A 72,089-nucleotide genomic window follows, 5' to 3' on the forward strand; every position below is an offset into this window, starting at 1 on the left:
TACCATCCTGAATAACAAGAAAATGCTCAGCATAGAAGGCCATCTTAGGTCGCAAACCACCCAGGGGATGACACCAAGTAGTGGTAATATACTGCCTATAGATATCTTGTCTAACATGCTCATTCAACTCCTGACGAGAGGGAAGAAGATGAGTCGGGGCATCCAACGAAAACTGATAGGGAGGAAGACGATCAATCTCAATCCCGATCAAACCCAACAAAGAGGTGGCCTGAGCGTACCAGCATCTTGATCTAGCAAGTGTCAGATCTCATAATCTCCACCGAAGAACAACATGCCAAAAAAGAGTATCTATGTCGGTCAGCACCTGTGTCCATAATACCACGAAGCCAATGAAGAAACCAAATCAAGTCAAAAATAATAGCAAGTTTGAGAGGATGAGCACCAAACTCCGCTAAAACAATGTTGTGAGGGGTGAATCTGTGACACCTAATGATACGACGCAACAACAGTGTCTGGACCCACTCAATAGAAGCCCAATCAGAAGCAATAAGAGGTGGTCCCCAAACCACAGAACCATAGAGGACTGTCGGACGAACCAAGGAGTCAAAAAGGGACAACTTGGACGAAATATCCTGAAAATGATGCTTGAAGCATTGTCTCTCCAGCAAAGTCAGGGAACCCATACCCTTACTGACTCGAGACTGAATAGCAGGTCTCAAACTGAAACGTGGTCCTGAGAACTTCACACCAAGATACATGCAAGAGGGAGTAATCTCAACCTCCTTCCCCTGGAAGAAGAAATGGAGATGAGAGGTCTTTAAACAGTTAAAGACCATAACCGGTGTCTTAGATAAATTGACCACAAGCTGTCTCTGAGTACAGAAAGAAGCAAGAGTATCAAGGAATCTATGTAAGCTATCGGGAGAAGAGGCCAAGAGAACGACATCATCAGCAAAGAGGAGAATAGAGATCAGAACCTGATGTAAATAACACCCATCTCCTGGTTGAGAGGATTTCATAAGGAAATCCTCCAACTCATCAATATACAAGCCAAACAGTGTAGGGGAGAGAGGACAACCCTGCTTCACGCCAATGGTGCTCTGAATCGGATCAGAAAAGCCCTTCGAAGTTCTAAGCCTACCAGTAACCTTCTCATAAAGTCTCAAAATAGCAATCTGTAACATATCTGAAATCCCAATCTCTTGAAGCCACTGAAATAAAGCCAACCTAGGAACAGAATCAAAAGCCTTACAGAAGTCCACAAAACAACAATAAACCTTCTGAGAGCAGTGTCTAGCCTCCTCAATGATAGCCCGCAGTGTAAAAACATGATCCATAGTCTAGTAGTTTGCCTAAAACCCAGCCTGACCTCTCGCCCTACATCTTCGTTTATCAAGCTCACTGGATAACATGGTGTTCAGAGCAATGGCATAAAGTTTGGCAAAAGTATGACCAATCATAATAGTTCTGTAATTCCCTGGATCAGAAACAGGCCCAGACTTGTGAATAGGGTAAATAACATGTCTAGACCAGGAATCAGGAAACCCAGTGCAAACCACTCTATTAAAGAGTGTAGAAAGGTAAGATCCAAGAACTGAAGCGCCAAGTTTGAAAAGTTATGCCTGAAAACCCTTTTCATCAGCTGCTCTGCTGCATCTCAAAGATTTGATGGCCTCCATAATGCTAGAATAGGTGAACAAATGGCAGTGGAGAGGTGGAGTGGAGTAGAGAGGAGGCTACCCAGGAATGTCATAAAGCGTCGTGATATGGGAGGTCAGAGAATGATAGTCGAGAGTGGAGGATGGGGGGAATTTCTTCCTTGAGAAAATATAAGATAAATTTATTAATGTCCAACAAGAGACCAATGAGGGTCTAAGGGACTGGAAACAATACAAAGGGCAAAAGCCAGCAAGGGGGAGCACCAAATGGTGTCCGCGGAAAGAGTGTGAAAGCAAAACAACAAAAAACCAAAGAAAGAAAGAGCTAAGTACTTCTCACAGACGAGAAGTAGTCAATAATGAAAAGGTGTGCTCTAGGATGATGAGGTGCTCTATAAGGTCACCTCTGAGGCCTGCAAGAAGTAGCAGTAGTAGGGAGGCGATGTTGAGTGAAATCTCTGCGGGGTCTCACAGATCTAGTGTGCTTCAAGATAGTGTAGAGAGACCGCTTCAACCCCAGGGCAGGAACCATAGGAGTGAAAAAGGAGGTGATGAGTTGCGTAGGGGTTGGTGTCAAGCAAAGTTAGAGCTGTAAGAGTGTGGTCACGAAGTTGCATGGTCTCCTAAAGATAAAGTGCAAGACACCACTGATCGATATATCTAAAAAATGAGGGAAGAGACTGCCACTCTCTGAACAGACAGTAAAATCTCCCTCGGAACTCATAGTAGATGGGGCAGTGGAAAATAAAGTGGGACTCAGTCTCAATCTCCCCGAGGTGACAAAGGCAACAGATATTGTCCTCCCTGTCAATTTGGTGATTAGTTTGAATATGTAGCTGGTGGGATCCCACTCTAAAAGATCCCAAAGAGATGCGAAGAGCGTGAGTCCAACAGCGAGTGAGGTACCAAGGGCATAAGATGATCCCCTCCTAGATATCAAGGAAGTGCTCAGCATAGAAGGCCATCCGCAGACGAAGCCCACCCGAGGGATTCCTTCAAGTTGTGATTATATATTGTATGTACATGTCAAGTCTGACATGCTCATTCAACTCCCACTAAGGTGGAGTTGAGCTGGAACGTCCAAAGAAAATTGAAAGGGGGAAGGTGATTCATAGTAATACCAATCAAGCCCAAGAGGGCAAAAGCCTGGGCAAACCAACAAGACCTCTAACCAGGGTCTGAACCCGCGACTATTCCGCGACTACCTCGGAGGAACAATAAGCCAAGTAGGAATATCTTTGACAACTGTCAGAGGAATCAGCAAACTCTGAAATCGGTGGAGAAGCCAAACTAAATCAAAGATGGTCCCCAATCTGAAAGGGTGAGCTCCAAACTCTGCCGAAACGATGTTGTGTGGCACAGACCGGTGACATCTGATAATGCGCCAAAGAAAAAGAGTTTGGATTGTCTCAATGGAGGCTTAGTCAAACTCCAAGAGGGAGGGGGCCCAAACAATAAAGCCATAGAGGACAGTCAGTCTAACCAAGGAGTCCAAGAGGGACATCTTGGTCGTGGTGTCCTAGAAGTGGTGTCAAAAGCATTGTCGCTCGAGTATAGCAAGGGAGTTGAGTCCCTTGTTGACTCGAGGTTGCATGGCATGTCTCAGATTGAAACGAGGTACGGAGAACTTAACCCCCAAGTATGTATATGAAGATACAATCTCAATCTCAGTACCATGGAAGTGAAAATGGAGATGTGAGGTCTTCAAACAATTGAAGACCATAACTCGGGTCCTGTCCAGGTTCACAAGTAGCTCACGTGAGTTACAAAAAGAGGCCAAGCCATCAAGAAGTCGTTATCCACTGGGGGAAGAAGCTAGGAGAATCACATCATCGACGAATAAGAGAATGGAGATCAACACCTAATGTAAGTAACAACCATCATCGAGAAGCAGGCAATCTCTGAGGAATACCTCAAGCTCATTGATGTAGATACCAAAAAAAATAGGGCAAAGAGGGCAACCTTGTTTCATCTCGATAGTGCTATGGATAGGGTCAAAGAAACCCTATGGAGTCTTGAATCTACCCACAACGCACTCTTGTAACCTCATAATAGTTGTCAAGAGAATCTCACAGATCCCAATGGCCCTAAGACACTGAACAGAGCCGCCCAAGGAACAGAATCGAAGGCTTTGTGAAAGTCTACAAAACAACAACAGACTTTTGTTGAGCAGTGATGAGCCTCCTCAATGATGAGTCGTACAGTCAAAATGTGGTATGTGGTCTAAAAATCTGTATGAAACCCGACTTGACCTCTAGCCCGACAATGTCATTGATTGAGCTACCTGGATAGGATATTGTTCAGCACAGTGGCGTAAAGTTTAGCAAACATGTGCCCAACCATGATGATCCTGTAGTTGTCGAGGTCAAAAGTTGGCCCAAACTTATGGACCAAATAGATAATATGTCGTAACCAAAAGAAGGGGATGTCGATGCAAACCACTCGATTAAAGTGCACTGTAAGAAAGGGGCCCAGGGCAGAGCTACCCAGCGTTAAGAACTCTACTTGGAACCCTTCCTCATCCAATGTTCTGCTATTGTTCATAACTCTAATTGCCTCAATGATGTTGAAGAAGGATAAGAGGTGACAATGGGTGTGAGGTAATTGAGATGGAGAGAGGGTTGGCCAAGGATATCATAGAGGGTGGAGGTGTGGGAGGCGAGGGAGCAATGGTCCAGAGTGGAGGGTGGAGGGGGGTGGCGAGGAAACATGGTGTGCCAGAAGAGCTTCAGAGAGCTTCAAAAAGAGCGAGGCACAAAGGGATCTACACTAAAATAAAATGAATTGTTTCTTGTGGATAAGAAAGCGACGATAGGCAAGCCTCAATTGAATGGAAGAGGAAGAAGTGGGTGAAGCAAAGCGGACCGTGCAATATAAGGATTTGTAGTCCTCATTGAATTACTGGTTCGTGGGGCAAGATCTGTGATTGGGGCTATGGGTGAGGGAGGAGATGTAGTGGGGAATGGAGAGAAGGGCAAACTCCCATAAAGAGGACACAAGTGAGCGAAACATGGAGGTGACGTCCCCAAAGTCAATGAAGGGATCCTGGGGGAGAAGTCGTCTGTGGTGGGGGAAAAGAACTCCCAGTCCCCATCAATGAAGCAAAAAGAAGTGTGGGTAAGAGGGGGGGAGGAAGGGGGGAGGCCACCAGAAGAGGGAGGGCAAGAAGAAGCGGTGGACCAAGGAAGAGGTGGTGTCAAGGGGGAACTCGAAGGGTGATGCTAAGGAGGGCATGATCGACCAAGGGAAGGTGAGAGATGGTAAAGCAAATGATGAAGGGGATGTAAGAGGCAGTGTACAGAACATAGTCCACAATGCTAGTGCCACCACAGTGGGGCCAACAAGTGAAGAGCTCGGAGCTGGGATACCAAGCGAGCCCATTCAGGATCACTAAGTTCGAGGACTTGTAGCGGATCGCGACCATATTGAGTGATGAATCCCTAGCTATCCTTGAAGAAGCAATGTAAACCCATAGAGCTTGGATCAAAAGCAATCATACACATGGGATTGGATCTACGGTCATGGAGGGGAGGTTGTAGGTTTATGGTCCATGCATTAAAATCTCCCAAAATGATGATGTCCCCCATGGCAAAGAATCTAAAAATGTGCGCATGAAGGTCCTCATAGGGGTCCCCACCCTCTGTGTTGTGAACTGCATAGTAAGCAAATGCTAGCGAGAAATAGCAAACAACGATGTAGATATCTCTATAGAGTGAAGTCACTTGTCGATACGAATCCACATGAACCTAGTATAGTTGTCAAAGTGAACCAAATAAATAGTGCTAAAAAGGCAGTCTATAATAAGACAGGCTACCCCACTAGAACCCCTGACCCCACTGGAGCCACTAATAGTCAATAACACCAAGAAGAGGACACATGGGGCTCTCATGTGTCTCTGTAACAAAAACAAGGTCAGCTGAACCAATAGCGTTGCTAATTCGGGCAACGACCACAAGGTACCATTGTCATTCAAGTAGTTGAGGCAAAAAGAATCTGTGCCCAACTATCGTTAAGCACATCATTTGGCCTTAGAAGCCAACCTCAAAACCCAGCCTGCAAGAAAGGTGTCACAGATTACTGCCTTAAGATTTCTGATTACCGCATATTTACCCTCTTATTGGGTTGCCACAACAAACGGCACGAGCTTGCTTGAGTTCTACTACCTGTGATCAGGTAAGGTCCTATCCAAATATATCTTGGTAGGGAGGACGAAGAGCTGCCTCCCCGCACGAAGGGCCCGAAGGCGGTCAGCAAATGAAAGGAATTGAATAAAAAGAGTATTTATTTAAGAGAACAAATTTCCACAATCCATTATATTGTACTGGTATGTTTCTGGATTCGATTGTGTTAAGATTTTTACCATCAACGTTTTGAATCACACTACGTGATCCATCATCAGGATGAAGAGCAAAAGAAGCACAAAAAAGAGTATTGTTATGCCCTATCCATGTGCAATCAAGTGTGATGTCAATTCAAGTGTGATGTCAATGATACCCAGCTGATCTTTGAGAAATAAATAACCTGCCTGAAGAGGTTCAGAGGAGGGTGAAGGGAGTCCACGTACCCTCAAGTTTAGTTCACAGGCCCGCCTAACCCTTTCGTCTGCTATCTTGGTTTGAACCAGCTTTTCTACACCAAGGAGAGAGGTTGAACTGGAGTTGGCACAGGTAGATGACCATGATTCCAATTGCTGCTCAGTTTCAGTCTGCAGGGAACATTGTTTTTGGTCAAGTACCAATTGTTTCTCCGTCAGGGTAAGGATATCAGACACATGAAGCTTATTGTTGTTTGCCTGGGTTTTAACATCAGCAATGTCTGAAGCAACTGTGCTAAATATGTCCACCAGATAGTGCAAGTTCCATTGAAACTGGCAATCAAGTTGTTTCTTCATATCATTCTGTGTTTCTGAGAGAGAATGGCATTTAGATTCTATGATAGATTCAAGCTGAAACACCCGATCGAGTAATTTCTGAGAGATGTTGGATAAAGAGACAATTGCTTTTGCCAGTGCTGAATTTTCCTTCTCAACTGCTGCCCAACAGTCAACAATCTGCTGTAAAGTAAATCCCTACTTTATCATCAAATCAGGCAATCAGGCTCATGAGTGTAGTTATCGCCATAGCTTTCTATAAGTTGATGTCTCAACAAATATTTACATTCAAAGATAACTTCTTTATATTTCATACTCTTATCACTTCTCTTATTGGATTCTAGGCATAACTCTGTTAGATTTCTCTCTAGTCTTCTGTTTCTTCCGCAGAAATCTATGCAACACAAATGTTGTCTCCTTTGTTTCATCAAGGTTTAATTTCTCGTCTCTACCAATATAACTTCAGTTAAACCCCAAGCCACCTCCCTCTACAAAACCCGATCAAAAATCCTTCACCAAACCCAAAAAGAAAAGGATGTTGAACAACATTGTTCTAAGGGTAGTGATTCTTAAAGAGGAAACTTATGAGATACACAATCTCATTCAAGAAAAGAAGCCAAAAAGTATTCCAAGAAAGCTTAAAATGACTAAGCCACAAATCGATACAAGCACTGCAGAATGAAAGGATAAGCATAATACTATCTAAAATTGAAAAACCCTAGTCACTCCTTATAGCGTGTCAATTTTTGTTCAGTCATGTTCTTGTATTGCTTATTCGAGTTCTTGTTTTAACAACCCTTTTCCCAAATGTTTGTGTGATCCAAAACGTTGACGCAAAAACTACAACACAATCTCTTCCAGAAACTGTTGCTAAACCCTTTTCCCAACTTATCTAATCAGAAACACTGGGGTAAAGGATGACCTGTATGTTACTTCAAATCATTCTTCTGTTACGAGTTTCATACTAAATTTAAGCTCGTAACGGTCTCACTATTCAGAATCTACTTTCTAACCACTAATATCTTTAGTTTAATAACCTACTTTTATAACCAAACAGTATTCACAATTAAGAATATAATGAGTCCCACTGAATCATTTCTGACATAGAATAGAAAAGCACAAGTGCCATCCTTCCAAGCATAAACAGCGTTGAGTGCAGAACTTGTAATACATTAGCCCTAAATGCACTCTTATCTTGTAAAATTATCCTAACCATTTTTCAACGATTAAGTTCACCTCTTTTAGATGACAGGAAAAAAAAATGTTAATTAACAAGTAAAATTCCCCATTTGTGCTCAAAAAATAATGAGATGGATGGTGTTATTAAATGACAGAAATATGGTCCCAAACAAGCAGAAAATGTTTGGCAAATTACGACAGCTAAGTCAGGTCACCAAGATTTTGTACACTGAAAATAATATCAATAATCTTAGAGAACCACCATCGTCTGTGCTACAAAAATCTAGCCCCACCAGAATTAACATGACCGTGGAATTGTGCACTACCCATCAAATCAAAGATTTGTTTTTTTATGCATATAAAATGAGCTAATCAGAGCACACAATTTCTTCAAAACAACTATCCTCTTGAATAGCAGAATGGTATAATTGCACATCAAACAGATATCATTGTAAATCAATTTTTTATGCAAACAGTACCTCATTACACAAGAATCAAATAATTTTTCTGTTGGAGCGTAAAAATGCCAACTTTTGTAAAACTTAATTAAAATAACTAATAAAGAGCCCATAAGTTAAAAACTTTTTTATTAGACTCTTCCTACACAATCCGTTCCAGTTCTCTTGCATATCCCAGTGTTTGATTTATAAGCTGCAACGAAGGGATTTCTTTACATGGAGCGGACTCTTTCACCTTCTGGAAAAATACACAGCCATTTCTTATCTCCCACTCAGGATGTTCCTGTACAGAGGAAGAATCGACATTAGTATGCTTCTCATATAAAGTATTTCCAAGAACATAATTCTAAGCATTCATCCTTGTCTTGTAAAGGGGAAAAAACATAAAACACCAATGGTCAAAAGCTCCAGTGAGAGGCACCAACTGCAATTGATAGAACTATGAATATTTTGAAGAAACTATATGGCAGTTTAAAAAGTCAATTAATATCTCCAGGTATGATGTCATTGAGATGGATGAACAAATTCCAGTAATATCACTAAAAAAAATGCAACCCACCCATATCTACAGACAATTAATATCTACAGAGATGATACTAAACCTATATATGGTAGTTTAAAAAGTCAATATCTACAGGGATGATGTCATCAGACATTACAATAAACAAATTCAAGCAATATCACAAAAAATGATGCAAACCCCCCTATGGCAAACATGTAATAACCAAAGACTTTATGATATAAGAACTTCTGTCTCTTGCAGATGTTTACACATGGGAAAGCAAAGATTTGCGGCTGCTTTCTACCTTCCGGAAAGAAGGATAATCTCAAAATTTGAGAATATTTTATCAAAAAAGCAGGAAAGAAAGAAAAGGAAAAATGTCCTCAATTATTTATTTTGTAGATAACATCAGCCAATCAGCAATAGACGATTTAACCCTTTCTCTAAGATAGTAAACTCTTCTATTCAATACAATTTTAAAGTCTTGAAAATATCTGAGAGTCTAGGCATACTTCTCTGACATATTCCTCTAATTCCTGATCAGAAGAAAACATCAAGATCTGCTTAGCATGTTGTAGTGATAAATAGTCGTATGCCTTCTCACTACAACCTGCAATTTCATCTCTGCATCAAAAGAAACACAAAATCCATTAAACCATACCAAACAAAGAAGTCAACCAATAAAAGGTATTGGGCATTGAAAAATATGATAATGGAATTACATCTATATTAGGAAACAGCACATAATAACATTAGAATTTATAAAATGAGGCAATACAAAAAATTGATGCATATAATGGAATTACATCTATATTAGGAAACAGCACATAATAACATTAGAATTTATAAAATGAGGCAATACAAAAAATTGATGCATACGCTTGTCTAATAACCAAGCATTTTTCTTTGTGTTAACTCTGAAAAGTCTCTCTCTGAGGATCAGACAACTAGTATGGAAGATATGGAAAATTCCATGTTTCCAGAGGGTGTCATTTATACTTCATAAACTATGAAAGCATAAAAGAGATGTATAAATTTTTGTCTGTAGCATGCTTATTTTCTTTCTATATCATCTTTTAGTTTAACTAACTGAGACTTGAGAAACATGTTACGGCTTCTACCTATATTCAAGAACACTGCATGTTTGCCATACATCATGTACAAAACATTTGCATTGACAGAAGAAATCAATACAGAAACTTGATCCATATGCTTGTCTAATAACCAAGCATGTTTATTTGTGTTTTTGAACTATGAAAAGTCAATCTTTTCTCAAATACATGCATCCACAAAAGGAAGAAACGGAAAATTATATGTTCCTAGGCCACGGAAAGTTACACTCGGCATACCATGAAAGTTAAATGGAGATGTATAAATTTTAAATAATTTATCTGTAGCAAGTTTATTCTCTTTAGAACCTCTTCTATTTATTTTAAGTTTTGGTAATGGAAGTATAAATTCATCCATAAAACGACTAGAGCATTTAATATTCATAAAGGCGCATACTGCATAAAATATGATATCAGGAAACGAGAATTTCAATTTACCAATCAAATTGTAAAAGAATGAACCCATGGAAATGTTGTCATGCCAGCAACATCACAAGAAGAAAATGATTTGTGGCTGGAAATATTACCATATAGACGTCAAAAACCTTATGCCCAGCTATATAGGCAGATATATCGCAACTCATATAAATTAGGACTAATTATAGGCGTATAATACATTGTTGAAATTTTCTCAAGCATAAAGAAAACGCATCATATCCATCTGCATTTAAATATTGACAAAAGTAACTCAATTTTATAATTGTTAATAATTTTATAGAAACAATTGTTTGAACATCTCAAAAAGTAACAATTGCAGCTTATTCTGACACCTTTGAACCAAGTCTATTCAGTCTTCTGGTTTCAGCATGTCTAGGTTCTTTGCATATCTATGCATACCATCTGTCACTAAATGCTACTCAAACTTTGTCTCCTGCTCAAATTTTAGAAAAGAATAACGGGGAAGAGCGAAAACAGTTGAGAAATGCTTCAAACATTCCCTAAAGTGAAACCAATACAGGAATTACTTCCGTGCAAATATGAACACAGGTAAAGATTTGTTTAATTTTTGAAAGGGGTGCCATAAGAATCTATGGCATGTGTGGCCCGCATCAATCTATGCATACCAGCTGTCATTAAATGCTACTCAAACTTTATCTCATGCTCAAATATTAAAAAAGAATAATGGGAAAGAACAAAAACAGTCGAGAAATGCTTCAAACATTCCCTATAGTGAAACCAAAACAGGAATTACTTCCATGCAAAGATCAACACAAGTAAAGATTTGTACAATTTTTCAAAGGGGTGCCATAAGAATCTATATTAAGTGTGACCTGCATCAATTTTATCTTGTTTCCTTGAGAACTACCAGAATCATGAACAGTGAAAGCTTATAAGTTTTCTTTTGATGTAAACTTCAACCTCTTTTTTGACATGGGTATGAAACGGAAAATTCGTATTAAAAAGATCAAAGAGAATTTACACTAAATAAAATCACTGAAAAATATAACAGAGATACATATACACACATACCTCACAGTCTTAGCAAGAAGATCCATGAAATATACATAGGTTTCATGTGGGACAGCCTGTCTTGCACTTAGAACACGGTTGTATGCACCTTCCATAAAAGATTGTTCTAATTCAACAGCATGCCTAATGCATGCATTATCAAGAGCCTCAGGTGACAGCAACTCAAGCTCTGTGTGAAACTCAGCAATCCTGTTCTGAACAAGTAGGCGAAGTAGATTAAGCCCCAGAATTGGGTACTCCTCAGTAGATGGCTGAAGAATGCCTCTGTGTCAAAACAACGAATGAGAATAAGCAGCTGTGAGTAATCGAAAACACGGACCAAAAGTGACTGGATTAACAAGATGGATGTTAAAGAAAGTATACACACAGTTCTCCATAGAAACAAAAACAGAAAATGTTCTATAAGATTGTAACAATTCTTAAGTTCTGGGTCATATGATAGATTCAAGCTAGATTAAAAACATGTAATGTACAAACAGATTATCTACTTCGGAGAAAAATTCAATGCACCATATATACACCAAAAAAGCAGCTCATCCTAACCCAGAACAGCAAATATTGATCTCAGAGACAAAACACCAGATAACAACAATCTAAAATATAATTAAAACTACAACTATAATTCAGATAATTTATTTCCTTGTGTTCATTTTTTATAACCCTTTATGGAGATCTCCAAAATCATTGTAAGTCCACCTAGTGATTTCACATAGCATGCATCAAGAGGGCCTCTATGTAAAGTCTACATTGATATTTGTGATCATTAAAACGAGCTGGCTCATTCATAGGTTTGCTTGTTGATGTCGAGTGACATAGCTTCTTCATTTAATCTCAAAAATGAAATTTATTCAATGGTATTGATGACAGAAAACAAATATTCTGAGTAAATTCTTCCTCAACTTGGCCAAGACAAGCACAAGGATTTAATATAAGCTTTAACTAAATTAAGGCAAACTAACTATATGAGTACCAAACACAGCTTGAAGAATCAGTGAATTGAACAAGCAGGCTCAACAATAGTTTCTTCCATAGTTGCTTTATTTTTTACCCAAATAATTCAATAAGCACACCCATTAAAGTCAATAATTCAACCCACCACTATGATGGAAGTTGTTGAGTTGGCTAAATTAGCTGAAGATAAATGTGCTGCCCAACATCGTACCTATAAAGCATAGCATGTTCACACAACATAGCCATTCCCACCATTAAGTCAAAGCTCCCACATAACACTCATAAAACACCTAACCCATGAGAAGATGATCCCTTGTTAAATAAGGCAACTATGTTACAATTGTGATCAGCAATATGCTCCAGGTCATAAGTGCACAAAACAAAACCTATATCCACTTGATCTGAAGGCATATAATTTTTTTAACCAATTGGGTGCATGAAATGACAATATGGGCAAGGAACGGCCTATCAAGAATAGTGTAGATCATCAATCAAAATCTCTCCGTGAGTGGCAGAGAACTTGTCTTCTCGCGAGAAGTTTTGGAAAACAAGAAAACTTGAGGCTTTCTGACAAGAAGTCAGCAAATTCTCGGTGAGAACAAAGATATCTTCGCAAGGAGTCTGCAATTTCTTGCGAACTTTTCGCGGACAACCGTGTTGTTACGAAGTTATTTTCTATCATCTTTAATATAAAGTAAAAGTTCTTAACATTCTTGTGCATTGCTTTTACAGAGTAAGAGATGCTCTTGCAATGAACCTCTTTGTTGTCATTTTATGTTTGCTTGTAATCTCATTTGCTGTACTAGATTTACATAATTTTTGTTTTAGAAAGTACTTATATGAATAATGAGAATGATACAATTAAGATTATTCCATGAAAGAAAATGCAGAATGAATCCATTCAATAATCAGACATGAATGTGTCTATCATTTGCTTGATGGATATTAGTTTTTACAGGAGCTACTGGGAAGGGGAAGAAGAAGATATAGACTAGTTTCATATTGTACTTGACATTTATATTTACTTATCGTTTTACAAAGACAATTTGCTATTTTTAGTTTGCTTCAGAGCTCAGAGTCTCTGACTATGGCTGCCAGCCATCAGCATTGCACATGAGGATGCGATTCTATATATATATATATATATATATCAGCTTGTTTGGTATGTTTACTCATTAGATACATCTTCTTGTTGAATTTTGAAAAAAAAAAAAAACATTTCTAATTAAATTTAAGTCATTTTTAAAATTCTCAATATTCTCCTGAGTAGTTACGGATTTATCTCCGATATTTGCCGGGATCTATTTTTTTTGCCTTACCGAGAAGTGACACAGAACGAGATTTTGAACTATGGTGTAGGTGATGAATCATTTATTGAAATATCTATGCATGCATCAACAAGGACCACCTCACCCTAAAATATGGTGTTGAATTATTTCAAATGGTATGGCTTAACAATCTTAATCAACTCTGGTATCACTAATAATTTACTGAAATTTGATGGCCCTTGAATAGTAATGCAAGCAGATTGGATTGTATATCCATGCAATCACTTTTAAGTAATGAAAAATAGTGAAATGTAAGGGCAAATTCCACTTCCACATTCATTCTCTCCTCGGGAAGTTGCAAAACAGTCTTGGCATTCATGGCCTTGTATATTGATAATCTGATACAAATGTATGAGATTTCATTCAAATGTGGATATCCAGTGTAAATGGACACTAATACACCATAAAAGCTATGTCTACAAGATTTTACCAAATTATTAATTGACATTATACGGCATAAGTTAATAAACTAGGAACCCTAACCAGTATTGGCTCAACTTTGTACCATGTAAATGATACGAACTATACACTCAGCTAAATTTAAGGACTTGCAATCACTCCTTGAAAAATATTATCGTATCTTTGTAATTGCTCCTGATTTTCAGACTTGGCCCCTAGAAGCCCTAGGTTCAAAAATGATTTGAAAGGTTAAGGTTTAATTGACTCTCCTAGTAACCCATCCAGTATTTTATTTTCCAGTTGTGGGTTGTCCCAGATGAATCCAAGATGAACTCAAGTGACCAGCATCAATTTTAATAAAACTATAATAGACTAGCAGGTCAGTTTTCTTGATATTTGTCTTTTTAATCTTCTTGGCCTTTTGACTTTAACATGGGATCCCTAACCCTAAAAGTGATTTGTAAAGCTTTTCAAGCACTAATACAAACTCATTTACCTTGCAGTTAATGCAAAATAGACAAAATAGATTGATCATTTAAGGTTCAAAAGCAATTGTACTGATGTTCCTATGTCTGTGCAAGGGCTGAAGCACATAATTTTAAAAATTTAATGCTCCCATTTCCCAACATGTTCCATACGAGCACCCAGATACCAAACATACCTTTAGGGCAAGTGCCAACAGCACTGCTGCTTGTTCTTCTAATCTGCGTACGCCATCTAATGTCAATGATGAGATGATCTTTCTGAAAAATCCATTTGATGCTAATTGTTGGCATTATCATTTTAATAGTGAACAATGGTGTTCTATAACTTGTTATGAGATTTGAGGGTTTTTTTGCATTGGTAATGGATTACAAAAAGAGATCAAAAATATATAGTATGCTTACAATAGCAGATTGCCAATCAAGCATAAAAGTTGTTAACAAGACATAACAATATGCATAGAGGCTATAAATACTGCCCACAAAAGTCTAGCAAAACTAGCTAGATATTGTAACTCACTGTAGATATCTACGTTATTCCAACCAATAGGAGGATCCGTTACAGAAAAGTAAGAAACTATATCATTCAATCTAACAGTTCCTATCACTGCATCATCATAATAGGTAATATGCTTGTTTTTTAAGCCCGGGTACTCCATCAAGGTCTCTTTGGAGTACTTCAGTTAAATCTCTTCTGGAATTCTAAATAGTTCCTCGTGAATTCTTCCTTATCACCCCTGGCAAATGGCCAAATGCCTACCATATTTAATCTCTTCTTAGTTGAATGTAGCCTGACTCGTGTCCATAAGCTCTTGGAATTTTTCTTTTAAAATATTCATGGTGATGGCAAGCTGCATAAAAACAATGTGAAATATGAAGAGACTCGGTAAGCAATCTCTTCCTGCCTTGGAACCATTCCTCATTTCTAGACATTCAGTTAAACCAAATAGTTTCAACAGAAAACGAAAACCAAAAAAAATTGAGAGACTTTGCCCATGCCAACAATAAAACCAAAAAGGATATGGAAATTAAAACAGATTCTCATTCACACATGACACCCCCCCACCCCTCCCCAACACCCAACCCAGACAAAAAAAAGTGTTCAGAACTCTCTAGCATAGAAGCAATTAAAAAATGTCAATCCTTTCAGAAACCCTGCATATAAGGCAAATGTTAACATTAGGATTGAAAGAAGACACAGATGGAATTATTTTTTCAAAAGCAGCAACAATTAGAAGCAATATTTTTTAGGCTCATGGACCGTAGATCAGACATGATTAAGATCTTTAGTCCAAAAGTTACACCTAAGCTTTAAATTACAGCACACATTGAGATATCAAAATTAAATTACAGCACACATTGAGATATCAAAATTAAAATACAGCACACATTGAGACATCCAAACACCCCCTGGGAGCTCACAAGAGAGTTGTAAATCAGCATGTTGTCAACGTTGTCCAGCTCATATCATTTGGGCTCACAATTCAAGTCAGAATCTGAAATACCATGCACAGGAAATTGCGACAATCTACAGGCTCCTCTAAGCACAGAGTAGCCTTTCCAATGAGTGAAAGGGCTGAAATCTTGTGCCTGACAAAGACCAAGATTTTAACTCATCATTTTCAAGGATGTTGTTAAAGACAAAGACAGGTAGCATTTTCATAATTACTCCACCAGACTTCTCCAAGAAAAATCAGGATAAGAACTTCACCTTTTGTGCAGTAGAGTTCCATTACCGAGTAAATATATTACAGTGGTATCGCAGCAGCGAACCTGCTACCTAGTTGAATTTGTGTCTTTGAATGCATCAGTATAAGAGGGAGCCATGTAGGATTTAGAGGCCTGTAAAACTGGAAGGGAAGTTTCCGAAATTGTACGAGTACAATCAAACAGAGGTGGCTGCAAACATGGTAGATGAAGCAGACAGAAAAGCCGGAGAAACCTTGAGAGCCATCAGAAAAGGGCAAACACATGTCGCCGATGTGTTACAGCAGCTTACTGAAGCGATACATCAGCTAAATAAAGGGCTGAGAAGACCTCAAAGTCATCACAGTGAAGGTGGTAGTGTACAGTTAGGTCACCACGAGGTGTTAAGAGCAGCGACATGCACAACAGATAGACCACTAATGCCTATGTTTGCTGAGAATAACGATGAAGCAGGAAATGCAGAAGCAATGGCAGCTATTCCAAAGGATGTTATGGCCATGCATGATGTTATGGCTATGCAAGCCGAGTGGAATTTGTTTCCGGATAATGTTGAGGTAGATTTGAGTTTTGTTCAGCATATGGGACAGCAAAGGGAAATGGCAAGCGCTAGAGGGCTAGGCATGATAGAAGGCCTAGAGCCCCAAAGAGGGATTTAAAACATGCCATGAACAAGTTGACATTAACTGTATCTGATAGCAGCGGGAAAACTACGGCTAGAGCTTAGATGCACAGGCTTGACACATTCTCGACACTAAAACCCATGTCTGAAGCCGAGGCAATTAAGTTTTCTACCATGCACCTAGATGGGACAGCATTGATTGGTGGCACCATGGACTTGTCACCCGGGATCATGGCAAGATCAATTCGTATGACGAGTTCAATAACAAGTTGATCACTCAAATTGACAGGAAAGACATAGAAGTATACTATAGGAAGCTCACCCAGCTGAAGCAAAGTGGTGCATTAGATACATTTATTGATGAGTTTGAGCAGATTTCTATCATGATTCCAGACATGTCAGAGAATAGAAAGGTAATGATGTTCGTGTAAGGGTTGAGTGAAAAATCCAAAGGGTTTGTGAAGGTGCTGAAACCAAATACTCTTCAAGATGCAATTAAGTTGGCACTTGATTTGGATGGTTCATCAATTGCAGTTCAGCACCCTAAAAAGACTTCCGTGGGGTCAAAAACTTATCTGAAATCTTCATAACATAACAAAACCACTCCACCTAAGTTGGACTATGAGTCCATGAATGAACAAGGAAAAAATTATGCTTCACATGTAAAGAATCTTAGAACCCAAATCATAGGTGTTTTGGAAAGGGTACAGTTCATTATATTGAGGTGGTTTGTGATGATGAAAATAGAGATAACAGATCTGATGATACTGATGAGGAAGGCAATCACGAGCGCCCCTAGGTAGAGACAGTTGAGGAACAGGTTTCAAATCAATCTCATACAGTTACCACCCTCTCAGGAGTACGTACAGGCAATCTTATCTGCTTAAAGGGAGTGGTGAAAGGGCAGCAAACATCTTGTTTAGTGAATATACGAGCTACACATAATTTTATCAGTGCCTCCATAGCAGTAAAAAGGAAGTTGCATGTGGTACTGGTTCCAGATTTTGATGTTAAAAGTTGTTGGTGTGGATCTAATTTATTGCTTGGGGATGGTTCCACAGCTAAGTATTCAGTGCGGGAGTTATACAATTTACTCTTACCATTGAGATCCGTTCGTAGTCACCGTGGCTGGAGCCTCTTGGTATGCTTGTTTATCATATTTAGATGATATTGTTTACTTATGCTTTATTCTAGTATGTTAGATTTTTATATCTTTTATGATGGAGGAATGTATCATGTATGTTATTAGTTTCATTTATTTTACTGTACTTTGTATCATGGATTCGTGGAGGTTGATGCACTTCTATTTTTACATATGTATATTTTTTTAAGCCTTTCATACCCTGTGACATGTACAGTGGATGATTGAGCATTCCGAATTAATTTGCCAAGAGGCATTCGGAACAAATGTATATTATATGGACATTGGACTTTCTGATTATTCTTTCATGTGGATGTGGTAGTTGTTAGACTTAGTTTTAGATTAAATTTAAATGTGACTCAACGTCTTGGGATCCTTAAGGAATGTAACCTGTTATGTATGTTTGTTGATGATTACATGTTATTGCTTCCGCTACTATGTGTTTGATGTGTATGTTATACTTTCTTACTTTAAAAAAAAATGTTTAGCAAACTTAGTAAAACTTTAGGTTAATTCTTTTGGATCCCTTGGCAGGGCGTTACACAGATTTTTATGTGGTTATGTTAGGAGGAATGGATGCTATTTTGGGGCTACAATGGCTTCAAACCCTTAGCAGATACACTATTGATCATAACTTGAAACAAATTGAGTTTATGAGAGGAGATCGGCAGGTCATTCTTAGAGCCATGACTCATAGAGGTCCTAGGATCATTTCAGCTCATAGGATGGAGACCATATTGAGACATGATTATATTGAGTGGGCAGCATATTGCTTCAATTCCACCAAATCCATTTCAGATTTTGGATAGCAATGTCATGTTGATATACAGTCAGTGCTAGATAAGCACAAGGGAGTTTTTGGGGACATTCCTCTATGCATACCTCCTGACTGTGGGTTTGAGCATGTGGTCGAATTGGAGGAGTTTTTGATGACACCATGTCGCCACCCTAGATATTACAAGGAGATTGAGAAGATGATAAAGGAGTTAATAGCCATGGGACACATTAGGCCTAGTTCAAGCCCATTTGCTTCATTAGTGGTTTTGGTTAAAAAGAAAGATGGAGCTCTATGATGTGCATCAATTACAGGGCTCTAAATAAAAGGACTCTCAAAAACAAGAATCCTATTCCTTGCATTGGTGAGTTGCACGGGGTTGTTTACTTTTCACAGATTGATCTTTGTTCAGTATACCATCAAATTCGAGTGCATGAGGAGGATGTGCACAAGACAACATTTAGATGCCAAGACACTATGACTTTTTAGTGATGCCCTCTGAACTCACCAACGTACTTGTCACATTGTCACATTCCAGTCATGTATGAATCAATTTTTTAATAAGCAACTGTGTAAGTATGTGATGGTACTCTTTGATAATATTTTGATATTTAGCAGGACGTGGAAGAACATTTGCAGCATTTGGCTAAAGTTTTGAGTACCATGGAGCAGAATTCCTTATTTGCCATAGGGTCCAAACGCGAGTTGTGCTTGACAAAGATTTTATACCTTGGGCATGTTATTGGGGCCAATGGGGCCAAAGTCCATCAAGAAAAAGATACAAGCTATATTGCATTGGCTGCCATCAAGAAATGTTTCTGATTTGAAAGGATTCCTTGGATTGTCTTCCTATTACAGGAAGTTAGTGAAGAAGTTTTCTCGACTTGTGACACCACTCACAGATTTTACAAAAAGTGGTGTCATCATGTAGCTAGACGATGCAGAGGCGCTATTTGATAAGGTTGAGAGGGTTATGAGTACTTTCCCAGTGTTAGCATTACCATATTCCTCTAGACCATTTGTTTTGGGGTGTGATGCCTCGGGAGAGGGCATAGATGCAGTACTTATGCAGGACAATCATCCTACTGCTTAAGAAAGCAAAAATCTGAGGGAACACAAGAGATTATAATCCACCTACAATTAAGAATTGGTACCTATGCATGTTGTAGCATTTGGTAGGTGGACGGTTCCTAGTAAGAACAGATCATAACAGTTTGTGCATTTTCTCAGCACAAAAGAAACAAAATGAAAGACAACAAAAGTGGATCGACAACATTGCATGAACATTTGCAGCATTTTGATGAAGTTTTTGAGTATCATGGAGCAACATTCGTTATTTGCTAGAGTCCAAATGCAATTTTGGCTTAACAAAGATTTTATAACTTAGGCATGTTATTGGGGCTAATCGAGTCAAAGCCCATCAAGAAAATATACAAGCTATATTGGATTGGCCACCACCAAGAAATGTTTCTAACTTAAGAGGATTCCTTGGATTGTGTTCTGATTGCGGGAGATTTGTGAAGCGGTTTTCTCAACTTGCCACACCACTCACGGTTCTCACAAAAAGGTGTGCCTTCAGGTGGTCAGAGGATATAGAGGCAATATTTGATAAGGTTGAGAGAGTTATGAGTACTTGCCCAATGTTAGCATTACCATATTTCTCTAGACCGTTTGTTTTGGAGTGTGATGGCTCAAGAGAGGGAATAGGCCCAATACTTATGCAGGACAAGCATCCTATTGCTTATGAGCAAAAAATTGAAGGGTCATGAGAGATTATATTCAACCTACAATAAAGAGACAGCAATTATACATGCTTTAGCTAAATGTGGGCAGTATTTCATAGGTGGATAGTTCGAAGTGAGAACAAATCATAACAATTTCCGTGTTTTCTTGGCACATAATGAAGAAATGAGAGACAATAAAAGTGGTCCGGTAAGGTTTGGGCTCATGACTTTGACATTGAATACGTCAAGGGGAAGAATAATGCACTGGTTGATGCACTTTCTAGGAGACCAGCTAGTGTTGCCTATCATGCTATGTCCAAGATCTCAACTGATTGGAAGTCTCAACTTTTAAATGAGTACTCGAAGAACACATATGCATGTGAGGTTATGGGTGGTCAAGTTTAGGATGGCAGGTACAAGGTTATCAATGATGGAATCTATTTACAAACAGAGTTTACTTAGTTCTCGAATCCAAACTTGAAGACAAGATTATGCAAGCAGTGCATGATAATCCAATGGCAAGTCGCCCATGATACTTACTTACAGGTAGATAAGAGAGAGGTTCTCTGGGAGAGGCCTTAAGGATGAAATTTTGAAACATGTTAAGAGTGCTTGACTTGTCAACAAGAGAAGTCAACACATAAATATCCAACTAGTCTATTGCAGCCCTTCCCGATACCTAAGCATAAATGGGAGAGAATATTAGTGGACTTCATCGCGAGGCTTCCAGGGATGCAGGGCAAGGATAGCATATTAGTTGTGGTTGACAAGTCAACAAAATACGCTCACTTTTTTCATTGTTGCAGCTGATTGTACCTCCTTTCAAGTAACTAAGTTGTTCTTTAGAGAGATTTTTAGATTGCATGGTCTCCCAAGACCATTGTTAGCAACGAGGACGGCAAGATTCTCAGCTCATTTTGGTAGAAGTTATTCAGATTAGCATTGACATAGCTGACCCCTAAAACTAGTTACCATCCTCAAATAGATGGGCAGACAAAGATCATAAATAAATGTACAGAAGATTATCTACCCAACTACATTTCAAGGCAGCATCAAGCGTGGGTCAAATGGTTATATTTGGGCAAGTATTGTTATGACCATCATCATGACTCCTTTTAGAGCACTAATGGCTATGCCCATTGTATTTCATGGATTTAGCATTATCAAACAACAAGACTCCTCTAGTGAAGGATTGATTACAAAAACAACGGGACATTCTATCAGCTCTTAAAGAGAATATGCAGCGGCCTCGGAATCAGCAAAAGCTTTATGTTGATCATCACAGTGGAAAGATCTTTGAAGGTTGGGGATATGGTATTCCTAAGACTCCAACCTTACTGACAAGGTACAATGAAGTGGAGCGGAGTAGAGAATCTCAGGCGTTGAATTTATGGACCCTATAGGGTAATGAGGAGAGTGGGTGAAGTGGCATACAAGTTAGAACTACCAAAGGACGGTAAATTCCATAATGTCATCCACATCTCATGCCTCAAGAAGGCTATTGGTCAACATGTTACAAGCTCACCAGGCTTAACTCCTTTGGATGAATAGGGAAATTAGAATTGGTACCTACTGAGGTGTTGGAGGTAAAGGAGAAACGGGCCTATTATAGAATATTTGATATGTTCGAAGGATTTGCCAATCAAAGATGTACCCTAGTTGAGTGAACATAACTCTTCAACAGACTATAATGCCCCCCCCCCCCCCCCCCCCAATATTCTCTTATGCATCCCAATAGGCTAGAGTATCAATTTCAATGGGATGTTGTGGGCTCACAATTTTTATAAATTTCAATTATTCCTAGTATCCTTAAGCACCCAACATTATCCGATGTCAATCAACAAGTTATGCTCCAAATTTTTTGGCCAATGGCTAAGCAATGTTAGTCAACAAGCTATGCTCCAAATTCTTTGGTCAATGGCCAAGATTACTGATTGGGTGTTACTCTGTCTGAGTTTGGCACCTTTGGGAATCTTCAAATACTCAAACGTAGTACTAATGTGGCATCTGAACAAGAGTGTTCTAGTCTAACTCGCATTTTCAAATGAATGAAGGAATGATTTACTTGGAAAAATGGCTCTCCATGTGCAACAACAATTGCATGATATGACTATTGTTGCTTAGAAGAAAGGTATGAGGATATGAGAAGGAAAAGAAAAATGGGTCCACAAGTTTAGTCATTTATAACTACCATTGAAGGACATTACCCATTCAATCTTTCCTACTATGATTTGGATGCCTCTCTGGCCACAATTCTAGGAACGTATCATTTTGAATTTCATGACTAAAGACGGATTGACAACATGTCATGGAAACAAAGGAGTTGCTATCATTTTAGTGCTGAAAGTTTGTGTAGTATTGTATTGTTTGAAGGAACTACTAACATTATTGTAACGCAAGGTATTCACAGGTGGTGTGAAGGAGTTCGTTCAAATTCTATTTATCGGATAATATCTATTGTATTTGTTGGATCCAAACCATCAAGTGGTTCATGAATCATCATTCTTGTTATATATTGCTCCAAATTCTTCTATACACTGGCTAGCATGGAAGGGTGAGATGTTTAGCATTACAGTTCAATAAGCTCAAATCATTGGAGTTGCAATGACACCTTATATGTTCTTCCAATTTATTTTGAATTGATATTTGCTTGTAATAGTTGATGATTAAAGTTGGCAAACTCTCGTGTTAGTATTAATGTGACCTCCAACTAGATCCATTGTTTTAATTTTTTATATCATGAGTTTCTACAATAGATTGTGAAGTTTTGTAAACTTATATGAGTTATTATGAATACTTGGCAAGTAATGCAGACTATTATTTGAGCTAATTCTAGAGTAGATTTACATGACTCTTGTTCACATTTTATTTCTCAAAACAAACTGGTAGCAAATTTCATAATTACTCCACCAGACTTCTCAAAGAAAAATCAGAATAAGAACTTTCCCTTTTGTGTAGAAGAGTTTCACTACCGCCTAAAGTTATTACATCTACATATTTTGGAAGGAGTCTTATAATGCCTCATTTATTTTGAATTGATATTTGCTTGTAATAGTTGATGATTAAAGTTGGCAAACTCTCGTATTAGTATTAGTGTGACCTCCAACTAGATCCATTGTTTTAATTTTTTATATCATGAGTTTCTACAATAGATTGTGAAGTTTTGTAAACTTATATGAGTTATCATGAATACCTGGCAAGTAATGCAGACTATTATTTGAGCTAATTCTAGAATAGATTTACATGACTCTTGTTCGCATTTTATTTCTCAAAACAAACTGGTAGCAAATTTCATAATTACTCCACCAGACTTCTCAAAGAAAAATCAGAATAAGAACTTTCCCTTTTGTGTAGAAGAGTTTCACTGCCGCCTAAAGATATTACATCTACATATTTTGGAAGGAGTCTTATAATGCCTCTACTAATTTAGCTCCCTAGAGATCCCTTGTTGATGCACATGGATGTGCATCCAAGCACATCCAGAGGGAGCGACGCTCCCTGTGAGATTCCCTTAGATTTTCTAGCCCAAATAACACAAACTTGGTATTCATAATACTAATGGCATCTTCTATTGACCGTCGCATATAATATCGTTGCTGACCTATTTTAATCTTTGACTTTATATTATTGTTGACACACAAATCACCTTCAAAGATGATCATATCATATTAATAGTTGTATTTTGTTCAATCATCGAATATTAGAATTATCCCTATCCATGTTATACTCTAGCAGTACTTATATATTATCATTCTACTAATTTGTTGATTGATATATTAAATAAATCCTTCACTATCATTGTTTGGTAAATTTAACATCGTTGTATGTCTCCACTTGTTTGATCATTGGAACCATTACTTCTTATAACTCATCAAAAAAAGAAATCAATATACTTACACATATAAATTGATATGTATCTCCTTAATTTGAATCCTTCCATTTTAGCAAATCATTCTTATGTCATCTATCATAGATTTTCCTTAGCAAATCATTATTAAGTTGTCTAACATAGAATTGGCATTTGATATTTATCATGATCAAATGTCAATGATAGAGTATCATACACTCAAATGATTTAATTTTGTATATTTCTTATATTATATATATATATATAGAACCCCAAAAAAAATTCATGCATCCGCATATTGGATTCTCATTCCCACATCCACACCCAAACCAATAACTTAACATTTTTCTATGAACTTTTGCATGAAAACAATTTGTACCAAGAGATTTATCATTTCTATGGGTTTGAATGCCTTTTCCCACTTCATCCTTGGATATATCCATGCATAGTTCATAGTCTTCCCTTTAAATCTTTGTAGGAATAAGCCTTTTGCACCAGTTTCTAGCAGTCACACATTCAAGTCTATGTCCTCTAATGGAGAAAAGTGTCTTGTAAAACGCAAAAAAGAAAAAATTGATGTCCTCCAAGTCATCGATCATAGAACAATCTTACCTTTTATGCAATTCCTTTGCTTAATGAAGTTGGAGAAAACTTTAGAACTTTTATCACTGAAACTACACTACTTCAACTTAGATCTAACTTCAAACCTTGGAGCTTTTTTGTTTAAAGAGACCTCAGGCCATGCTTAACAATAACCCACACATCATTGGTTCCTTCAATACAAAGTGCAAATTGAAGTTCACTCTTAGATTTTTTATAGTTCGTGGCCCTTTTCTTTCCAATAGTTTTGAAGAACACAATCCATCTATTCACATTAGTAATCCATTTGTCAATTGCCGAAAGGTCCCTCAATATAGTTTTGTTAAGCAAGGATGTATTGAGCATGAAACTCTCTCTCTTCTTGGTTACACTAGATCCATCATTAATAAGTTAAATCCTAGCCTCAATGAGATGATGCTCTGAGAGAGAACAAGGGTGCATCTTTGTCTAGTACCATCCTTTGACTGCTCAAGGGTCAAAAATAAAACAATCTATGTGACCATAGAATTTGTCAAGCCTACAATACTCTATCTCGAAGCTTCAATGATTCTCTATTCCCATATCCTCTCTTGGTCACCGTTCACACTCTTGTTTTGAAGCCTCTTCATTATTTATTTCGTGCATTGCTTCTATTTTATGGAGTTGACTTTTCTTGTCACACTTATGTCCAGGCTCCCAAGGGCCTCTACCTCTAAAACATATACCTTTCTTCAATGTGTCCTCTTTTTGTTTTTGGGCTTCCTTACTAAGGCATTGGTGTCCTCTGCTCCATTTCGCTTTGCAGAAATAACATTCTTTCTCTCTTTGGTCTTTGCGTGAGTCTTCATTTCTATGCTCTGTCTTTGTCGAGAAATTCTTAGATCTTTCTTTTGATGAATTTGATTCTACCATTTACGCTTTTCTAATAGCTTCTTCCCAAGTTATGTGGTTCATGCGGTTTAACAGAGTGCCTAGTGGAGTCTTTTAATCCTTCTATAAATATATGAGTGAGTCTCTTTTGGGAAAGGTCTAGAACCATAACTAATAACTCCTAGAATTTGCGAGTATAGTCTTCCACTGTTCCAGCTCGTCTGAGTTGAGTTAGTTCTTGCTAATACCATTTGATGTCCTTATCATCAAATCTATTCATGAGCTTTTGGGAGAACTCTTCATAGGATTTTACATCTTTATGTCCTAATGAGATATGTCCATGGGTCCACCAATCATGTGCTGCTCCCTCTAGATGAACTATAGCAAATTGCAAGGCATCTTCTTTCGTCATGGGATTTAGAATAAAAAATGTGTTTAATTTTTCTAACCATTGGCAAGGTGTAATCTTTTCTAAACCATCAAAATGTGGAAGCTTTATTTTGTTAATTTCATGTTTGAGTTCTTCATTTACCGTCCTTCTAGATGTCTCCCTTCGTTTATCATCACAAAATTCTCTAAATGATATCACTTCTCTAATGTTAGGTTCTAGAGCAACATATGCCCTTGCAATATTTTTTGTACTAGTTAGGGGTTGCTCGACCCCTTCCTCCTCTCTTAGATTTACCCTTCTAGGTAGGAATGTGGGTTTGGGTAGGTTGGAGCTTGAAGTTACATTGTTATTTTCAGAATGGACTAATTTAGTTTCTCTCCCTATGTTGGGTTGACTTCTCAAATTATTGATCGAGTTTTCCATGTTCTGTAATGCTTGCAAGAGGCCTAATTTGACTTCTCCATTTGATTCAATATAGTTTGGTTGGTCTGGTGGGTTTGTTCCATATATGTTCTCACTTCATTTGCTAAGTCGTTCATTGTAGTTTTATTTCTCCTTCTCTCTTAACTTTCCATAAGCCTTCACTCACAGGATGGCAAGATTATGCTTTGATACCACTGTAATGTCCCCTATGGACTAGCTTAAATTGCCTCCCTCAATCTTGAATGGATCCAATAATGCAAACAATGAGTAATTTCTAAAAGTTACATAAACTTATATAATTGGTTATAGAAACTCATTAAACCACTCTAGGTTTTATCCGAATTCCTTTATACTAGACTTAGTTGATGAACTTCTTATTGAGGGAAAGCAATATTAAACAAAGCTTTTGTGAATACCCCAATCTGATATGGTTGAATGGATCCAATAATGCAAACAATGAATAATTTCTATAAGTAACATAAACTTATATAATTGGTTATAGAAATTTGTTAAACCACTCTAGGTTTTATCCAAATTGCTTTATAATAGACTTAGTTGATGAACTTCTTATAGAGGGAAGGCAATATTAAACAGATCTTTTGTGAATACCCCAACCATCGATGAGCTTGTGAAGTTGTTATTCTAAATGAGTTCTTTATTTGCACTTATCTAAATGCTCTTTTTCTATTTAAATATTTGTATTCTACGATGGCCTACTGACAATTACTCTGTACAATATCCCAATATTGGTGCATTCTTATTCTGATCATGGACAGGCCATGTATACTCCACCAATTGTATCCTATACAGTTATGTAACCGTTCATGTTTGGGCTCTTCAAATATATAATTAATAATTCTCCTCCACGTTTCAGTATTCTATTTGTTCGACTGCCAGTTCAGACCAATTTTCCAAGCACGGCAGAAAGAAGATATTCATTCTAGTATGGATAATTTAATCGAATCTGCAATATGTTTCCGTCTGGTATTTCCTGAGACTCCTAGATATACAATTTTCTTTAGGTCGATCTTCTTCTTCCTCTCGTTCGATGTGTACTTCCTTTATGACTACCTACGTAATCTTATTTAATATTTGGTGATTGCTTATTCTCTCTGTTAAAAGCTTTCAGACATAGATTCTAAGTTGGCGGTTTTCAAAATCCCTCGCCTTTTAATATTTTATGCTCGTTCGACGACTTGCTGACTCCATATTAAAATAATGTTATGCTTCCCATGCTCCTCCGATCCCTCAAATTGTTTTGTATTTATATGTTTGGGAAAAGTCGGCTTGTTAGATTAATCGGTATAATCGGTTCTACGTTTATGAATTTATATAAGTTTAGTTAACTAGATTATTATTGTTTAGATATAATTTGTTTAATGTAAGAGTGGTAGTTATAAATGACTATTAATTGATACAATTGATCCATTTGTATTCTTGCAATATTTAATTAAAATATGAATTTTAGCATTCATTATTATATTCTATTGTGTACAGAATTTAATAGAATAAAACATTGTTATTATCTTATATTTATAATGATTGCTAATGTCTAGCTATCATGAGTATATTAATAATTATCTTATATATATTCATGTCATTTATTTAATTTGACCTCTGAGATTGGAGATATCACATATGGCTCGTGCTTATTGTATTCTTTGTAAACGAATGAATCAATGAGGCACATTCACTGGAGATGCTTATCATCCAAGACCCTTAAGTGTACTTGCAAACCAGAATTTTCTGTATACTGGAACTTTCTAGGAACAGCCTTTATTACAAGATGCCTGACGATCCAAGATGTGGATTTCACCGAGACTGGTTAATGTTGTTTTCAATTGGAACTCAAGATGTAATACAACCTTTCATCATATGGTCATCATATCATTTATTTCAGTAAGGACTACACAATGCAAATATAGCTACAGTAGTTTCTTTTCAAGATCTAATCTTTGCCTCTAGCATATAAAATTTCCCGCACAATCTTTTGCTCATCTGTAAATTTCATGTTCTTCATTTTAATGTCAGATGCATTTCATCAAAGTTACATTCTAACATCTCAATAATTTTGACTTTGGCCCATAAAGATGTAAGTTCAATTTCATTAAACATTAGTCATGTAAACTTATCAAGCAAATTTTAGATAAATTGTTCTGCATTTAGTTTTAATTTCTGATATCTTCAACAAGTTCACATATTCCATTTTTAAGATGTAAATGCGTGTCATTTGAGAAAACATCTAACAATTATCCCAGATGCAGTTCAGGGCTTATTTTCCGCATATTTTATCAGAAGTACCATTCTCTGGCTAAGAGATGCATCAGAAGACTAGCAACATTTTTGCCCAACCTTAAGTATACTTCCTTGCAAATCTACAACAGTGCAGGCATTGTGTGACATATGTGCATGCGTGCAACCTTGACTGTGTGCATGTGTTACCTAGAGAAATGTAACAATTTAGTATTATTAGAAGCAACACACCTTGTATCAGTGTAATAAGGTTTAAGCTGTAGAAAATCCCTCTCAAAAGCATCCTGATCTTCATTTTTAACACTAAGGACAACAGCATGCTCAAATATACCCCCTGCGGCATTAAAACAATTGATTTTGGCTTTCAGTTCTTTAAAAATGAACACAATGAGATTGTAATCTTGAAGCTTTCTACATCCACGTCAAACGAAGTATTTCTATTTACAAATATGTCAAAGGCAAAAAAATGTAAAGAAACACAAGATATAATACAGCATAGACGATTTTGATGCTCCAGATTATGCACCAGTTAGGTTGGCACAAAGATAGAAAGGATAGAAACATATATGAAATTAGCACAACAAACCAACACTCCATATTGCACAAAAAATGCACCAGAACAGAAGGGCAAGAAAGTAAGAGAGCATAACAATGGACTCAGAGCATTGATACAAAACTACATCAATCATAGAAGCTAGAATTTGGGGAAAAAATCCCAACTATACTTCAATTAATTGGGAATATGGATTTGTTTGGTCACATTAGTTTATGTGTGGCAGAGGCTTGATTTCATCTCAGATGGCCAGGTAGCAGAGGTATCTCTATAGCTATCTGTATAAACTTTTACTGTATATTTTAAAATGAAAGTGTCTATTACTGTATATACTTAGAAATATAATTAGAAATAATATCATAAACTTAAATAAACACAGTCTATAAATTTTTACTGTATAGATTATCTGTCTATAAAATATACACTATATACAAATATACAAATGCAAATACAGCCAATATACACTTACAATTTATACAGTTATACAATAATTGAAAGCCTATATACAAATTTATACAGTTACCGCATTTTCATTTACTGCCAGGCACTCCATATACAGTATATACAAATATCAGTTATACAATAATTGAAAGCCTATATACAAATTTATACAGTTACCGCATTTTCATTTACTGCCAGGCACTCCATATACAGTATATACAAATATAAGTTCTGTACAAAACTTATTGCCCTATTCAGTATAAAAAGTTAGAAAATAAATAGACAGTTAGATAAGATTAAGTTTAATATATAGTTGTACATAGAAATAAATTTGTATACTTTTGTATGTTGTAAAGTTTTATAGATATTATACAGTAAAGTTCATAAATGCATTACATGTTTCTGTATCCATTTGTGAAGTTTACATTTCAGTTTAATAATTTTTATACAATAAAGTTTCTGTATTTATAAAACTTCTACATTTTGTATAAATATATTTCTATATTTTTACTTTACTGTATAAAACTTATTAAATTTTACACACAAATGTATATTCTGTCTAAACTTTTAAACCAATAGTTTATGTATTCTGTATTTTTATAGAACTTTACATTTTATGGAATATTCTATATAAATAATATACACATATTCTATATTGAAAAAAAATTGCAGATTCTTGATAGCAATGCTGCATACGAAAGACTTTGCATGGACACAATACACATTGATTACTAGTACAAATAACCTTAAATACAATTGGTGTACCAATAACATCAGTAGTGGGATCTACCACTCCAAATGGACACCACAGCATGCACTGAATGCCCTGCAGATGTGACATACCAGGTCAAGAAAGCTCTTGAAGGAATTCCAGATAAAAGGTATAAACCGCAAGAACTGGGGTTGAAATAGGTTCAAGCTATACAGGTGTTATGAGGAATCAACTGAATGAAGAAGATGGTAGACGACAGGGTTTCAGAGAATTTGAGACTAATGGGAGAACGCCCACTACAGCACATGGCCCAGCCACGGGTGGAGGGAACATCAATTATTTCTTCAGACCTGGCCGTACACAAAGACCACATACCACTTTGGAGAGTACAGTGTTGAGGAAAACTGTCCATAATAGGCAATGAAGGTGATTTAAAAAAACAAATCTCCACTGCCTTGGCATTCCATTCTTGTAGATCTCCATATTGGCAAGCTATGATGGATGGCATTGCAACTGCAGGGTTTGGGTTTAAAGCCCCAACCAACAATTCGATGACGGTTGGTATGTTCAATGATGCAGTTAAAGATGTTCAGCATGGTGACCAGCATTGATTAGAGTGGGCTAGTAGTCGATGCACCATTATGTCAAATGGATGGGCAAATAGAGGGAATCTATTCCTTATCAAATTCCTTGTCTCTTATTGTGATAGAGGCACTGATATAGTTGAAATTTGTGGAAGCATCAAATGTAATGAAAATTGCAACTGAATTAATCAATATGTATGACTTAGTACTCATGGATGTGTGGCCACAGAATGTAGTTCAATTTATTACAGATAATGTTGCCGCTTGTGTTGCTATTACAAAACTACTGAAAGACAAGTACCCCTCCAGGTTCACCCCATCTGCACCACATTGGCCTTGATCTAACCCTAGAGGACATTGGAAAAATTGGATGAGTTAAGGAGGTATTGCAAAAAGCTTGCATGGTTGCCAAATTTATCTGCAATCATATGAGAGTTTTGAGTATAGGCTTGAGACACATGTTTATTTCAGCCGAGTGGATGGACTTAGGTTTCTGAGATCAATCGGACGATATGCAAGTTGCAGAAAACATATGTTGTATCAAGTTTTGGGAAGCAAATGAACAAGTACAGTTCTCAGAACCTCTAGTAAAAGTCTTGAGAATAGTGGATGGGGATAAATCCCCGATGAAATATTTGTATGAGGCCAAGGGGGTAATGAAGGATAGGTTAGAAAACGATGGAATGAGGTATCAGCCGTTATGGGACATGACGGATAGGAGATGCAAAGGACAGATGCACTCTCCTCTTCATGCTGCAGACTACTTCCTCCATTCCATCATTGTTCAACAACATTAATTTTACAGAGATTGATGTTGAGATCACACAAGGCTTACTTAAGTAGATGGATAAGGAAATCATGAGATTGATGTTGAGATCACACAAGGCCTCAAAATGATGTTGATGATGAAGTTGATGATGTTGTGATAATATTTTTGAGCCTTATTGGTAAACAGATTGTTCTTTTATATTATTACTCTTTATTACCCAATTAAGAACAATATCTGATCACAAACAGTTGGAAAGCCTTTTGTGAATAATTTAGCTTTCCTTTGAATTGATAGGTACAGCTCCCTAAAACAAATTTGCAATGAATTTTGTTTTCTTCCTAAACTACTTTGTGGTATGTTCTTAACTCGAGAACAGTAGAGGAATAACCGAGTTAGACCTAAATTAAATCCAACTCAGGCAGATAATAACTTCTCAATACTGAAACAGATTCATGTACCCATACATCTTATGAATCCATAAATCCATTCGCATAATCAACTGATACCAAACTAAGTCAAACTCAAATCTGAATTACAACTGATGAATCGGGAAAAACTAACAGAATCCTTTCTTCAAATGAATTATAACAATACTTATTACATTCATTTGTACTCTGGAAAACAAGGGAAATGAAACTCTGTTCTTCCTTAATTCTCTGCGATACAGAAAGGAAATACTAACTAATCACAATACGTACTGGAACGGAAAATGATTTGAAATAAAATACCATTCAATTGTCTCTGCAACAAACAGTACTTCACACCAAAATTTTTGCCAACCCTTCATTAATCCTTCAACTTCATACATATAGATTTTGAGAGATGACTGTTACAATAGGAATTTTAATCGATTCATCTTCTAAGGTGACAAATGGCAAGATGCCAGTTTGTCATATTACAAAATTTACAAAATTGGTAGGAGCTATAAAAGAAAGTGAAAAGGAAGCATCATTGAATCATTTAGACTTCTTTCCCTTTTCAACTTACGCCCTACATGCCTTAGCGGCAACTATAATGGGAACTAATTCCTCATGACTAGGCACGCGTACATTAGTGAATCTTAAGAGCCATTTGGAATGTTCTCAAGCCAATTCTTTCACAGAATTTAGATGTCCTGTCACTTCTTCAGCAACTACGTGTATGCATCCACCTAGTGTTTGTAGCTCTGTCACTCTGTTTTGAACGCTTAAAGCCATTCCTGACAAGTTACTTAAATACATGGAGAAGTTGTTCTTCATTATCTCTACTCCAATAAGGGCTCTCCCTTGACCACTAGTTTGTGGATCAATGTGTAATCCTTTCATTAGTTCAAATGCCCTATCTTGAGCTCTCTTCACTTTATCTTCTGTTTCCTTGAGTCCTTTTTCAGCTTCTTGAATCATCTCTAGCTTGAATTGCATACCCTGGAGCCATTCAAACAGGGGTTCAATTCCTTTCTTCAAAATCTTTACTTCAACCACCTCCTTTGCCTTCATCTGGATAATCATTTTTAGGAGAAAAATACACTCATCACATCTTGCTTTCTCCGCAGTCAAAGTGCGTTGATTAGACAAGATATTATCTTTCTTAATCTCCAATCGAAGTATAACATTCCCAATTTGATCAATCAGAACAACTCCATCTGCATTGAGTTTATCAATCCACTCTTTCCCAATCTAACCAAAACGTCCATCTTTCTGGAGCTGTGAGATGAAAGCTTGCACTTCCTCTGCTGTAGGATTTTCAGTAGCAGGCACACCAGTAATGGTTGCCAATGGAACAACTAGCTGCCTGATGAATCTTTTGAGTTCTTCTATCTCAGCTTTCATCTTAATCTTTGATAATTTGAGGTTTTCTAACTAACCTTCTATTATCTCATTGCTTGATCTCCATAAGCTAACTTTTGTATCATGTTTGGACTCTCCAAGATCAATTGAATGCAGAGTGAAGTCTTCAAGAGTCATCTCCTCAATCTGCCCTGCTTTATTTGGTTTTGCAATCTCCGTAGTCAAATGTTCGGTTTCTAGATCCTGCCCAAGTATGGACAAAGTTTTTTGCTTCTTAGCTTTTACTATGGCTGATCCAGAGTGTACCGCTTGAGACACAACATCCTTTGTAGGAACGCTTTCATCTTTCCTCTTTCTTTTTCTTTCTAAGGTATCTTCAAGCCAGGACTCCGTACCAATCACCTTAGAAGCCATTCCAAGTGACTCTATGCTGAACATTTTCTTCTTTACTGGAGTCATTGCTACTGTTGTTGCAAAGAAGGGGTTCTTCGGATCTTGAGAGAGGAGCCGAGCTGAACCCGAGACATTCTCTTCTTCTTGAGTTCTCTTTGCAGCTTCATCGGATTCAGTGGACTCGCTACTGTTGCTCTTATCATCTCCAATCTCTACTATCTGGATGGGAGAACCAGTCGGCTTCAAAATGGAAGCACCTGCAGATGGAGTAGGGCTATGATGAGGTGATGAAACTGGGGTAACACGGGGGGATGGAATTGGAGTAGCATGTGGAGATGGAGTTGGAGAGGTGTGAGGGGGCGAGGGTGGAGCAGTGGTTCCATCTTTCAGCTCTTCTGCCCCTTTTTCTTCATTACCAGCCTGAGCTCTAATCACTGGTAGAGAACCTCCTTGGCAAGTTGGAGCTATTGAAATATTATTCTCCGAGGGTTGATCACCTCCTCCCGCAGATTGAGCCGGCCCTTGAGTAGCCGAAGTTGTAACACTAGGTGTGGCGCTTTGAGAGGAAGTGGGAGTAGCAGTGGCTGGAGAAGCTTGAGTAGTCTTGCTCCTGCTCCAGCTTTTTTTCGCTGTCCACTCAACCCATTTCCTAGTCCTCTTGATGATCCGGGCCATCATAACATCAATATCTTCTTCTATGTTTACACACGGCTCAGAGCTGATTAGGATGTTTCTCAATTTGGTCAAATATGTATTACTATACATATTTTGCCCATCATCTTCTAGCCCTTCCACATCCAACTCAATGCCATAGGTCTTTATTTGATCTACTGTGAGTCTAGCAAAGGCATAGTCTCGGCTCTCTAGCTCATCTCTGCAATCAGCCCAGTAATCTTCTATAGTAGTTACATGTTTGATGATGCTTCCAATTTGAAGCACATCTCTAGCATACCCATTTGAATCAAACATGGGCCTTATCACTTCATACTCCTCCAGTCTGTATCTGTTCTCGAATGCTTTGAGTATGTTCTTTGCATCAGATCTGGATTCACAACTATAAGCTCCAACTTTTATGGGGAATTCATACCCCTTCTTTCTCAAACTGGCGCTCAGCACGTTTACTTGGATAGCTTGCCTAACGATCTCAATGAGTACGATCATATCATCCGGATATCTAGGTAGCTTCAGGGGAAATCCGTCAAACACTGCAAGAGGCAAATAAGAGAAAGATGAGAATTGAATAAAATAACAGCCAAATTGGCTGATGATCGTCATTGCTTCTGGGCTGAACCTCTGCTCCGAACACCCTTGGAGTTCCCTGTACATTCTCATAGTGAATGCATAATTAACCCGAAGATACTCCGCATAGCTATTCTGTAACTGCAAGCATGGATAAAACTCATAGCTTTTTACGTCTTCGGGAAAATTCTCTATTCTGGGGAGCCCCGGCCACAATTGTAGGGAAGCCAACATGTATATCAAGAAAGATGACATATAAAATGAATTATAAAACTTAGCTGCACTGAGAGCCCTAGAAAGATATTCACTAACTTCAAACGCCCAGTCAACGTACTGTGTGTCTGAGCAGATAATTTGCACCATAAAGAAGTATTGTTCTATAAAATTGAGTGCTTCTACCTCACCTTTTAGTCAATGCAAGAGGACCAAAATATCCACAATTTCGGGCTTAAGATCCATGCCAAACAGGGTTTTAGGGACCTTACTTTTTGCTCCCCTGGGCTTTTGGAACCAGGAGTTCATGATCTCCTTTCGCCACACCATCTTCCTCGAGGAGAATTCGAACATGGCTCCTTCGATTGTTAGCTCAGAGAACTCCTCTCGTTCTAGAATCCGCAGAGAGTTCACCACCGCTTGCCTATCAATTGAAATCAATACCGTTTGATCAGGCAATAGGATCTGCTTGGTGTTCGGGTTGTAATGATTGATACATTCCACAATTGGCTCCAGAGCTTGTACTGCAACAGGAAACCCGGTTGCTTCCACCAGTCCACTTCCTCTGAGTTTCTCCATTATAGGGTGAATCGGCTCAGTTCTCAGCCTTCTCTGAAAATCTTGCATATCAAAAAAATGTACTGAAGTATCAGAGATACTCTGCCATGTTGACTTGATTCCTCCCAGCCCATCAAAACCAGAGAATCTTGATGCCATCCTGCCTGATATAGAATGATAGAAATTCAACAATTGTGATCATGTAAAGAAACGAACCCTAAACTTTGAAGTTTTTCGGAAGCACTATTCAATATAACAGTATAACAGTAAAGCAGTGATTTGAATTTCTGTTAGATTCTTCTTTATATGAAAACCTTTAATCTACTCGTTAAATTCTACAATCCGCACCACACAAGCAAATTTAAGGACAAATCCGTTGGATTAGTAAATGTAAGGGTTCTAACGGCTTTCTCTTTGTCATTTCACAGTTTCTGTTGGCCTAACGGTAACTCTCCTTTATTACTGACTTACCTTTCCATTTTCACCCAGTTTCGGAAAAACAAGAAAGGAGTACTCCCTAGGGAAAATCCACTTGGCTAGATTCTTCTCAAAATATCCTTACAAATTTAACTAATTTGCTTCCATTTTTGTCCCAACACATCTTGTGATCATTTCAAACACTTACCGTGCTTGCAATGGCGATTTTTCCTTAGATGAGGAAAATTGCCCTCAAGGGTAGAAAACCCGCAATGGAGAAGGCGATTTCCATTTTTCCGCTTATGCTTTTGCTTTACCTTTTCTACCTTAAGCGCTTTACTATAAGCCTTCGAAAAACATAAAAAGGGCTTTGCAAGCGAAAAATGGGGTCCACTAGTAACTTTACCCTTCTATTTAAGCCTTTTCAGAAAACTTAGTTCTTGGTTCGAAACCTGCCAAAGGAGAAGCTATTTCTGAGTTTTCTGTCGATGCTTATTCTAATCATCCTAGTGAGTTCTGAGTGATTCCCACTATGAAAACATGATAATACTTGAATGATCCATCCATATTATGACTCACCTTTCCTTGTTTCAGCCTACAAATAGCATTTATAGATCTCTGCGGAGTTTCACCTTCGGGGTGCAAAAACCCGCTAAGGAGAAGAAGAAACTTGATTTTCCGCCAATTCAACTTTCTTTATACTCGGATCAAATGAGCTGCAAGTAAATTCATTTGAGGTAGCATTTTTCAAGAATCTCCATCAAGTAAGGATCTAGACTACCCACATGACTCAAAACTATAAGGAACACCAACCCGGCTATATAATGCGGGAAAAGGAAAAAGATGGAAACCCGATGGAGAAACTTAACACTTGAGGAAGGAAGGACCAACTGACTCGACCGGACTAATCACAATACGAGTTAAATCATTCACTTTGCAAAATTGGAATATGGTTAAAAAGTGGGGCAACAAGCCTTAAGATTTGGAATTCATACAAAAGGCCAACTTTTTGAGTAATGTTCTTTAAGGACTTAGGTCAAGGACTTCCCCAAGGCCTCCTGGCCCCTAGCACGTCATTGACTACATTCGAGTTTTGGAACTCTGTACTAAGGTTGACTTTGGACAAAGTCACAAACCATATTGTAATTGATATTTTGATAGTTGTCTCCATCTCGTTATCTTTTATGCTATTGTGGTATGTTTTGTGCAATGTATCAGTGATATGGACACTAACGATGAATTTTTCAAAAAATCCTACTCCTCAAGTTTGCTGACTGTTATCAAAACGATTTATGCTTCTATGATATCAATAGCTATGTTTTTAGGATGGTGACATGTAATTTAGTGAACAAAAAAAGGATTTCAAAGACAGAAAAAACCACTAAATAAATTTGAAATACAAGAGAGTTGACAAAATGCATATATTTAGCTTTACAAATCCATAATTACTGATTTATTAAATTCAAACTACGATACCAGTGTGTCATGTTTTCTGGGGGATGCGGGTGTTGATGTACGCAAATGCGTGAATGTTTTTGGGTTCTGCATGGAGGTGGGCAGGAAGCATAATCCCTGCTTGCAGATGCATAAGGGATGCTTGGGAAAGCATCCACAGAGCATCGGTCAAGCATGCGGGACAATCCACTACGCATCCAGTTGTTTTGAGTGCCATGTCTGATTGACTGAATTTGATTTGGGAATCTTGAGCCTTGACTCTTGATTGATCAACACTGAACCATGAACCATGTTTTGATTTTGTAATTTGAATTGCATTGGAATCCTGAACTTGAGTAATTTACTAATTTGACATTACTATAATTTCAATTTGAATATGTTAACTGCTATGGAAAGCTTTATTTTTGTATATTTCTTACATTTTTTTGCATACATAAATTATAGTATACATACATACATACATATATATATAATAGATAAGTTTCTATTATTAATTAATAATTATCTATTTGTAATCTATTGTAAACATTAGAATATTTTTAATATTAGTTACTCTATAGTTATCTGTTAGCTTTCTTTTAGCTAGAATAGAATGTTTCATAGTCTTTACAATCGTTTCCTAAGGAAAAACATTGTTTTATTCTCTTGTATATATTGACCTCTTGGTCTCTGTTAATATCAAGCAAGTATTTTACCAATTACATCGTAGTATGGTATCAGAGCCACTTCTTTAAAAAAAATTGAAAGTCATAATTTCTTTTCTGAAATTATCAGACCCTATTTTCCATATTATTTTTCTTAGGTATTTGCTTTGAACTAGGGTTTTTCTGAGAATATTGACCATCAATATTCACTTTTTTTTTTTGGTTGTTTTTGAAAAAACATTGTTTCTGGGCATTTTTGTCCATTTTTTCTGCACACCTAGGGCTCGAAGTGATGCCAAGGGTTTCTTAAAACCCATTAGTAACAGATTCGCGCCCAGAAACTATGTTTTTTGCTGCAAATTCACCATTGATTTCAAGCTTTTTTCAGCCCAGGACATTCTTGCCCGAAACCCTAATTTGTGTGCTTGAAAAAGAAATTCTTACAAAGTCTTGATGGGTTTTTCGAGAGCTCAACAAGATTGTCAAATTTTCAAGGTGCCTAGATTTTGTGCCTTGATTTTTGGGCCAACAGATATGAAAATTGATAGGATTTTTTTTTTGGTTTTTCGAGCTCTCTTATGGGTACCCCTACAATTTTTCTAGGTCTTCCAATTTTTGCCTCAAAGTATGTGCCTTCACGAACTTCCATATTTTTTGATTGAAAAACATGCTATGGCATCTCTGACTAATATTTTGCTCAAGAGCAATTCAAAATTCAGTGATTGGAATTATGGCACTTGGAAGCAACAAATAACAGCAATTTTTGAATATCGAAATACTAATAAAATTGTTTTGGGTGTTACACGGTGTCTAACTGCCCTGTAACTAATCAAGATACATGGGATCTAAATAATCAGGAGGGGGTGATGCTTCTCAAATTCTCTATAGCTGATGATCAGCTCTCTCATATTCCATCCGGCAAGACAGCTAGGGAGATATGGGCACATCTGAAGATTCGTCATGAGACTTCTGACAAAAGAAAAGCTTTCTTTTTTAAGAACACTCTATTTTCTATTATCATGGATGAGCGAACATCGCTCTAGGCTCAGCTGAATAGGATTCAAAAAATCTATGATCAATTGCTTGCCATTGGTCGCAAGATGGAGGAAGAGGACATTGTGGTCATCACTCTCAGTAGTTTACCCAAGTCCTATGAGCATTTTATCGAGACTCTCAACATCAATTCTTCTAGTGTTAATCTGAAATTCACAAATTATTACACACTCCCTTCAGCAAGATTAGTGGAAATAACAGTTCGGTAACAATTCCATCTGCACCTCCCCAGAGCAAGCCTTTATTTCTAAATCCTTTTAGAAGGATAAAGGTAAGTGCCAACAGTCTTCTCAGCAGAAGTCCTTTGCTCCAACTTCAAAAGGCTCTCGGAAGAACATTTAATGCAACTATTGCCACAAGTTTGGTCACATGAAGATTGAATGTAGGAAATGCTTAGTTGTCCAATCTAAGCAATCAAGTTCGCAGCCCAACCCAAATCGAACAGTGCAGAGTACACTGAGTAGACAGAATCTGTCTTTTACGCCTTCATAGCTAAAAGACCTACAGATCATGGGTAGTCATCTATCTAGTACATTGATTCAGGTGCCTCTCGTCACCTCACCCACCATAAAGACTGGTTCACTGACTACCAGCCTTATTCAGATTTTGTTATGTTTGGTGGCAGAGAATAGTACATAGTTGTCAGCAAAGGCAACATTCAGATTCAATCTGCTGGGAGGAATCTCATTTTCCTCAATGTGTCCTACGTTCCAGGGATGGAACTAATCTACTCTCAGTCAATCAATTGCTACGACATTCTCCACAATTGGATGTCACCTTTAATTCACATCAGTGTACCATCATTGATAGGGCGACTCAGTCTATTGTTGCAATGGGTCTTGAGGATCATGATCTTTTCCGACATTAATTAATCTGGTGAGTCTCGAGACTTAGCTATGGCTGCTCAATGGTCTTCCATTAGCACAGTTTGGCATCAACAGTATACACACTTAAATGTGCATTATCTCTCTCAACTTCCTCGGGAAGAGCTTGTCCTCAGTTTGCCAGAGATTCAAACCCAGCAACTTGGAGTTTGTGATGCATGCTAGGCTAGGAAGCAACATCACACACCTTTCACTAGTGGCAGTTCATGGCGAGCTTCTCAAGTACTTCAGCTTGTTCATGCCAATATCTACGACCCTATGGCCACTCCTTTTGTTCTTGGGTCCAGGTATTTTCTATTGTTTGTTGATGATTTGAGTAGTAAAATGTGGGTATATTTTTTTTGTTAAAAAGAAATCAAATGAGTTTCCTGTATTTCAAAAGTTCTGTTGAAAAAGAGTTTGGGAAATGTATTATTACTCTTAGGACAATGGAGGGGAATTTGTTCTAATGAATTCTCTAGCTTCTTGGATGCTCATGGCATCACATGCTAGTTAACCACACCCCATACACCACAACAAAAGAGTGTAGTTGAACATTAGAGCAAAACAATCACTAAGATGGCTCGCTCCATACTCGAAAACAGATATGCTTCGAAGAAATTATGGGCAGAAGTAGTTAACACTGCAGTTTATCTTTTGAATTAGTCACCCACAGTGGTAGTCAAAGGTAAGACTCTGAAAGAGGCCTGGTCAAGTCGCAAGCCCAGAATCAGTCATCTGAAATTTTTGGCTCCTTTGCTTTTGTTTGGATCTCTGATACGTCCCGCACCAAGTTGGATGCCAAGAGTCAAAAACTCATGCTTGCTAGATACAGTAGTCTTCACAAAGCCTAACACTTGATTGACACTGAGACAATCATGATGTAGTCTTTGATGAGCAGTGAAGACCATTCATGCATGTTTCTCCTGTTCTTGATCCAGCAGACCAACCTATGCAGGCTCATGATTTAGGAGTTAGACTTCCATTAGGTCCACCTGATGGGAGGGCTCCAGTAACTCTTGTAGCTCCAATTAAACCAATGATCCCTGTACAGACACCTCCATCTTCTCCAATAGGATCACCGAGATTTCTAGATGCTTCACTTGAGTTTGATCCACATACTTTAGATGAGGAACCTGATCATAGAGCATCTCCTGATACTAATGTTGGTCATTCTCCTCTCTGACCTAAGTGGTGGACTAAGACACTTGTTGATCGTCTTGATGATGATCTCATTGATGGAAGGACTACTCAAAAAAAGAGCAAACCTACAGAATCTTTTAACTTTGCTCTCATAGCCAACATTCAAAATGTGTTTGAACCTCAAACATATTTTGAGGCTAAAGGAATTCCAAAGTGGGAACATGCCATGACATCTGAACCCCAGAGTCTGCTAAAGAATAACACCTAGGTCCTTTCTAATCTTCCACCAAGGTAGAAACCCATTGGCTACAAATGGGTTTACAAAATCAAATACAGATCTGAGTGTACTTTGGATAAGTATAAAGCTCGTTTAGTTGCAAAGGATTTTTCTCAATGTTAGGGTGCCTCTTTTTTGTTTCCTTGATTTTCCTTTACATTGATCTTCTGCCAATGTTTTTCCTCTAAGTAGCCGGTTCGGATTCCTGTACGGATGAGGGTTCAAGAATCTGGTTCAAAATTTGTCCATTTTTTTTTGCTTGGGTTTGGGTTCGTTTTGGGTTCATCTTTAAAAGATTATATACATATATACATATATATATATATATAAACATTAGTTTATATATATTTATAACATTATTTAATGTTAGTTAAATGTCTTATAAACTAATATTATTTAGTTAATCATAGTAAATTATTATTATTAAATTAATCGTAATAAACTATTATTATTTAATATTAGTTGATATACCAATTACATATTTTATAATTTTAATTGCAAACCTTGTTAATTATTAGGTGAGAGGACATTGTTATATACAAGAAGGAACAATTTTATATTGACCACAAGAAAATTCTATTTTGGTCTTTACATTCTATCTTTCGGAACTGCAACTGAGGTAGAGTGCTTCAACCAATGGAATTAATGGTCTAAGTGCAGTAGCCCGGATCCTTATCTCTGATTATTTCAGCATCCAATCTCTTCCTGAATTACACAGAAAATATCCTAGATGGCAATGCATCTGTTGATAGAGATGTTGAGCCGGAAATACACAGAGCAAGCTTACATGCGTGAGTTGTCCTGCCCATTGCCAAAAGTTGGTTTGTCAACGAATTATGAATAGCGGGCCTGCCGCCTGAGTCACTTGAAAATAAGGAAAAGAATAGAGAGTCTTTGACAAACAATGGAGGCCAAACACAATAGAGGCAAGGGTGAGTACAATGCAAAGAAATAAATGTTGTGTACCACAGTAATCTTTTAGGTTTTGATTTTGCATATAACAAATGTTGCAAAGCTTTATTATTGTGGACAGAAGGTATTCCTCGTATTTATCTGAAGTCGCTACAATTTCTCTTTGGGCTCATGCGGGAATTAAGTCATCCAAATGCGCTGGAAATTCGTGCAGGGTTCCATAGCAGAATTTGGTACAAATGTCTCCATAAAATACCGACTTTGCATTGAAATCGAACCGACTTCGAATTCAGAGCAAACAGCATCTTGACTTTGGAGTTACAGAGGTGAATGTGGTAACTTAGGTTTTCCTAGAATGATCACCAAGAATTCCCAACCTACTGGGAACATCTGCACATCCATCCCTATTATACCAAACATTTTATTTTAAGGACAATACTGGATAGCCCAGGGATATCATGATTCATGACAAGTCCATTTTCCACAAACTAACATAAAACATTCTCCAGCAACCAAGCACAATTCGCAAACAATTTCAGTGATATTAAACTGAAAGGGTAATTTTTATTGTTTCAATCTTATGATTATTGAGCTGGGTTTTTAATTAAAAATTATAATGTTGTTCTTAGTTAAACTAAAAACTGCACTAAAGGGGGAGCCTGCACTTTTTTAAGGAGGTGATTCTTGTTGAAGATGGTAGCTGCGATAGAGATCTTTATCTCTGGAAATATGAACGTTATTATCGTTATTGTTACGTTTAGCTAAAAAAGACACTTAAGTTTTAATTTGTAATATTAAATGTAAATCACATGCGTCATTCTCATGCATTGAGGCATGAATATTCAAAGAGTCATTTATAGGAGTTATAGGAATCTCAAGAGACCTTTCGGTTATCATGTAAAGAGTCTCCTATTGTTACATATTTGCATCATGCAAAGGATATTGTACACTCAAATTTCATTATCAATAAAGATATGTTTTGTCGTGTGGCTGGGATTTTCCCTTCATTCTAGAAGGGTTTTCTCAGGATATTTCTGATGTTCCTTGTTTCAGTTTTGTCTTTTGCTTATTGCTGGTTATCTTTATGCATTTCTGGGCTATAGATTTAACATGGTATCAGAGCTATGGTCCCAGGTTTGATATCAGCAATGAAAGAATCTACCTCTAGTGGTTGTCGCTCAAGCTATGGTCATGATCGTATCTTTTTTCAGTCTTATTATCTTCGTTATGTTGGCCCTTGTGGCTCATATCTTCATTGTTGTCCTTGCTTCTTTCTCTTTCATATGATATGTGATTGTTTATTTCATATGTTGTTTTATTATCAGGCATCACTGTTAATGATGACATTGACCTTTAATCTAGGTGACAATTCTCATTTATTATTCTTTACGAGAGTTTGTCATGTGTAAAGTCTTTTGTATGCCATGTTTTCGCTCTCGGATGCCTTGTGTATGTAGGGTTGTGGTTTTTTTATGTAAACCAAGCAATATTTTCAGTTCTATGAATGAGCATTGCATGCTCTGTGTATGATCAGTAGTCTGATGCTTTTTCTCGGTTGTGGTTGTGGTCTCACACTGGCATTACCCCTCTATAGTCATTGGAAGTTGACATTTCTGAGAAAATTTTGGTACTTGCAACTGTACTCTGTCTGAGACTATGTTACCCCAAGTTTCCGGGACAAGGGGACGGGGGGACAGGGAAACGGGTTTCCGGAACTCTTTTTTTTTTTTTGCAGGAATAGGGGACGGCAGGGGACAGCTATATATATATATCTGAATTTTCAAAAATATTCATCAATTCTACATTCATCACAGCAACATCAAACATTGATTCATCAATGATCATAGGGCATAGCAATCAGCATCTAATTGAGTCGTCATAGAAAATCAAAATTCTAAATAGCATCATTTTCAATTATCTAAGAAAATTCAAATAATCACTTTCAATCATCATCTAAGTACTTACAATACCATTAGTAAGTCATGAAATGAATCAAATGAAAAACATCAACTTTCAACAAAATGAAAACATTGAAAAGTTAAGACTTAAACAATTAAACTTTTAAATTAAACCATAAAATATAAAGAGATCTGTATGATATCCGTGGGGATAATGGATCATGTAACAGCCGAAGTATACAGTTATTATTATTATTAATGGACGCAAGGTTATGATTATATATAATAAAACATTAAGATAGGAAATGAAAACATTGAGTTATTATTATATTAACAAACCTAAGTCTATATAAAAAACATTAAAAAAAAAAATTTTAATATATTTGAAGTTGCGGGGTTCGCAAGTGGCTTATTTATTTTTTGTGGTAAAAATCGAAAACGTTTTTAGAAGTCCTGAAAACCTCTAGGAAACGAAAATGCAATCCCCGGGACAGTCAACAAGTTTCTAAAACTCGTTGATCGTTTCCTATGTTTCAAGGACACGTTTCCAATTTTCCTATCTAGATGGGGACGGCTTGGAAACGTTTCCTACCGTCCCCCCGTCCTTGAAACCGTCCCCGTTTCCGAAACTTGAGTCTTAGAGGTGGAAACGCGTTTCCAGGTAACATAGGTTTGAGATAAGTTGAAATTCAATTTTTTTTCCATATTCCCTAAGGTCTCTGTGTTCTTTTGTTGCTAGCCTGCATGCCTGATTCGAATTATAATGAGAACTTTGTATTTTTTTTAGCGTTGTTCTATATTTTCTTTGGGATGTTTGTTACAAAAATCATTATTGCATGATATTGGTATTTTCGTTGCTGAGTCTTCTCTCACGTCATCGCTCAACACTTCACTTGATTAGTTGTTTTTTGCTATGCCGTTTTCTTGTAAAGTACATTCACTCCTTCAGGCAGTTATTATTAATCACCCCTCTGTGCCACGTGGTTCCTATCTCATAATTATGGAGTATTTTGTGTGACGGGAGTCGCAAAAGGCAATATTATTCTCTGAAGAAATTAAAGTCCATTTTTTATCATCACCGAAAGGGAGAGGAGGCGAAAATTTTATTGGGCTATGAAGAGTGTTGTTGACAATGACATTTGCAACGGCAATGGCGTCAATCCGTGTATCTTGTCTACAGCAAAGTATTGTTGGATTTTCGAACCCTAAAGTGAACTCTACTCGTATTTCAACCGCATTTGTCAAGCCACTCAAAAGCAGGATTCCTTTCTTTTCCCCGCTCAAGTTGAGCGACAATGGCTTCTCGAGGCTTGCTGTGAAGAGAGACCGTGTTGAATCCCAACCCTCTTTCACACTGACAGTCGTTCCACCTCAGTCGAAGAATAATCTCGTCTTCCTCCTATAGGCAGTTTCACAAAGGCAATTCCTATAAGCGGTTTTCCCCAAAGCAGTATATTATAGTATCTGCTTCTATTATACTGAATATGTTGTAAGCGCTAAGAAATTCTCAAGCAAGTAGACGTATTGCCGAAACTCGCGTTTAAATCTGGTATTTTGTGTGAAAAGTGTTGATTATAACTTCTTTGTTATCAGTGATATTGTATATTGGAGAAGATAGTTTTCTTTTTTGTGAAGTTGTAGGAGGATGGATTGGCACCAAAAATCAAGATAAGTACTCTATTTTGTATTTTTATTATAAATCTTGAAATAAGTATGGTTTTAAGCATTAGAGAGAAATTTTGTCCATATTCTTTTATGATATTTGCTTATAATCAAATATTGAGGAGTAATTTATGATTATTTTTGTGTAAAACTCTGAGTTTTGTAACCTCTGATTTTGATTTTTTAAGGATGGATACTTGAGGAAGCCATTTTTAGCAATGAGAGGACTATCCTAGCTGAAAGATGAATCACTCAAATTATTCTTTTAGGATTATAATGGAGTTCGCTGAAGAAATTTATTCAAGAAAATAAATGTCTCTTGATGACATGCATGGTGTTTTCTTGCAACTTATTTTTGAGTTATCATTTCACTAGGAATAGTGAATATTCTAATATTGATTCCTATTAGAATTGTCATTAATGTCTACTTTCGTTGCAAAAGAAAAGCAATTATTAATAGGGAGATGTTTTTAGCTTCATAGGGAGGCTACATAAGAGGGAGTGCTAATGGAATCCCCACCACTCTCATATATGCTTGTGATGCTTATAGGATTTGTAAAATTTGAGACTTAAATGAAACTAAGTCTTGTTTTTATGCATATTTCTATACTCGTGTAAATAAATTTGTAAGATCAGCTATGATAACTCTTTCACTATGCGATAGTGAACATCATGTTGAGATAGTCCATGTGTCATCACGTTGAGAAACTTCGTGATGGGAGTTGGATGTCATGTTGAGAGATTCCATGACAGTTCACGTTGAGAGAGTCCGTGAATAAAGGCTTAGCTGTGAGTCTTACAAATCTTTTCATGTTGAGTAATTCTATGAATGTGATTAATTGTTACAAGTTTTCATGTTGAGAGATTCCATGAATGTGATTAATTTGTTACAAAGTTTCATATTGAGAGATTCCATGAATGTGATTGATTGTTATAGTTTTCATGAATCTAATAGGATATATGAGATAAAATTTCATCATTAACATTTTGGTTGCAATCTTGTGTGATTGTTCAGCTAAAGATCTCTCTCTGGCTAAGAGGGAGTGTTGAAGATGGTAGCTGCAATAGAGATCTTTATCTCTGGAAATATGAACGTTATTATCGTTATTGTTATGTTCAGCTGAAAAAGACACTAACGTTTCAATTTGTAATGTTAAATGTAAATGACATGTGTCATTCTCATGCATTGAGGCATGATTATTTGAAGAGTCATAATTAATTATAGGAGTTATAGGAATCTCAAGAGACCTTTCGGTTATCATGTGAAGAGTCTCCTATTGTTATATATTTGCATCATGCAAAGGATATTGTACACTCGAATTTCATTATCAATAAAGATATGTTTTGTTGTGTGGCTGGGTTTGTCCTTTCATTCTAGAAGGGTTTTCCCAAGATATTTCTGATGTTCCTTGTTTCAGTTTTGTCTTCTGCTTATTGCTGGTTATCTTTATACATTTCTGGGCTGTAGATTTAACAATTCTCTCAGGATGATCACATACATCCCCTATGCTGGGAATGTCTGTGCATCCATTTTAGATTTTTTAAATTAAAACTAAAACGCTATTTTTATTTGTACTAAAAACTGCATTAGAGTTGGAGCCCTACTTTTTAATGTCTTTATTGTGTTCTTTTGGTGGTGACTCCCACAGTATGATGAACAGACATCCCCAACATGTTGTTGATGTCTGTATGTCCCTGGCAGACTGGAGATGCCTGGAAACCCTAACCTTTTTTAGCATTCCTAGAGTGTCCAGGGACACCATAGTGCCTCCTCTTGTAATCATTTGAACCTAACATCCCCAACAACATTCACAAATTAGTTAAAACCCACTTTTTATTACAGAAACTTGCTAAATGGAAAGGAGCGTGTCAGAGGCAGCAGCAGAGATAGCCTCATCCATCAGGTAAGGCCCAAAATGGCAGGGGATGCACCTCAATGGAACAATGTATCAGAGATGGTGAGACGACAAATAACCAGATTGTGATTCAGAAGCAGATTGTTGGGATTAAAACAGTACAAATGCAGCCCAAATATAGGAGAAAAGAATTTCTGAATAACAACCAGATGTCCATCCATGCAAAATCAAAATGAATTGTTGTTAATGAGGCCAATTATATGGTTAGTTCACCCTAGTTTCCTGATTTACTACATGCTTAAAAAGATTAAAGAAATTTTTTTTAAAAAAGGTAAAGCATTTAATGTCAGAGTAGTTACTTGCTAAAGTCAGTTCCTGGACTGCTGTAGGTGATTCCTGATACAAAGGAGGAAGGCTTGGAATCTCTGTCAACAGAACCTGCATGATCAATTGAAGACATCCAGTATAGCTCTACAATTAGTCCTGTCATAACAATGTATAATTTTTACAATAGATCAAAACAAAATTTAAACAAAACAGATTCATCAATATTTACCAAGCAACAAGATATGTAAGAGAATACTTCTGCATCAAGATACAAAAGGTCTGGAAACATATATTAAGAAGCTGACCGATCTACTTCAGTACAAGAAACAGATTTCCAACTCTATAAAACAATATAAAATGGAAAAGAACTTGGAAATTTGACACATTTACAGTAGCCTAAAAGTATTAATCTAAGTAAATAGTTATACAAGAAATGGAACCTCAAATCCATTTAACTATGTGAAACAAAGAAACGCCACTTAAAGCCTGACAGCTACAACAGCTAGAAAGTGCCCAAGAGTAGAAAAGGCCTCACTCAAAACCCATCTGACACCCAAACAAAGTACAGATAAATAACAACATTACTCTCATAAAAAGTTGAATTTTAATCAATCACAGTTGTTAAAAAGTGACCCTTAATACGTACACATATAGACCCATGTCATAACCTCACATGAGACTGGGTCTTTATAAACTATATTGCAGCACTAAATAATTTTGTTTGTATAATAATTAAAATACGCTGTGACAAATCCAAGAAGAATGACTAACAAAAAAAAAAAAATCTTGATTGAGGGAACTTATGAACGAAATCCAAATAATGGAAATTTCTTTAAGAGTGCCAACTGAGGTTTGTTAAGACAGCGCTCAACTTTAAAAGGGTGTGACAAGAAGGGTGTGACTCTTGCCGAGGGAAAGGGATGTTGTGATAAGATAACTCTCATCCAAGAGAGGCATCGAATGAAGAAGAAAGAATAAACAAAATAAGTAATCTGATTTGTCTAAGAGCATAAGTAGATATCCAATAGCAGCAAAATTGCAAATAGATAAAAGATAATTTCTGTGAATAAAGTTAAATTATAGGCATGCATGTACGTGTTCATCCCATGGCAATATTCACAACAATTGTTAAATTTTATGAGAAATCTAAATGTGTCTCTTATTTGTATGCAAATAAGAAATCATTTAATAATCCATTTTGAATTTAGACTTGCAATTAGAGAGGATGCCCAGCCTTCCAAGTTCACGAGACCCATATATGCCACCACAAGATGAAAGTTATGCTCATGGGCCTCGGGGCGTAGAGTGACCTTGGGCTTGAAGTCCCATCCAGTACGCCACCTTGGGATGGAATGGACAGACAGCCTTCCATGCCCATGGGTTTAGAGGTGGAATGCAAGACCAGCCTTCCATGCTCCCAGCCTCCAAGTTAAATTGAGGGATGGAAGGGCGGCATACCTTCCATGCTCTCACAGCACAAGGGCAACTAGCCTTGAGACTCTGGTTTGCAAACATTTGAACAAATTCCTAATAAGGTTATTATGGGACAGGATGGAATGGACAGACAGCACTCCATGCCCATGGGCCTAGAGGTGGAATACAAGAACAGCCTTCCATGATCTTGAGCTTGAACAAGGACTGCCAGCCTCCAAGTTAAATTGAGGGATGGAAGAGCAGCGTACCTTCCATGCTCTCACAGTACAAGGGCAACTAGCCTTGAGACTGTGGTTTGCAAACATTTAAACAAATTCTCAATAAGATTATTATGGGACAGGATGGAATGGACGGACAGCATTCCATGCCCATGGGCCTAGAGGTGGAATGCAAGAACAGCCTTCCATGATCTTGGGCTTGAACAAGGACTGCCAGCCTCCAAGTTAGATTGAGGGATGGAAGGGCGGTATACCTTCCATGCTCTCACAGTACAAGGGCAACTAGCTTTGAGACTGCGGTTTTCAAACATTTGAACAAATTCCCAAAAAGGTTATTATGGGAATCCACATGGGAATTTGTGGTGCCTTGATTAGAATTTATTATGAGTATGTTATATGATTTCATGATGTATACTGATGATGCTCAAAAATAGACATTATCTTGATATATGATTTAATGCCAATTTCTACGTGACTAATCTTGTGTGCAGGACCTAAACAAGAATTTAAATTGTAAGGCATTTCAATTGGTAAACTCTTAACTATACTGTATTTCCTATCTTTAGTTGGAATTGTGATTTTACAGCAAAATATAAGACTGCCCCCTCGGGAGAAATTACACTTATTTAGATGAGGTAACAGGAAGCATCAAAAATTGGAAGACAACTTGCAAAAATAGCTAAAGGTTTGTTTGGCCTTGCCTTTAGCCTGTGCAAGCTACCATACTGCCTTCTCAGAACTGCAGCTATACATGTTTATTGAATTTTGTAGATTTTCAAGATTTATCCTGCTTTTTAAGAATAATATGCTGAACGACATTATGTGGATAGCTAAAAGCTTCGTTGCACATGCTCAAAGCATGATCTGAAATACTCCCACTTATCATTTTGCACATCTTAACTACAAATGAAATTAAAATGCTATTGTCAAAGCATGTAACTCAGAATGGATCAATTTATTATCTTCACCAAATCATTTCAGATGTTCCCAACCAGTTCGCATGCCCTCAAAATATAACCATACAATATTCAGAAAATATATATCTGTACAATATTCAGGGATTCTCAACTGTAAAGGAAATTCTGAATTCATACAATCTCACATGCCAATCATCAGCATTCATGAAGACTTCCAACATAGTAGATAAGACCAACTCATTAATGCCATCAAGGTTCGGGAGGGTGGCTCGAGCTTCCACATACTGGCTGTATATGCAGCAATACGCTTGCATTCAAGAAGCACAAGCAGTAGATTCTATTCCATGCTCCTTGTCTAAGTCCAGGTACCATTTGTTAAAGTTTGTAGCTGCGATAGAGATCTCTATCTCTCGAAATCTGAACGTTCCTACTGTTATTGTCATCTTCAGCTGAAAAAGACACTTGAGGTTAATTTGTAATATTAAATGTAAATGACATATGTCATTCACATGCATTGAGGCATGAATATTCGTAGAGTCTCAAGAGACCTTCAGTTATAATGTGAAGAGTCTCTCCTATTGTTATATATTTGCACCAAGCAAAGGATATTGTACACTTGAACATTTCATTATCAATAAAGATATATTTGTGTTGTGTGGTTGGGTTTTTCCCTTCATTCTCGAAAGGTTTTCCCACGATAATTCTGGTGTGTTCTTTGTTTCATTTTTCCTCTCTTTCTTATTGCTGGTTATCTCAATGGATTTCTGGGCTCTAGTTTTAACACCATTCCACTACACTCCTACTCCGTTCAACCCAATTTAATGATGAATTTGTATCTGATTACCAGCTCAAACCCAATTGGGATCTCCTCAGTAGCTCTAGCAGGGACCAATTTGCATCATATCTCCTTGTAGATTGTCTCGTTCCCTGAATATATATGTTGTAGTGCAGACAAGTTGTAGTTCAGACAAGAATCAAATTGACCCAAAATAATAGAATGCTTTAAAGGATGATGCTAGCAGAGCTACGTCCCCGCCAGTCCCAAATGCTAAGGTTAAAATCTAAGGGCCTGTTTGGCAATGGGAATACAAGCGGAATAGGCATATGCAAATTCCTAAAATTTTGAATTCCTCGTTTGGATGCACCAAAACGGAATTGGAATACAAAGTAAAATAGGAATACCTATTCCAATTTTGGCCCAAAAATGGGGTTTTGCAATTCCACCCAAATACGTGTTATTGGAATACGTATTCCTATTCCACTTTTTTTAATTTTAGAAAACATAAATTTTGGGGTCCGCGAATTCCCATCAAATATTGGCTGAACCAAACAGAGAACAAGAATACATAGCCCCATTTTCTATTCCAGAATACGTATTCCAGAATATGTATTCCTATTCCCCTATTCCTATTCCCGCAGCCAAACGGGCCCTAAGCATCTAACACATTCAATTAATGCAAAAATATTAAGAAACCTTTGATGACAAATGCTGTAGCAGGATCTCCTCAGTAGCTGTAGCAGGGAACAATTTGCATGATATTGCCTTGTGGATTGTCTTGTTCTCTGAATCTATATGGTGTGGTTCACACAAGAATCAAATTGACCCAAACTAGTGAACGATGGCAAAGCATGAAATAGTAGAACGCTTTAAAGGATGATGCCAGCAGGGGCTATGTCCTGCCACTCCCAGGTGCTTAGGTTAAAATCTAAGCATCTAATGCATTCAATTAATGCAAGAATATTAAGAAACCTTTGATGACAAATGCTATTTCGGATTTCCAAAACACCTTTATATACCATACTAGTTACATGACACGTCACATCATTAGCCATAAGAGAAGAAACCACCACAAAACAAGTTGGACTCTACCCAGTTTTATTTAAATAATTACTAACTACCAACCGTTAAATAGGTCGGTCAAAAGGATGAAACTGCCTTAGAGCAGATGGGTCAGGTCAGCTCACGATACACAAAATTATTAATAATCAAAACTTATTATAAATTGAAGTTATTGATTGTTTAATATTTCATTTATTTATTTTAATAATTGAGCTAGCTTACCTATACTGAAATCAAGGACATTACAGTCCTCCTGTCCCAGAGATTGCTTGTTCAAGCAATCAGCAACTGCATGCCAAAATTGAGTGTTGCCTCACAATCACTGCTTCACCATTCCATTGCACTACCGGTTTTCGAACTTCGAACCGGTAACTTAGCTCAAAACCTTAAACTTTAAAAGATAGAGTTATAAGAAAGCCAAGTGAGAGGACATTATTTTCTTTGGATTATTGCTTTCGTAGAAAACCCACTCTACAATCAAGTGAAATCAAATGTGTTTGATTTTAATTTACTATTTATTTTAAATTTACAAAAATCCTTTATTAAGTTTTCATGGCAATCATTATCCTTGAAAAGTTGTTGTGGAAAGCATATAGTGCCACATTGACTAATCTTCAAAGTCTTATAGTCTGCATTTTATCCCAAACTTGCAGTGCTTCAAGTTAAGAAAAGAGTGTTTTTGAGACCACTAATACAAAGAAATACAATAGGTTGACTCAGCATCTTTATGAGACCATTCCACACGGATTAGTGGGAACACTAGGGGTTGTAAGGGTGATTCAACAAAGCAAAACATTAGAAATTTGAAGAAGCAAAAAGTCAAAAACAACTGCAGAGCAAAGGGAAAGTAATGATTGCAATTTAACATAAAATAACAGAGGAGGATGCTAACCAACTAGCAATAGAAATTCTTCAACACTGCTATTAAGGTGAATCTTCCACAGCAGACAATGGGCTGAAGCCTTTTATGATTCTACCACTGCAGCCAAACCTTCACAACACAAACAATGGACTGCAAGCTCTTCACAAGTTCCCACAACACTATCATTGTGGCAAAGCTTCCACACAACAGACAATATTCATGTGGCAAACAGATTTTGTGCTCTTGCATTTCTAAATAATATCTTTAACAGGTGAAATTCCCAGGTGGGAAGCCATAGATCGCCAACCAATTATAATCACCAGATATAACTGGTTAGGAAAGTGCTGAGGATTCACAAGAATAGTGTTAGTAACTTAGTACCAACTGCATGTGCCAATTGTAGACATGCTGTTTGCAAATGGATACTGATAAAGTGTAAGAAAATCAATTAACTCCTATACTGAGCATTCACAAAATCAGCGATCAAGAGAACTATATCTTGTATCAACTCCTGCAATAAATTTGTTAAATAATTCACATACACTAAAGCCTACTTCTAGGTACTTAGAATTTAATCCTACTCAATCATTTCCTGTATCATTTTATATGAATGTTACTCATTCTATGATATACATGAGCAACAGCAGCATGTCAAGCTATATGTTTTCATTTTATTATTCATGGAATCTGCAATTCAATGAGAATAATGCATATTTTTAGCTTTTGCTCAACCTGTAGACAAAATTCAAATCTTTACAGTTTGTTTCTATTAACTCAAAGCAAGCTCACAAAATGAAGATATATTATAGTGCGAGTGGAGCTATCCCATAGCTCTAAGTAATTTAAATGACATTTGATATTACAAGGTAATCAACCAACCATTTTGGCACTTCAGTAGGTTGATCAACATCAGAAAGCTAAAGTGCAAAGATAACAACTGACATGCAAGCAAAGAAATGTTACATGGTTAACATAAGGAGACAACTAATTGTGCATTAGAACAAACAATAAACATATTTCTTTAAAAATTGTAAACTTTTCAATGGACCCTTGGTCTACTAATGAAGTTGAAAGGTTCTTAATAAGCCCATAAGCCCACCAAGGATCAAGTTCCTGGACACTGAATTTGGCAGAATGGATAGCCCTTAGTCCTTGGTTCTTAACTAAAGAGGGTTCACCCTAAAGACTGATCTCCATCAAAAAATATTATAAACCATGGGACAATGTTACTCATAATTAAAGCCTTCAATATTGTATATGTAAAGACTGCTCAACCGGATATATCTAACTATTAGATGGATCTTACAAATCCCCATCCACCACAAAAATCGAATCCTAAAATTAATGTTTACAGATTCCCTGCATAAAGATCCTCGTTCATATATTTTTCCAGTAATTATTAAACTTCTCGTGGAATTTGTTAAAAGAAACAACACAGAAATGTGATAATACAAATTATTTAATGGATCCGTTAATTAAGCATATGACTTGGTATATAAAGGCAAAGAAAGAAAAGAAAACAATAGAAAACGAATCCATAGGATAATTGTGAGAAGTTCAAGCTCTGTTAAACGAAAACGCTAGCATGTAAATTAAAACGATAAAATTCTTAGCCTAACGTTAGCCAGAACCCAACTTAGAATGTATCAAGCTGCAAGAGTCCATTAATGGCCTATTTTAACAGACATTGTTAAGCATAAAACAAAGGAGATACAAATGCATAAATTCTAGCCGAAATTTCCCCCTTTGCTAATAACATTTATAACCTATTATCTGGTTGTTATCTTATAGAAAGTTATTACCTTAAGCTGCGATAAGAGTGAGGAGCAAGTATACACATCATTTTTGCTAAACGCGGATTTGAACTGATCGAACAGCTTCGAGACTTCCGAAATTTTGGCAACCATGACTGCTTTCTAGAATGATGATTCCTCTTTACGAAGCCTTGAAACCCTAAAAAAAAATTAAAAATATCGTCGTAAACAGAAAAAACACTCTTGCCACATTTCTAACCCACTCTTGCAAAAAGAAAAAGTTTCCTAATTTACTATTTCTAATTGTATCAAATATTGTTCTGAAAATACGAAAACTCCTGTTATTATAAGGCCATCGTTCATACAAAAACAGAAGGAAAAAATATTGCATTGTAGACAGAACTGATTTGCAATACGTGAACTACCTTTCTGGAAATGGTAGAGAGAAGCCGTCCAAATTCGCTGCTCGATGTCGGATCTAAACTTCAAATTATCTCTGGTTTCTCGTTTTTTTACGACGTTTTTTTTCGAAGAAAAAAAGGAAAAGAGTTTGTTCCCCTCTGAAGCCCTTCTGTATTAACCGTTGGCGACCTTTAATAGCAGGGTAGGACGAGGTGCTGACAAAAGTGGTTTTATTAGTAAAAGAAGGGAAAAGACCTTTGAGAAAATTTAGTCCTTGGTTAGAATTTATCATGATCGAATCTTATTAGTTCTTCTTCTTCGGGAACTACTTTTTTCGTTAGAACAAAAAGATGTGTTTAGTTATTATTAAAGGTGGGTAAAAAACTGATCGAGATCTATAATTTGTAGGATATGTGAATTTAAAAATTAATTTTAAAAATAGTATTTATATTAAAAGGAGGTGTAACGATTAAGTCAAAATAATTTTTGTATTGTCAACATTTCAGTTTATACTAATGTTTTCCTTTCTTGGCTTTATTCCATTCTAATGTTGGATTGCGAGCTTAAATACAAACGCGATCGACTTGAATTATGAGTATTATTTTCAATTTTAACAAGGTGGAAAGGATAAACCGCTCGCTCACTAGAAGTGTAAACCCGAAGTGTGAATCTGAAGTGAAATAATGAAAAGCAAATTAAATTAGGACAGATATGAAGAGTCAATCAAAGGCACGAAAGGAGAGATTATCATTAAAATCAAACTATTGCAAAGAATCCTCTGCAGCACCGATACCAAAACTAGCGATTATTCATTCCTTATCATCTAAAATTGCAGTCCCCGCAAAATAAGCGTATAGAGATTTCTGATAAATTCGAGGCTACCAACAAGTTAGGACTTCAAACAAAACAAATTGGTGTGAATCCACATCTATACAAAAGAAAAAGAGTTCAAATTTAATTATTCAATTTGAAGTTCAGACAATGTGCAGGGTGTAATGCTTTTGATTTTCATACTCGCAGAACCTTCAATTTCCTAGTTGAGGGAAAGAAACAAATATCCTACATAAAAAGAAAAATTGCTACTAGATAACATAAAGATCAACTGCAACATTTTATTGGCTCTACTTTGCACAAATTGCGAACAACGAAACAAAAGGTCAAAATCAAAACCAAAAATGTAAGAATTAAATAAAATATTATTCCCAAACAAAAAATGGGAAAGCACTTAATCAAAAAGAACAAATGGAGTTTTCTATACCTTTGATCTACAGCAACAACTTCAACGCCATAATTCATCTAACACAGGGAAATATTTTAGAGCTTCCACAAGATGGAGACAATCAAAATAAGCACGATCTGTTCAAATCGATAAATCACCCACCCCTACGGCAAAATTAGGGTAGTAAGATGGATAGAGAAAATAAAGAAGAGAAGGGATGGATCAAAATTGAAAAGCATTACAAATCGAATAAAGCAAAGCACGATGAAAAGACATCAAAGAAATTTGTGTAGTGCCAAAATAACATACGAAATCACTTTGAAGCAAAAAACTTAAAGGAAAAAGATCTAAAGGATACAAAACATGTTCTAGCAAATGTAAAACCCATTTTGAATGTCATCAAAACCATAGATAAGAACTTAGAAGCGACTAATTCAAAAATCAAGGAAAATCTACAAGGGCGACCCGAGTCTCCAAAGAACAATTATCAATGCAAAGTGGCGAATGAAACCCTCAAAAACAACAGGACTTCTACTCCAAAACCAAGTTTGCTCAAAACAAAAATCTGGATAATCTATTATCGACATATCAATATAATGATCAAAGGCAAGAGAATCATCTAATCAGGCATGACAAGGTAGAGGTAAGTTAAACCAAACCACATATTTTTGCAAAGAAGAGAATAAATGTCTAGATAAATTAGGGATTAAATTTGAAGAAGGAAATAAATGGTTAAAAAATAGCAATGCCCTCAAGAATTTCAATAGTAATCCCAAATAGGATGTAATAATCAACAAAATAATTCCATGCCACCAAAGTCATGATCTAAAGCTAAATGTTAAAATCTAGATCACTCTTATGTAAGCATTCATAATCATGCATCTAACTCACTTATTCCCACTATCAATAATGCATAAAAATCCTTATGGCCAATATTGAAACCTCCATATCATAACAAACAAAAACTTCGAAAAATGAAACATTTAAACACAATAATCCCTTCTATTTTAATACCCTTAGGAAGAAACGGGTTCAAGAAATCAAAGGAGGCTCATAAACAATTGCAAACAAAGAACTATTTCTAGAATAGAATTAACCTTTAAACTATAGGATATTCTAGGATAAATTATAACTTCCAATATCAACCTAGAGAAATGTTGAGTTGTCATTCAAATCTAGATGGAAATCCATTTATTGATCGTAATATTAACAAAAATCTAACAACAGAATCACAAAACACAAACATTAATATAAGAAAGAAGCTTGCAAATAACTCTTATAATGAACAGAAAAATGAGATCACTTTAATTATCAGTAATGAACATAGTTAAAATCGTTGGTTTGAGTGCGAAAGATATGGAATCTTTGCTTTTTGGAACAAACCTGAAACAATAAAATTAAATATGGGAAAATGGTTAGAAGATTCCTACAATGATCAAATGAGTATTTCTACTCTTTCAAACCTATTGACATATCTCCAATGTAGGAATAACAATATTAGAGACATATTGCTATCTGAGTCTCTTTTCTTTTGTAAAGGGTATAGTGTGAGTTTCTTTAGATGGAGCCCTTACCTAAATGAGAATTCACTAAAAGAATTATGTATTGGACAACATGGATAATATTTTTAAATCCTTATATATAGAACTAGTTCATTACCACATATTGGAATGTGTAGGTTCCTCAATAGGAGAATTTGTAGGTTTTGAAGATAATCTAAAAGGAACTAACAATATTAAAATCTTAATTAAATCAATACCAACAAATTTAGACTTTAAACCCATCAAAATTATAACACAAAGATCTATATACAAGATTTATTATATAAAATGTGAAGAACAAATCCATAACGTAAGCATCTTTAAATCAAACAACACAAGCTTTAAGTTCTTTAACATAAATTCTAACCTAAAAAAGTTGTTCCTTGCAATTTATGACTTCAAAAAAGACAAGGGAATGGAATCCATGTATGAAAATAAGATGATTCGAACCAACCCAATAAATGGAAAATATAGTTTTAACAATATTAATACACCTAAACCTACTCTAGATAACAAGATTTGCATCCCAGAAGGAATTATTGAAGAAAGGGAAATTAGGGAGGACACACTTTTGGAACATGAAAAATACCATGAGTTAATTAATAGTGAATTGTTGGAATCAGAACAGCCAATAAAAACCTCAAATGAAGAAGACAAATTTTCTCTTAAATATAACTCTTTTGTAGATAATGTCAATATAGTCCAACATTGCAGTCAATGTAGCCATAGTGTGTACATTGAGGATATAAAAGAAAACATGAGGATAGGCAATTGGTTCAAGATATTGCCTCAATCCAAAATCATATGACAAATCAAATAATTATTTGGGAAGAAGAACATAAAAACTGTCATCAAATAAAATCCCAAATTCCTCAAAAAAAGACATGCAAGGAAAATGAAAATATGGTTAATTTGGGAAGTGAGAAAACCCTACTATCAGGCTATAATCACGGTCACACAAATAAATTATCAATAGTATCATCCTATAAAAAGGTCAGAGAAAATTAATTAGAAAGTATACAGAAAGAAAAATAGCTACACAAGATAATCATAAGAATCAAGAAACAACTTATGATCCTAACAACAACAATATTAACATAGAACTTAATGACTATGGGAATAATGACATATCTTCTAAAGAAGAAATAGCAAAAGAAACTTTAGATAAAGAAGTTAAGTATGTCACTCCTACATCAAATGTGAAAGAACAACTTCATAAAATTGCAAGCAATAAACATAGGAAAAGAACAAAAGAAAAGAAACATAAACTTCACAAATTTTACCAGACACTTAAAGGAGGAAGTAATCTTTTGATGACAACAATATTCCACTTAAATACCAGGTAAAAGGAAGTAATAAGGAACAAGTATCCAACCATATTCCGCTAGAAATTGAAAACAGTCAAGAGAAAATAGCCAATACCTTAAAAAAAAAAAGACTTAAAGCATAAAACTAGTAAATATTGGGAAGAATTTGGAATTCAAACAACTACAAAAATAATATACAAAATCCTTGCATCATTAACAATGATCAAGAGCAACATCTAGGTCAAGTTGAAGGCTTAAGTAAAAAAAAATCATGAACTAAGAGAGGAAAAGGAAGAGAAAGAGGACACATCGATAGCAAGTAGTGATCAAAATGACAACAATAATATAAACAAGTTAGGTATTGCAACTGTTGAAAACATATTGATACAAGTATGAGAATGTGTTTCAATCATTGTTTTGTCACTAATGTCAAACCTACTACTTGTTGGTAAGACAACTACGTAGATGATTTGAGTACTATCATTTGTTTGATTAAGGAGGAGGTTTTGATCAAATGAGGTAACACGAGCACCTAGAGGAAAGGTTGAATTATGATATGTAAAAAGAAGTACAAAGATTAGTTAAGACAGTGATAAATTAGTGGATTGATTATGTACTTAAGGTTGCAAAGGATGGATACACTGACAAAGTCTAGAAGAACAAGTAAGAAGAATTGAGTCTACCAAGCTTGACCGAGTGGACAATAGGTGTTGAGAAAAGTTAGTGCAAGCCAAGCAAAAAATCAGTTGGAGCCGAGTAAAGTCAAAATTCAGTGTATGCCAAGTGATACAACATAAGCCAAGTAAAGTTTAGTTGATGTTGAGCCCTAGTAAACTTCAATGTTTGCTGAGTGATCTAGTTGATGATGAGTGGAAGAACAATATGGAAGCCGAGACATAGCATATTGATGTCAAGTGCCAGTATTCATTATAAATCGTGGATTTGACGAATTTGAGCTGACTATTTTATTTTCTTGAATTTTGTGAAGCATGTGGAAGATAACTATGATGAGTTGGTGGCACAGAATTCATGGTAAACCATTTAGAGGTAAATTCAAAGAGGATTGAAGAAGTTTCTAGAAGGGAATAAAATGAAAAATATGGGTAGATTCATTGAATCCTACCTAACCCTAAAATGGACGATAGAGGTTGAATGACAAAATATCTTAATTTTCTATTTATAGAGATGGTTGGTCAGAAGTAAAGGTTGTAATGTGCGAGAACCTAAGGAAGACAAGAAGTCTAGGGTATTGCTTCAATTTGTGACTAAACAGAAGAGACTATTATTGGCAAGCAAAGCAAGAAGACTTAAGGGTATGGATGCTTGAAGGGTGAACAAGCTATCATAGTTGAAGTGTATGAAAGCCAAGCATAATGGAGGACTAAAATAGAGATCTGTAATCTATAAAGTGAGTTGTAAGTTGTTATCAAATCAAGCCTTAATGTTACTTTATAATCATTGTACCAATCTAGGGTAAATCCTTTGGATTAAGGTTGACCTGACAGTCATTTTTAAATCCTTTAACCAGGTAACATTCTAAGTGAATGATCTAAAGTCCTCTAACAAGGCTCACTCCTAACAAGGTGATTGAAATCCTCTAACCATGTCACATTTAACAGTGTGCATTATAACCTTTAACAAGGTTGGCCTTTCACAAGGCATCACTTCAGAAGATTGAGAATGAGTAGCATGTTACTGGTGTTTCCTAAATTGGATTTCCGCATAAAATCATTGTGTCAAATGTGTTATTGAATCTATTATGTTTCATGCTTACATTTATGTAAAGTTGATTTGACAGTAACCTACAAGTTTAAGTGGTTGTATGATCTAATGGATGCATGCATGATGAATATGTTTTATGGATATGGGTTCACTAAGCTGTGAAAAGTTTTATTTGTACATCTAGACCTTGGATAACTAATTCAACCCCCTCCTCAATTATTCTAAAGAATTCCAACAACAACTACCTTTGAAGGTATAGATCAACCAATTTGTGGCAAACAAAGTAAAAAATGTGGAAGAAAATCTCTAGTTGAATTAAGAATGGTTACAAGAATGGTTGGCAATCAAAAAAAGGATAAATGAGCTACTTAATGTAAGGAAGAGGAAGTTCCTTCCCAAAAGGCCATGAAAATCATGACATGGGATGTTAGGGACTTAAATGCCCCTAACAAAACATGGTTATTGTTGACATTTTTGTCACCATTTATCATATTTCAAATAATCGATCTGAGATACATTTCATGGGATAAGCTGTGCAATTTTAGGCATTCTTGGGTGCACGAAAATAAAATACAATTTTAGGCATTGTAGGAGCTATATCGAATGAGTCCAATATTGAATGAACACTTTTCTGCTCATCCAACATTCGCAGGTCAAAAACTATGGTGCAGTTTCATGATTGTGTGACATCGTAGGTCGTATTTATGAAGGGAGCTTTCAAGTTGTAATACTGCAATTAGTGTAGTTTCATGCTATTCACAATGTCACAAGTCTTTTGTGCAAAGAGGAGTTGTGTGTTCTGATGGTGCACAGGCCGAAATTGTTGTGCAGTTTCATGCCAAAGTTTAAAAAAATTATAGGCTATTTTGTGACCAAAGAGCCTAGTATTTACTATTGAATTGCATTTTTGGCTTTTTAAGGTAACACAGGTGGTCGTCCTTTCTTTGTTTCCACTTGCAAAAGGTATGGACATGATTTTATTGATTGTATGAACACATATTGGCCCATTTTTTGTCACTTCATGAGCATATTTGTGTACTGAATCATATTTTATCTAATTTCTTTCTTGATTTGCACTCTATAATCTTAACTCTAGTTGGTGAGAGTTTGAGCAATATTGTTGTAATTGAGTTATGCTTGATCTCTTTAAAAGACAACTCTGTACATAGTTTAGGGGTTCTTCTCTATTCTTCTCTAGTTTTGAATTTTTTCAGTAGTCTTATGCTCTGCAACTGTAATCCTTTGCCTACCATTAATGAAATTCTTGCTTTTACATCTTCTTGTCATTCATGATTTGTGCATGTCTTTTGCCTTGTTTTGAATGTTTCTTTCCTACTTCTTAGGGTAATATGTTGTGTTTAATCTATTAATAATTGTTGCATTGTGAAAATATCCTTCCTTTCAACATTTAATCAATTCCAAACCTGCATGTGAATTCTTAGGAATTAGAAGAGAGTTGAGATATGTGTATTTGGGTGTTTTCATTCATGTGTTGTGCATCTGTAGGTAGAGGTAGTAACCAAAAATCAATATGGTTTATCACCTTTCCATTTCAATATTTTAATTTCAATATCTCCTTCTCCCTTTTCCTTAAAAGTTGTATTTTAAGTGCATCCTGATTGTAAGGAATTCAACCTTCTTCAGAGATTCAACCCCAGAATGCAAGTCCCACACTTGGAGGTTGTTTCCATGTTACACAAGGTCGTTTGAGGGTCATACCTCAAGCAAGGGTGCAAAATTTTGTGTCAACAATTTTTTGTACACTCGGTGGGAATACATTCAAGCTTACTAAGAAGTATACTAGTTTGTTGGTGTCAATTAAACGATTTCAACTTCTATGCTAAGAAGATAGTGTTGCACTCAACATTTTAGCCTTGAAGAGTCTCACATTCAAGCACTTGGCAAATCCATCTTGACATTTTGGTTTTCAAACCAGATTTGCTATAATTCATGCCCAGAGTTTAAACAAGGGCATCTTTTAGAGGTAATTTTCAGTTTATTAAAATCTCTCTTTCAAATCCTAAAAGGAAGTTAAATAGACTTTCTCTGTCACTAGTTAGGAGTCAAAAGTAGCACATACACCTTTAGATCTCTTTCTACTCCTCTAGTTGATAGATCACAACCTAGGACACCATCTTTTCATTTGAGTGGATCATTATTTCACATGGCCCTTCCTAGAAATCAGGTTTTTTCCACCTTTAATGGTGGTAGCCCTCTTGTTCTAGCTCAAAGACATGATATCCCAGTGTCTGCTTTTAAGAGTCTACCATATTTCATTGGCGAAACTTAGATTTCCTCAATAGAACATATCTAGGAAGTTTCAAATATCTGCAATATACATGGTATTATAGAGGATGATGTTGTTGTTAGACTTTTAGCTTCATCATTAAAAGGAAAGGCCTTATAGTGGTATAGGGAATTACCACATAACTCCATCCATAGTTGGGATGAGTTAGGAGAAAGATTGTGCAAATATTTTGAAGATAAAAGTGACCATCTATCACTTTTGGAGCAACTAACTACAATCAAAAGAGAACCTCGTGAGTTTATGACATATTTTAATTATATATTTCAAAAAAGTAGGATATAATCCGTTTGTAGTAAACCCTACTCCTGGTAATGTTTTCTTGCATTATCTTAAAGCTTTTAATAGTGATATTGTCACCACATTGCAAACCATGGGAGGAGATGCTCTACCAGCTGCATATGGAATTGCTATAAGGGAAGAGATCACTCTAATCCAAGGAGGAAAGCTACTTCCAAGGCCTCCAATGCCACTCTTCCCTGACATGCCTACTCGTCAACCTACAATGGCTCTTATTCCTACTACAATTACAAGTCATCCTCTTATTGTTGCCCCAATAACTTCTGCATCTTTGAATGGGGTAGATAAAATTGAAGCCATGATGCAAGCTATGATACAAAATATGGACAAGATTAAAGATTATAATTATGATATGGATAAAAGATTTTAGGATTAAAATGTAGTGATGCAAAAAATGAACAAGAAGTTGGTGACTTTAGAAAGATAACAAGCTCAGGGTAGCTAGCATTTTCAACTCCATTATCAAAATCCTCCATCAAATAGGCAGCCAAATAAAAGTCAAGTTCCATACAACTAAAATAGACTTATGGGTAATGTTGCTCCTACAAATACAAATGCAAATTTAATAAGGACATTAGTTGCTCAAAATAATTTGGCTCAAGAGCAAGAATATTGTTCTAATTCTAATTTTTCATATGAGCAATGTATATGCCATAGAGCAAAATCTTCTCAAGCATTGGCTACATAATAACAAACAAGGAGGCATGAATATGATGCTAATCAACCTGTTACTAGTTTTCAACCTCAATAATAAGGGGACTGCACTTTATAAATTATTAGCCTGGAGATTATTGTCATATAAATCATGATGGTAATGATGGCATAGCTCGTAACACTATAAGCAAAAAGAAAGCCATACAGAATACCTCATCTTCTCCATCAAATCAAGTTTCAAATTCAAATGTAATTCCACATGCTACAATTGAAAATGTATAGCATGATGTTGTTGCTCTATTACAAAATCATAACAGTAAGAAGCCAAAGGAGCCTCATGCTACCCCAATTCATATAGCATATCTTATGGTCTCTAAGGTTCCAGCCAAGGCAACATACACTCCTCTCAATATTGTAGATCAAATGAAGAGGACTAATGTTAGTGTTCCAATGCGGGATATTCTTGCAATACCATCTCAATTGAATTATTACAACAAGAATTAAAGACTGTTAAAGTGCATAATAGAATAACTACCATAGATGAAGTAGCAAGCTTTGTGCAACCTATAAGGGAAGAAGACACAAGTAAAAAGAAAAAACCTCCCCTTTTATCTCTTTTTTATTATAGGAGATAAGTTAGTTCACAATTGCATGATAGACTTTAGAGCTAATAGCTTAGTTCTGCCAAAGTATGTCAATGATGGCCTTGGTATTCAATATGAACCAATGGCTAAAGGGATTCTTTAGTTGGATGGTAGTACTATCACAACAGTTGGAGTGTTTAAAAATATAAGGATGGCATTACATGCATGTCCTAGTTGTACTATTATACAAGATATATTAGTTGTTGAGCTTCCTCCCCATTTTACTATTTGCCTATCAAGAGACTTTACTACACAAATTGGTAGCTATGTTTCATCTAATTTGTCCTACATGTTCTTTAGGACCAAATATGGAACAAAAGCATCCATAAGGGTAGAACCATTGACCCTTAACCACACAGAGACTTATACACCTAGCTCCATAAATATGAATTGCACAATTTGTGAAGAGGATGAAGAATGCATAACCCATGAGCATGCTACTCTCTTGATAGAGTTATCTATTGGATGAGTGGGATAATGCTTTCCAATTTGATCTAGCATAGGAGGTTGAAGAGACAGGTCTTGGAACATATTGTATATTTCAAGAGAATGCCCCTATTCCCATTCTTATGAACATACAAGAAGATACTAACGGGTTGTGGAATATGTTCTTTGATGGCTCTAGAAACAAAAATGGTTCAGGTGTTCGTGTAATTCTTGTCTCTCCATGTTGGAAAAAATATTATTTTTCATATAGACTTTAATTCAAATGCACTAATAATGTGGTTGATTATGAAGCCTTTATCCAAGGACTCTAACTTGCACCAAGAAGGGGTATAAAACCCTTGAAACTATTTAGGGACAATGAGTTGGATGTGAATCAAATCGAAAATTAGAATGTCACAAAGAACAATATTCTCAAATCATATAAACATAGAGTTTGGGATCTACTTGAGGCTTTTGAAGCATTAAATGTTCAAAGTGTTCCTAGAAATAAAAATAAACATGTTGATAGACTTGCAACAATTGGCACTCAGTATGATATACCAAAACATGTTGGAGGTGCAAAGGAACAACATATCAGACTTGTTGTGAGGCATGTTGTCCCAGACAATTGTATGGATTGGAAAGTCTTTGATTCTAATTTGCAAATTGTTAGTTTTCTGCAAAATGAAGCAGAGTTATCTGCTAAAAATTAGTCAAAGCTTCAAATCTAATATGGAGATAAAATCATGAATGTTAACTCGAACAAATTGCCTAAAGGTCTAGTCGCCCTAGAGGGCATATTCAACTTTGATGATCAGGCAAGGAGTAAGGAATTAAACCTGGCTGCAAGGAAAGATGACTACAAACTTCTCAATATTGATGATGGAAGGAATCTTAACTTGGGAAAGATATGCTCTCAGGCTAAACAAGAAGCTTTCATTAATTCATGTCAAGAATTTAATGGTGTTATTGTTTGCACGTATGAAGACTTAAAGGGTTTTGCCCCAAGTTTATCCCAACATAACATAGAATTAAATCATGATGCAAAGCCTATTAGACAAAAGCAAAGACCAGTCAACCCCAAGATTTAACTCTTAATGAGAAAAAAGATATTCAAATTCATAGAGGCCAATATTATCTTTCATATTAAACATTCCTCTTGGGTAGCCAACCTTGTTCCTGTTAGGAAGAAGAATGGAGAAATTAGATTATGTGTAGATTTTAGGGACTAATAAAGCTTCTCTTAAGGATCACCATCCCCTCCCTTCTATGGAAAAAATCTTGTCCAAGGTTAGTGGCTTAGAGAGGTTTTCCTTCTTTGATGGTTTTTCAGGTTATAACAAAGTTTTAGTCTAGGAATCAAACCAATACAAGACAACATTCACAACTAAGTATGATACTTATGCTTATTGTAAAATGTCATTTGGACTAACTAATGCAGGTGCTACTTTCCAAAAAGCAATGGAGATGGCTTTCAAGGGTGTATTAGAAATTTTTGTGTTGATATATCTTGATGATATAACCATCTATTCAAATCATGCAACTGACCACTTTGATCATTTGAAACATGTATTCATCAAATGTAAAGAGCATGGTGTATCTCTAAACCCAAAGAAACGTGTGTTCTCTATTGATCAAGGAAAGCTCCTAGGACACATTGTGTCAAGAGATGGCCTAAGAATAGATCTAGAAAGGGTAGAAGCAATTCTTTCTCTCCTACTCCCAAGCCACAAAAAAGGATTGCAGAGTTTTCTTGGTAGGATTAACTTTATGAGAAGGTTCATCCCTAACTTTGATACTATGGTTAAACCTATTACAACTATGTTGAAGAAGAATATGAGGAAAGATCAACCCCATAGCTCCCAAGAATCACTTACCTACATCGGAGACCATAGGTAAACTATTTGAAAAGTGTTGAAAAACACTTGATCTCAAAGTGGGTGGGGGTAGTGTTGAGAAACACTGTTTTGTGAGTTGTCAAAGAAACCAAAATGCACAAGAATACCTCAAAAATGCTAAGTAGTTATGCCCCCGAGACGAGGACAAGAAAAAATTCCAAGCTAGGAAATGTGTAGCAAAGTAGGTGATTGAGACTGATAGACATAGGTGCAAGGGTTTCAAGTAGCACCTGTGACAGATTTTATTTAATTTTTTATTTTTTATTTTTATTTTTTTTTTAGGATTTTTTCAGGATCATAGATATATTCAAGATAGCTGAGCAGCAAGCCTCTAAGTATAGAACTTCTTCAAGTGTAGGATGTTGATAGGCTCTGCAAGCTCTTCACCCTCTAAAGTAGACAACTGGTAAGCACTAGACCTAAATGCTGCTGTGATAATGTAAGGACCCAACCAGTTAGGTTCAAATTTCCCTTTCTGCTCTCGATGTTGCTGATTTTTTGGATTCTCTCTAAGCACGAGTTCACCAACCTGGAACTCACGGGGGTGAACCTTCTTGTTATATTGTGTAGACATGCATTTCTAATAAGCCCTCATGTGATCAAAAGCAGCCTTACGACGTTCATCAAGAGTCTCTAATTCTTGGACTCACATAGCTCTATGGTCTTCATCGGTTATTAACCCATGTAAGGAGACGCGCAAGGAAGGTATCTCGACTTCTAACGGGAGAACAGCCTCAGAGCCATAGACTAGAGAAAAGGGTGTAGCCCCTGTAGGAGTACGAATAGAGATTCTATAGGCCCAAAGTGCCGAATTTATTTGCAAGTGCCAATCTTTCCCAAACTTGTGAACTATGCGGTGTAGGATTTTTAGTAGTGTCTTATTAGAGGCCTCAGCTTGGCCATTCCCTTGGGGATAGTAAATAGAGGACCAGTGTTTCTTAATTTGAAACTTTTTGCACATCTGTTTTAAGTCCTTATTCTTGAACTACCCTCCATTATCCGTAACAATAGAGGATGGGATACCATATTGGCAAATGATGTGATTCAGTATAAAAAGGGCAACATATTTGCCTGTAGCAGCAGATAACGGTACAACTTCAATCCATTTAGTGAAATACTCTGTTGCTGTGATGACGAATTTATGATCGTTGGATGAGCTTGGATGAATCTTTCCTACCAAGTCAAAGGCCCATTGCTGAAATGGCCAATATGTCACAAAAGGGATTAACTCTCGCCCGGGAGCATGTATCAAGTTGCCATGGAGCTGACATTTCTGATAGGACTTTGCATAGCGCACAGCATCAGCTTGCATGGTGGGCCAGTAATAACCCATCTTAAGCTGTTTTCAGGCAAGTGCAAGGCCATTAGAATGTGCCCCACAAATGCCATTGTGGACTTCGAAACTATAGGTTATAATCAAATAAATGCCACGGTGGGCGCCAAAAATGTACACTCGAAAGTGTCCCACTCTAAACCCTTCTATCCAAACGATTCCATGAGTTTGGAATGCTTGGATACCGGCTTAGAGCTCCCTATCCACGGAGTGCAAGAGAGTATATTTCAAGAATAAGAAAGCTCTCAGATGAGCCTTAGAGATACTCTTCTTGCTAGTAAACCATGCAATGGGAGGTTCCAAAGACAAGATGCAAGAATGCAAATGTCCCAAGGAGTTCCTCAAGAATGCAATGCAACTAAAGATTAAACTAGAATGAATATGAAAAGTACAGCTATTCTAAGCATGGATGAGAGTGTTACAATCCAAATATTAAGCTATGTGAGATTATTGCAAGAATGAAAGCTAAACTAACATGCAACTATGCTAAGAATGCCATATGATCCTATGCTAATATGATGGAATGAGAGAATGTAGACAAGGAGTGAGAAGTTCTCCATAAAGCTCCTAAGAAACCTGTTAGAAAAGATGCAACATAACAATATTCAAAAGATGGATCCTTTGAGGGGGAAAGCTCTCTCCCTTTTAAAGTCATACGGACGGTAGAGATCAAGATGAAGATGATGGATGATCAACGGTGGAATTCAAAAAGAGGAGTGATCCATGCACACACACAAGTCAACCAATAGAATATAAGTTGACTTGTCACATAAGACAAAAGTCTCACAAGGCTTTTCTTTTAATTGTAAAATAGAAAAAGGACTTTATGTGTGCACTTTAAGTGGGTTAGAAGAATGGGGTGTTTTATTTAATCAAAAGGAGACATGTTCTTTTAATCAAATAATGAACTTAGGATAGCATAGTCAAACTATAGGTTATAATCAAATAAATTGATTATTAGCAATTTGGTCTAGATAAATGATTAAATTAATTTAGCCAAAATGCTGAGAAGGGGGCTAATAGTCTAGATGACCAGTTTTAGGTGATTACACATGCAAACACCTGTCACATAAAGATAGATGTAAAAGCTATGGAGGTTGAAATTTCCATATCCATAGATGAGTCATCTTGATGAGCAAAAAGAGAAATTGCTATTATAAAAAATGAATTAGTTATTACAATGAGAGATCATCCTTATAAAGGAGATTTAAACCCTAAAAAGGTCTAACCTAGGTTGCATCATAATAATTAATAAAAGAATTAATTATTAGATGCCTATAGTTTAGCTTAAGAAAACTAGAGTTAATTAGAATATATCTAATTACTCTAACAGAATATGATGTCCACTTGGACCCAAGAAGGAAAGGCAAGCTTTGAAGAGATCAAGTAATCAATTGCATCATCTCCCACTCTTGTAAATCCTAACTTTAATGAGGATTTCATCCTCTATTATCTTGGAGGAGAATCAAGTATATCAACTATTTTAACATAATTAAATAAAGAGAACTTGGAGCAACTCATTACTTTCTTTAATGAAGCGTTGAAGGACTATGAGAGTAGGCATAGCTAGGTGGAGGGACAGGTTCTTGTTGTTATAAGGGCTCTCAAAAATTTTAGACATATGTTGTCAGATAACAAAGTCTAGCTCTTGGTTCCACATGCAAGTGTGAAAGAATTCCTTTTGAGCAAGGATATCAATGAAAAATGAGCTAGTTGGATTGCTAAATTCATGAAGTATGACATTGACATTAATATCATTAAGCTTGTGAGAGGAAACAGATTATGTGAGAAAATGATTTCATCTTTTGAGACATCGAGGAGGCTACATTTTTATTAGAAGATGAACAACCAAAATGATTGGGTGCATGACATGACTACCTTCTTGGTAAATGGAAGATATCCACAAGGCCTAAATAGAACTAAAAGAAGATAGTTCAAATTGTAGTCTATTACGTATGCATTGGTGGATGGAATTTTATTTAGGAAGGATTCCAATGGAGTCTTGTTAAGATGTATCAGTATAGATCAGACCAGTAGACTATTGAAAGAATTTCACAATGGCTTTGCTGGTGGCCATTTTTCAGCTAGGATCACAACAATGAAAATAATGAGGGCTAGTTATTATTGGCCAAAATTATTTAATGATTTTCATTGGTGGGTGAGGAAATGTGAGAAATGTGCCCTTTTCTTAGGAAAATAGAGGTTGGTTGCCCTTCCCCTTCATCGTATTCAATCATACCAGCCTTTTGCCTAATGGGGTTTGGATTTCATTGGTCCAATAAAGCCACCCTTTAGTTCTGGTCATAAATGGATCTTGGTAGCCACAAATTACTTAACAAGATGGACAAAGGCAATAGCTTTAAGAGATGCCATAGAGGCTTTAGTGGTTGAGTTCCTTGATAGGATAGTGACTAGATTTGGTGTTCCTTCAACTATCATATTAGTTCATGCTAAGTCTTTTGTTGGAAGTCATAAATGCTCTTGGGTTGTTGATCAAGAAATATATCTGAGTATTTCTTCAAATTATTACCCCAAAGGAAATGGCCTAGCTAAGTCCTCCAACAAGAACCTCATCAGAATAATAAAGAGGACAATCGAAGATAATCAGAGGTGTTGGAATGCCAAGTTGAGGAGAGCCCTTTGGGCTTACTGAATTACACCCAAGAGAGCAATTAGAAACTCACCTTTCATGCTATTTTATGGGAGGGAAGCACGACTTCCTATTTCACTTGAGTTTCCTCTCTTGAATTAGATCATCAATTAGAGCTAGCTAAAAATGATGCCATGACAGTCAAGATGGCTGAACTAATGGAGTTAGAAGAAATAAGACAACAAGCTATGCATACACTTGAGATACATCAACAATCGGTTAAAATATTTTT

The 72,089-nt window shown here is 36.5% G+C and overlaps 1 protein-coding gene across 1 annotated transcript; it reads right to left on the reverse strand.

Annotated features, from left to right (window-relative positions):
• Positions 1 to 8,053: 8,053 nt before the first annotated feature.
• RPN12A (regulatory particle non-ATPase 12A) lies at positions 8,054 to 56,023 on the reverse strand. Its single transcript, XM_089811788.1, has 7 exons — positions 55,882 to 56,023; positions 55,505 to 55,655; positions 48,464 to 48,542; positions 28,928 to 29,030; positions 11,208 to 11,471; positions 9,141 to 9,252; positions 8,054 to 8,409 (listed from the first exon to the last, which is right to left on the reverse strand). Exons 2-7 carry the CDS (start codon positions 55,607 to 55,609, stop codon positions 8,269 to 8,271), a joined length of 804 nt encoding a protein of 267 aa, XP_089667914.1. The 5' UTR covers positions 55,610 to 55,655; positions 55,882 to 56,023; the 3' UTR covers positions 8,054 to 8,268.
• Between the last annotated feature and the right edge of the window lie 16,066 nt (positions 56,024 to 72,089).

The sequence above is a fragment of the Cupressus sempervirens genome, chromosome 11, assembly GCF_028749045.1.
Source record: "Cupressus sempervirens isolate cs-2001-9-10 chromosome 11, ASM2874904v1, whole genome shotgun sequence".
NCBI classification, from domain to species: domain Eukaryota; kingdom Viridiplantae; phylum Streptophyta; class Pinopsida; order Cupressales; family Cupressaceae; genus Cupressus; species Cupressus sempervirens.

What these genes read in the sequence shown, in the direction of transcription:
- RPN12A (XM_089811788.1), bottom strand. Translation starts at nt 55,609, where the DNA reads ATGGTTGCCAAAATTTCGGAAGTCTCGAAGCTGTTCGATCAGTTCAAA. An exon ending in CACTCTTATCGCAGCTTAAG is followed by an intron (nt 48,543 to 55,504) that starts GTAATAACTTTC and finishes TTGATCATGCAG; the next exon opens with GTTCTGTTGACAGAGATTCC. An exon ending in TAGAGGAATATGTCAGAGAA is followed by an intron (nt 8,410 to 9,140) that starts GTATGCCTAGAC and finishes TCCTCTGTACAG; the next exon opens with GAACATCCTGAGTGGGAGAT.